General features: G+C 47.9%; 3 protein-coding genes across 9 annotated transcripts; 1 reads left to right on the top strand and 2 right to left on the bottom strand.

The window, feature by feature from the left end:
- Positions 1-8,486: 8,486 nt before the first annotated feature.
- LOC106506652 (putative testis-specific Y-encoded-like protein 3) lies at positions 8,487-10,167 on the bottom strand. The gene is given in 3 exon segments (XM_021078362.2): positions 8,487-8,794; positions 8,796-9,151; positions 9,154-10,167. Coding segments are annotated over 3 exon segments (1,416 nt in total). The 5' UTR covers positions 10,046-10,167; the 3' UTR covers positions 8,487-8,626.
- Positions 10,168-11,887: 1,720 nt separating this feature from the next.
- Positions 11,888-27,751, bottom strand: PLAGL2 (PLAG1 like zinc finger 2). Of its 6 annotated transcripts, none has more exons than XR_014832149.1 (4): positions 27,626-27,751; positions 21,569-21,941; positions 14,887-17,037; positions 11,888-12,502 (listed from the first exon to the last, which is right to left on the bottom strand). XR_014832149.1 is itself a non-coding variant. In XM_003359941.6 (3 exons), the coding sequence occupies exons 2-3, from the start codon at positions 21,826-21,828 to the stop codon at positions 15,807-15,809; spliced, it is 1,491 nt and encodes a 496-aa protein (XP_003359989.1). In that variant the 5' UTR covers positions 21,829-21,941; positions 27,626-27,751; the 3' UTR covers positions 11,888-15,806. The 6 variants fall into 6 exon arrangements, 2 of the variants coding, with proteins under 2 accessions (XP_003359989.1, XP_005672883.1); XR_002340159.2 differs by having other exon boundaries at positions 11,888-12,506; XR_014832151.1 differs by lacking the exon at positions 21,569-21,941.
- A 175-nt stretch (positions 27,752-27,926) lies between these two features.
- On the top strand, positions 27,927-55,182 carry POFUT1 (protein O-fucosyltransferase 1). 2 transcript variants are annotated; one of them, NM_001129952.1, is made up of 7 exons: positions 27,927-28,059; positions 29,968-30,089; positions 34,243-34,425; positions 35,533-35,645; positions 45,867-46,059; positions 48,075-48,317; positions 51,438-51,626. In NM_001129952.1, exons 1-7 carry the CDS (start codon positions 27,927-27,929, stop codon positions 51,624-51,626), a joined length of 1,176 nt encoding a protein of 391 aa, NP_001123424.1. The 2 variants fall into 2 exon arrangements, with proteins under 2 accessions (NP_001123424.1, XP_084858984.1); XM_085002858.1 differs by lacking the exons at positions 27,927-28,059; positions 29,968-30,089; positions 34,243-34,425; positions 35,533-35,645 and adding an exon at positions 41,279-43,464 and having other exon boundaries at positions 44,993-46,059; positions 51,438-55,182.
- The last annotated feature ends 15,110 nt before the right edge of the window (positions 55,183-70,292 follow it).

The raw sequence follows: 70,292 nt of genomic DNA on the forward strand, positions 1-70,292 counted from the left end.
AATCTTCAACCTAGTCAGATTTGTTTCCACTGAGCCACGACGGGAACTCCGTGTACTGCTCCCTGTTTTAACATGTAAGATCACGCAGTCTGCCAAGGGCTACACGAGTACTAGGACATGAAAGGGTCACTCACAGTAGGTGCTCAATCAGTTACTCCTTCTGCACTCACCAAAGGTGAGTCTACAGGGCCTACATCCCGGGAATCTAAGTTTGGCAGTGCCTTGGCTGGACTTAAGGAATGCTCTAGGTCCAGAAGCCTTGCAGTTGAATCCTGAGGGCCATCACAGGGTGAATAGGCCATCTAAGGGGTCCCACTGGAGAGCTGAATTATGACTGAGAGCTCTTAGAGACGACAGTCTTGGCTGTCCCACTGGGCACTGTGGGAAGACACCCATTTCACCCTTGAGGTTTGATCCAAGCAAGTCATGGTACCACGCTCCCCCTTGTCAGCAAGGGATTCAAGAGCAGACATGTTACCCAGTTCTAGCCAATTAGATGCAGGATCTGGAAAACCTAGAGTGGCTTCTGGGAAGGTTTTCCTCCATTTTAGGTGAGTCATGGGAAGACACACTTGGCCTTCTCGGGAGCTGCCATATCGCAAAGCGACTCTTGGAGCTACTGCAACCATCTTGGCACCAACTTGAAATTGGAACAAGAAGAAGGATGGCAGATCGAGAAGGCCCAAATCTTTAAAGACATCATTGAACTGCTGAATCAATCAGCCCCAAAGCCCATCTCACCTCTGGATATCCATGTAAGGAAAAACAATCTTGTTTAAGTTAGAGTTTCTATTAGATGCAAACAAAACCATCGTCACTGAGGCAGCCACTTGGAGGGTTGGAGGTGGAGGGGAAGGGGAGACAGCTGAAGGGGCTTTTTCATCCTGCTAAGGAATTCCAAGTTCTCCCTTAGATGATAAACTGGGGCTAAGAGCCACAAAAAGATGTGCCCAAAGACACACGGTGGAGAATCAGGGGCATGCAGGCAGAAGTTCTCCCTGTGGCACAGCCGGTTAAGAATCTGGCATTGTCACTGCAGTGGCTCAGGTTGCTGCTGTGACAAAGATTTGATCCCCAGCCCGGGAACTTCCACATGCCCTGGGCGCAGCCCAAAAAAGGCAAGCATGCAGGCCTATCAGCCTCGCAGCTGGTGCTGGCTTCTCCACAGCCCCTGCCGGCGAAGTCCTGCGTCAGCTCTGGCAGTGGGGCCTGTGAGGTGGGGGCCTCGAAGTTCGCTGGCCTAAGTCAGATTGAGTTCTCCTGATGCACAAGGGCAAAAGCAGATACTAGAGATGTCCTTGAATTTTTGTGCTAAAATCGTGTCCTTGGAGGAAAATATCAAAGTCCCCCAAGCTGTAATCAGGGTGGTCATAGGTAACAAGTAATTGCTGTAATTTCTAGACAGATTTTTCTGATTGAAAAGAACTTATCCAAAGTTGCTTCCCAGGACCACAGAATAGGGCAGACCTCTGAAAGCAGAGGCTCGTGTCTCCTCTTCACAGCAAAGCAGGACGCCAGTCCTCCCCCGAGCCCCCTCCTCTATCCCTGGAGCCTGTGTGTGTAAGCCGGGTGTCTGTCTCTCCATGGGAGGGACCAGGGATGGGCCCAGGAACATCACCTCAACTCCAGGGTGATGCCTGCAAAGGGCTGCCTTGAGTGGTAGAGTTCCCATCTCTGGAGATGGTCTTCCCCTTGCCCACCTGTGAGAACCTCCTGAACCTCACTCGGGGTGAAGCATTCATTCCACAGGGCTCCTGAGTCCCCAGCTGTGCTGGTCACTGTCCTAGGTGAGGGCTGTTCCGCAGCGAATAAGACAAAATCCCTGTGATTGCAGAGGCAAAGGCGGTCAAGACATCAGTACATCACATAAAGGAAGATAGCTGTAAGTGCTAGAACAAAACCCAAATCAGAGGCTGGGAGGGTGAGTGACGGGGTGTTTTTCAGAAAGGATGGTCTGGGACGGCCTCCCCGAGGAGGTGAAACTAATGCATCAGCTGAGCTGCATGAACCTTAGTGAATCGAGGAGTCAGCCATGCAAACAGCAGAAGGTTCCAGGTAAGGGAAGGGCAGGTAGGATTTTGAACCATGTTTGAAGGAGTTTGGTGTCCCTGGAAAGCCATCTGGAGGAGGAGAGGCGTAGGAAATGAAGCTGGAGAGGGGACGAGGTCAGATCTTGAAGGTCTCGACGGCCACAAGGAGCAGCTGGCTTTTCCTCTTGAGTGGTCGGAGCCATTGGGAGAGTTTAGAGCAGAGAGAAGACATGACCTGACTCAGGTTGGTTTAGCGGCATTTATTTATTTTTGGGCTGTGCCCACGGTATACAAATATTCTGGGACCAGGGATCAAACCCACACCACAGCCTTGACCTGTTCCACATCAGTGGCACTGGATCCTCAACCTGGCAGAGTTCACTGTACCACCAGGGAACTCCAACTCAGGTTTAAAGAGCCACTCTGGCCACTATACTCATGTAAGTCCCTGCACACAGTAGGTCCCCACTAAATGTCAGTGGTTATTATCACTGTTTTCAGTCCCATCTCATGGGACTCTTGAGCTCACTGAGGGCAGACACCTGAGTAGAGTTGTCTGCTGCCCCAGGTGCTCAGTACAGAGGATGCTAAGATATGCGGATAGGAAAATGAGTGACACCGGGTCTGAATAAATGAGCGAGCAGGAGTGGGCTCTGAGGACAAACTCAAGCCCCAGAAGAGCGCCGAGCCCCCCAGTTGCTGAGGCCAGTCACAGAGTGAAGGGAGTGTGCCACTGGCCGTGCGACAGAAAGATCAGGTAGCACCTGCCTTGGGAAACACCATGGTCAAAGGCCTAAGGACGTGTAGGGTGCAGCAGGGCTGCAGTTTGGGCTGCAGGAGCCAAAGTGCACCTGCCAAACACCAGGCACAGCGTAGGCAAACCATGTAGGGCAGGAGCTTTCAGGGTCACAAGGCCGCCTTCAGGCTCACTCTGATTCCCCTGGGAACATCAGGGACAGCTGTTGAGCACAGCTGGAAGGTGGCAGAGATTGCTGTGGACTAGGGCAATCATAGAGGGCTTCCTGGAAGAGCTGTAGTATGGACAGATGGAAAAGATTCAAACTGAAGATACTGGGGAGCTGCTGTGGCAGACACTGCGGCCCCCTGACTCCAGCTGCCCCATGTGCTGGCCCACCTCTGAGGCACAGCTGATGCCCCTCCCCGCTACCCACTGGACCATGGTTTGGCTTTGCATTCAGAGGTCCTAATTCCAGGAAATGGCCTTACCCACCCATCCAGCTTCACCTCTCCTGAGCATCCACAGCCAGAGCACATGCTGTGCCCTGATCACATGGTGCATTTTCCACCCAGTGTCTTTGGTCATGCTGTTTGCTGTTCAGAATTATTCTCTTCTCCTTCTTCAGCCTTTTTTTTTTTTTGCTTTTTAGGGCCACACCCACAGCATATGGAGGTTCCCAAGCTAGGGGTCCAATCAGAGCTACAGCTGCCGGCCTACACCACAGCTCACAGCAATGCCGGATCCATAACCCACTGATCCAGGCCAGGGATTGAACACTCATCCTCCTGGATCCTAGTCAGGTTCACTAATCACTGAGCCACAAAGGGAACTCCTCCAGCCCCACTTTCTTTTTTTTTTTTTTAATTAATTAATTAATTTATTTATTTATTTATTTTGTCTTTTGTCTTTTTGTTGTTGTTGTTGCTATTTCTTGGGCCGCTCCCGCAGCACATGGAGGTTCCCAGGCTAGGGGTTGAATCGGAGCTGTAGCCACCGGCCTACGCCAGAGCCACAGCAACGCGGGATCCGAACCGCGTCTGCAACCTACACCACAGCTCACGGCAACGCCGGATCGTTAACCCACTGAGCAAGAGCAGGGACCGAACCCGCAACCTCATGGTTCCTAGTCGGATTCGTTAACCACTGCGCCACGACGGGAACTCCCCAGCCCCACTTTCTAAACTACTGTCTACTCTTCAAAGCCCAGCTCCATGTCCCAGCTTCACAGAAGTCTCCACCCTCTGATCCTACATGGCACACAGCTGGACAGAGCTGTAGGCCCAGCTGGACTTAGCCGGGCTCTGTCTCTTTGGGGTGTCTGTTATGTACAAGTTATGCCTATTGTCTTGTTGGAATTACTAGTAGTGTCCTTTCACTCCTAAATGTGTCCCAGCTGAAGACAAATTACATGGCCACCCTTCATTGTCCCCACACACCTCCCCCTAGTGAAATCCTGGGGACAGGAACCACGTTGTCAGGCCGAGCACAGTACTCTGACACATTTGGAGAAAGTCACTAGTTTCACACAAATAATTTTTGGGGTGCACATGGGGCAAGGAAGTCCTGATACATGTTAGAGGGGGAAGGGAGAGAAGAAAACAAGATCACTTGGGAGGGTTACAAGTGACAGGAAACCATGAAGAGAAGGGGAGAAGCAGTGAGAAGGAGCAGAGGATGATGTTAGGCAGACTGGGCAGGGGAAGCCTCAGAAGAAGCCTTTGTCTGAGGCCTGAAGGAATTGCAGATGAAGAAAATTCCACAGAAAAAGTGCAAGAACCCTGAAGTCAGAATGTGCTTCGTGTGTTTAAGGAGCAGCAGAGAGGCGAGCGTGGGCAGTCAAGGGAGGTTGATGGATAATGTTGGAAGGGAACAGAAAATGCTGGAATCGTCAGCCACAGGAATTATGGTTTTTTTGGTTTTTTTTTTTTTTTTTTTTTTTTTTTCTGCCGAAGCAGGGTTTTGAATGCGGAAGTAACATGATCTGAGTTATTTTTTCCCAAGCTGAAAGGTTTTTATTTTTTCATCATGCAATAGCAGACAAAATACCATGAATCCTCTTCTGATTGGACAAAGCCACATCAGTAACTATTTTCCTGTCTCAAAGCAGCGATGTCAGTTACAACACGGCCACCCAAGACCATCAGAGCTACAGATTTCTTTTTGGAGGTTATCCTCACAGGATATGGTAACAGTTTCCAGATTTAAGTCCTGCAAAACCAACTTATTCAAACAACGTCTAAGTTCAGTGTTATATTACCAGGCCTAACAACTTAATAACAGTCATGAACAGCCACACAAGTGTCCAAATGGCATAGAAAAATTACATATTTTTGGTAAATGTCCTCAGCCAACAGCAACAATCAGGCCTGGACAGCTCAACGTCCCCAGTGGATGGAAATGAGGAAGGGGATGCTTAGGGGTCTGACTTATAAGCAACAAAATGAAAAACACAGCATTAAATTTCTACTTTTTTTTTTCCTTTTACAGCCACACCTGTGGCTTATGGAAGTTCCCCGGCTTGGGGTCCAATCGGAGCTGTAGCCACTGGCCTATGCCACAGCCACAACAATGTGGGATCTAAGCCATATCTGCCACCTATGCTGCAGTTTATGGCAATGCCAGACCCTTAACTCACTGAGCAAGGCCAGGGGATCGAACCTGCATCCTGGAGACTAAGTCGGGTCCTTAACCTGCTGAGACACCATGGGAACTCCCTAAGGGAACTTTCTACATACACAAGTCATACCTGGACTGAAGGAACCTCTAAAACTGCAGTGTTCTGAGTTCTTTGAAATTGGTGAATCAAAAAAGTTAGGAAAACACATGTACCTGCATGTTCATTGCAGCACTATTCACAATAGCCAAGACATGGAAACAACCCAAATGTCCATGACAGATGACTGGATTAGGAAGATGGCATATATATACACAATGGAATACTACTCAGCCATAAAAAAGAACAAAATAATGCCATTTGCAGCAACATGGATGGAACTAGAGACTCTCATACTGAGTGAAATATGTCAGAAAGAGAAAGACAAATACCATATGATATCACTTATAACTGGAATATAATATGCAATACAAATGAATGTTTCCACAGAAAAGAAAATCATAGACTTGGAGAATAGACTTGCGGCTGCCTGGGGGGAGAGGGAGGGCGTGGAAGAGATTGGGAGCTTGGGGTTAACAGATGCAATCTATTGCTCTTAGAATGGATTTACAATGAGATCCTGCTGTGTAGCATTGAGAACTATGTCTAGATACTTAAATCACAACACAACAACGGGAGGGAAAAGTATGTATACATGTATATGTAACTTGGTCCCCATGTTGTACAGGGGAAAAAAATAATAATTTTTAAAAAAAAGTTAGGAAGACATGGGGGCTCCCCTCCTGCCCCTTGCAGACTCTCTGCCATCCCTCCCTTCGCAGCTGGCTCTGGCTTCTCTTGCACTCCCCTCTGCCAAGAGCAGTGCCCCTTTCTTTTGTGTCAAGGCCTCTCCATGTCCTCGAGAGCAGAAGACAAGGCCTTCCATGGAAAGGAGCCTGGGTATGGTCACTCCCCCCAAATGAGATGGAGACAGCCCCAAAAGCCTGGGGAGGGGATCTTGGGAGGACACAGCTAAGCTCCTGTACCTATGGGATCCTAAGGGGCTTTAGACCTGGTGGAAGAAAGTAGAGCTGGGGCTAAAGTTAGTTTCCAAGAACATAGCACAGAACAAAACAAAGTGCTGTCCCTGCTCCTGGGGGCCCAGAGCTCCTAGTCTCCCTGCTCTGTAGCCCTGAACTGTCCCCCTTGCTGGGGGGGGGGGGTGCTGGAGCAAAGGGGGGCAAAGAGAGCTCTGTCAATCTACAGGACAACTCTCCCTCTCTGGAGATAATCAGAGTAGCAAAGTCAACAAGAAAGCCCATCTCCTCAGCTGTTTGTACAAAACCTTGCTTCTTCAGTTGTTTGTTTCTGAGCTATCACTTTCTAAAGGAAATAAAAAGAAACACGTGGAGTTCCCATTGTGGCTCAGCAGTTAGCGAACCTGACTATCATCCATGAGGATGAATGTTCGATCCCTGGCTCACTCGGTGGGTTAAGGATCCGGCATTGCCCTGAGCTGTGGTGGAGGTTGAGGACACAGCTCGGATCTGATGTTGCTGTGGCTATGGCATAGGCCGGCGGCTATAGCTCCAATTGGACCCCTAGCCTGGGAACATCCACATGCCTCAGTGCCACCCTAAAAAGACAAAAAGACCAAAAAAAAAAAAAAAAAAAAAAAAGAAGAAGAAAGAAACATGTGAGGGAGTTCCCTGATGGCTCAGCAGGTTAAGGATCTGCCATTGCCACCACTGTGGCTTGGGTCATGACACAAACGTGATCCCTGGCCCAGGAACTTCTGCATGCCACAGACATGGCTAATAAAAAAGTAAAACACTGGGAAACACTGGGTGGACAATGGCAATAAAACTTAGCAAACTGATGTATACATACACATTTGCCTCTTTTTTTTTTTTTTTTTTTTGTCTTTTCTAGGGCCACACCCACAACACATGGAGGTTCCCAGGCTAGGGGTCCAATTGGAGCTGCAGCTGCTGGCCTACGCCACAGCCATAGTAACACGGGATCCGAGCTGCATCTGCGACCTACACCACAGCTCACTGCAACGCCAGATCCTTGACCCACTGAGCAAGGCCAGGGATCAAACCCGCAACCTCATGGTTCCTAGTCGGATTCGTTAAACACTGCGCCACAACGGGAACTCCCATACACATTTGCCTTATTCTAATGGCACACACTTTGTTCCCAACCACCCACTAAAAACAATTTGGAAGGGAGGGAGGGAGGAAGGGAGATGAAAGAAAAAGAAAGGAAAAGAAAGGAAACATGAAATCTGGGCAGGTGGAGACAGACTTCATGAGCAGAAACACCCCCTCTCCAGTGCCCCCAGCTTGGCAGCCTAAAAACAGGTGGAGACAGAGGAGTTGGATTCTGTGTAAGTCCAGTGATTAGGAGTCAGGAAGGTAGGCTTCTGGAAGGGACCCTGTTATTGCCCCTGCCTTGAAACATGCCCAGATGTGCCAGCATGGCAGTGTTCCTGGGGGCTTGGGTGGTGTATTGGCAAGTGGCTCACCTGGGTTCACAGGCAGGTCTTGAGGCCCTTGCAGACCCGGGAGCAGGCAACAGGGATGAGGGGCAACGTGGGCAAAACTCATGAGCAGAGTGATAGCCAGTGATCAGTAGAGCACGATCCTTCACAAGCCAATAGCAGCCTGAGAGGTAGGACCAACCCAGAGCACTGCCCACTGCTTCATGTCCTTGACCTCACCCATGTCCATTCTGCTAAATGCCCAACAGTCCAGTAGCCTGACCTGTGGTCCTGGGGACCTGGAATGTCCAAGTCTGGTTGACATCCAGCACCAAATGCATCCACTTCATCCTGGATGATGAGACTCAGCTTACCACAGCCAGGTGTGGGGGCAGGATAAACATGAAGCCCAACATGTCGTGGCTTTGAAGTAGTAGGCACTGCTTGTCCCAGTGATGACTTCTAGGTGCCCATGTCAAAAAAGGGAGGGAAAGCCATGATCAAAGACAGGTCCAGGCCATGAAGCTGATGGCAGTACATGTCCACGGCACTGGGTGCTTAGGCAGACACTGTGGCATGTGACAGTCATGAGAATGCATGGAGGCTGCATGGAAACAGATGAGCATGGCCATGAAGGCCACAGTCTTGGAGTTGAGTCCACTGAAGTCCAAAGGGGTCAGAGTACACGGAACAGAAAGCAGACAGCAGAGTGCCATGGCTGGCCTAAGCACAGGTCCCCAGGAGGCAGAAATGAGTCTTAAGTAGTCCCAGGGCAGGACTTAGTCAGACTGGAAACCATATGGCCTAGGAGGGGCCTCTGTGGGCCACCTTGCTAGGCCTCTCCTAGCTCTGTGAGGTCTATCCCCCAGCAGGTAGTACTGCAGAGGATTGGGCCACAGTTCCTCTTTAATAATCTGGGCAGCGCTGTCCGCCTCTGGGAGGCTGTGTGTGCTGTGAGAACCAGCTGAAGAAACTGTGGACAGTGTCCCGGTTCCTGTGGACCAGGGCTGGGGATTCCTGGCCCCGTTGCCAGTGGATGCGACTTGCGATTGATACCACAAGGCCAGAGGATCTGCACTCATACTCCTTCACGATCACCTTGTTCCGGAAGTAGGGATTGCTCCAAAAACTGAACTTAAACTTGCAGCCGGTTCTCGCGTGCCTGAGCTCCCTCACCTCCAAATTCATCAGGTAGCAGAGAATGTCTTCGTCTTGGGGTCTGATCATGGCTGACAGCTGTGGGTGGTTCAGGAAGGCGGTAACCCAACAGCCAGGAATATTCTGGATGATGAAGCTCCTTCGGCTAGGTGAAACCGGCGCATGCGCCCAAACCTGCGCTCCAGGCGCAGGTAGGCCCTGTCTGCCTGGGCGTTCACGGCCTCCAACTCCCAGCGGATGGCTTCCACCGGGTCCACATCTGGGCCACCAAAGTTTACGGGGCCCGGGTCTTCCTGTGCCTCTGCTCCCACCTCCAGTTTCTTCTCCCTCACCAGCTTCTCCGCCACCCCCCTCTCCTCTCCCACCTGCTGCTTCCCCATGTCCACCCCCGCCTCTTCCATGAAGATGGCCCTCTCCTCCGTCGTCACTTCCTCGGCCTTCCCGCTGGCTTCAGGCCGAGCCCCCCACCCTTCTGAGCCACAGGTCCCTGGGACGCCTTCCCCGACAAGGACGTCTTCGGGGCTCTGGTCAGCGGCGGCGGAGGCCGCTTCCCGGCGCTCCAGGACAAGCTGGGCGGTCCCAGGGACGGCTGCGGGCTCAGGGTACCCGCGTCCCCCCGCCTCTCGAGTCCCAGACGCGGGGACCCGGCCCGCGGCGGTCTCCAGGCTCCCCGCCCCTTCGTCCACTATCACCTGCAGGAGCCTCCGGCTTGGAGGGGCTCGGGGTGCGGGAGGCACTGCGTCTCGCGAGAAGGACGGCTCGGCTGCTGGCCATCCTGGCGGCGGGATCGAGGAGGTGCGGCAGCATGGGCTTCTCCTAGGGGGCTCGCTCCGCCCCCTTGCGCCCCCACCCCTTACCGGTTGTGATTCAGTAGGGCTCCCCCTGTGGGTGGGCGGGGTGGCAGGGGGCTTGCCTGGGCGGGCGCCCAGGGAGAACTGGGAGTCGGTGGTGAAAATGGGGTGAAGTGCAGGGGTGTACCAAGCAAGGAATGGCTCCAAGCAGGCATCCAGAATCAGGCCCAGCACCCCCCCACCCCCCATCAAGGACAACTAGAATCTTCGGTCACAGCCACCACGCCAGGTGCTCCCCCGCATCTGCTGTGGGAGAGTGGGAGTCGCCCAGCGCCCACACTCAACTGCGGTTTTGGGGCAGCTGTAGACACTTGGAATAAATTATTCAGGCATATGCTGAGGGCTCAAGAGGTATTCCTTGTAGAGACTGACCAGACTGAAACTTGTAATTGTCAGGCACGTGGAAGTGCCCAAAACATTTTCAGAAAAAGGTGGAAACAAGGTTCAAGTAAAAGGATCTGGGGGTCAGAGAAGGTCCAAACACTGCCAACCAGGGAGCAAGTGGGCCTCTGCCTGGTTTCCCCCAACAAGCTGGATCCTCCTGGGCTGGCAGGCTGAAGGGTGAACATTGCTTCACCACATCCTAGGCCCAGGGGCCCCCTTGCTCTGTTGCAGACAGTTCACGCATTTCACAAATGTGAACTCTAGTCTCAAGCACAGGGTCTGTGCATGGTGAAAGTAAGAGCCCGGATCGACCAACTGATCCTGCAAGTGCATCCGCACTCCTGTGATCGCAGCTCCCAAATTTGTGGCCCATGGAGGCAATACACCTGGTACAACTCTCCCTCACCAGGAAGTCCTTGCCACCGTCTCCAGAAAGCCTTTAGCTTCCTCCCATCAAATGGAAAAGATAGCTTTGAGTCCCTAGACCCATTCTGGAGCATGCATCCCTAGAGTGCAAGGTGGATTCCCTTGGGGCCCTAAGGAGGGAGCTGACCCACTGGGATGGGCAGCTCATCAAGTAAATAAAATGCCAGAGATGACAGACCAGCCCACTGTCAGGGACATAAAACACCTGCTACACACATTAACACTTAATATCCCATAAACTCCTGGGCTGGACTCTGGAATGATTTGCACTGCTTGGCTATGGGCACTGGCTCCAGTCCACAGAAAAGCAAGCTCAGTCTGAGCCCCAGACTGGAGGAGCTCACTCAGTACACAGGACGGCACAGAATAGTGATGACACCTTCACTGGAGACTGGCCCAGCAACGTCAGGTGAAGCCATGTCAGTCTTTCGATAGTCTGTGTGAACCAAATGGGTAGGCATGAGCGTGGGCAGGGTCAGGTCCCAGCTCTGTCACCAGCTGTGCACCTTGGGCAATGGATGACTTTTTTTTTTTTTTGGACAACCAGCATCCATTCCTCATCCTAACAGTACCCCAAATTTCCTTTAAGAAACCACTCCTCCCCTTGTCTCAGCCTTATCATTACTGGCCTATAGTGACTGGTTTGGGGATAGCATAGGACTCTGTCAAGGCTGTAAGGACAGGACATATTTACTGGGGCTTCTGTGAGTAAAAGGACTTCTCTCTCCATACAGAGCCCAGAAAGAGTCCCTTCCCATTCCTAGTCAGCAACCATGTGAGAATGACAAGTCTGGAATCATGGCAGCACCATTCTCCAACACAAAGGGACAAGCCACTTTGCAGGGCCTGAGGAAGAACTCAAGACTGCACAAGATAGGGCAGAGAGACACAGGAAGGCTAAGGCCAACAGTGTTTGAGAAGATGAATTAATGCTAACCTCAAGACTGCATTCCATCTGGCCTTTTCAGTTACATAAAATTTCACTGTTTAAGCCAATATGATTCTTTTGACTCTTACATCCAAGATCATTATCCAAAATGGTGATGCCACTCACCTGAAAAATCTTTCATTTCAAAGTTTCTAAGTGCTAATGTGAAGGGCTGTTACCATCCACCCTACACTCACCATCCACTCGGGTGCTAAAGATGTCTGGAGATTCCAGTTCTTCCCCAGGCTCTCTCCAACCCCTTCCCAATCAGACAGGTTCACAACTTCCAAACACATCATTCAGAAGTTTTTAATAAACAACTTCATTATAAAAACTTTTTTTTTTTGGAAAATGTAATTCTGTAAAACATTGAAAAATCTACTTTAACAAAGATAGGCCCTGTGCATTTTCTAATGGCACTTATATTTTACAATTAAAAACCTTGTTTTATATAAAGCCAAAAATACTCCAAGAGGTTATTCACTGTGTTTACAAAGTGCTAGAAGGTTTTGTCTTGTATTTTTCTCTCTTTAAATAATCTGGCGTTACGAAAGAGTGGCTCCAAAGCCGTGACCACTGGCAGGGAGGGAGGTGCATGAAGTGGTGTTTCAGGAGTTCTAGTGCCAAACAGTAAGAGGTGGAGAGGTGCATTATGGGGAGAATCAGCTAAGGAAGGTGACTTACATCTGAAGAAACGGAACTGGAGTGCTTCTTCCGAACCCCTCCATAGAGGCACTAGATTACCACGGTGGATTCTTCTCCTGTCAGAACCAGTACACGCCTTTCCCTCGCCTCAGACCCTACTGTCCAGTGGTGAGGCCACAGCCAATTCCTTCCACAGCAGGTTCAGAGCTCCAGGAGAGGCCAGGGTGGGGTCCCAGAGGAATCTGGACTTTTCTGGCCAACACCTGCCTAAGGCAAAGTTTCTTATTACATAAATATCCTTGTTAAAAAGCAAAATATTGATCCTGTACAATATAAACTGTTAAAAAAAAATCGTGCTAAAAACAGCTCCTAGATAAAAGGGGAGGTGGAGAAGGGGGTGGAGAAACACAGCTACCAAAAAGGTGGGTGAGGGATTTAAAGGGCTACTAGGGGAAATTTTAGGGCAGTGGGAGAATTTCAACTTAGGACAACATCTACGAGCAAAAAAGTAATCACACCTGCTTCCCAGATTTCCATTAACAAAATGCCATCGGTAAAAGGCTGGGAGGAAAAAAATCATTGGTGTTCCTTCCCCCACCTATCCCTTCCACCTCCTGAAGATGTGCGCAGACCCTGAGCTGACAGAGCTCAGCATGCTATTCCCTGGTCCCCAGGATTGCACTCAACCCTGATCAGCTCCCGTGCAAGGGGGCCGGCCGGTGCCTGCAGCTGTTCAGGGCGGCTCATCGCGGATGGAGGTTGGAGGTGGTGGGGAAAGGGAACGTCACCCCTCTTTCCCAGTCCCTGTTTGGTCTCTGCCAATATGCCATGGCTCCAGTCCTGGGCAGAAACCCCTAGGCTCTCATGGCCTCAGTAAGGGTACTGAAGTGAGTTTGGTACTGAAGAGGATAAAGCTATTCTTATCCTTTGAACAACCAGGCCAAGAGGATTTTTTTTTTTTTTTTTTTTTTAATTTTGGGAAGAGAAGTTTAAGAAATAGCTGGGTGGCTATGGTCCAAAAAAAAGTGAAGGCAGATGTTCCTCTGCACCAGCAAAGTTCACAGTGATAGGAAAATTCCTTGTGGGTGGTAAGGGCATGAAGGAAGAGGAAAGGAGGAACAGGACAAAAAGGGGTGGGAGCAAGGCCCCAGTTACAAGGTTTTAAATAGTTACTTTGCCTGTCCTATGAGTTTCCCAGCATCACTAACAGGAGAGAGAATTCAAGGAAGGAACTGGAAAGAGCAGGCAAAGAGGTGACTCCTCTGATAGCCCAAGATTTTATATATTCTATGGCCAGAGGCCCACCTGCCTCTGTAAACAAAAGGTGCGGGGAAGGTGGCGGGGGGGCAGGGTTGCTGGGTCTAGTGATGAAGATCACAGACAAGGAGAATGGCATCACCGAGTCCTGCTTGGAGCCTCACATACCATTTCCTATATACGAGTCCCAATAACATGCACAGCATGCAGGAGGTGCCTGCGTACCAAGGCGGACGCTTTTAAAGTAAACCTTAATTAGTCCCTGGGACTCACTGAAACTAATTTTTAGAAGCAAATCACCTAGTCTGATTCTAATCTTGCCAGACATCTTTATATCTGGTTTTGTCTTATTCTTTTAAAAAGGTATCCCAAGCTAGCCTACCTAAATTAAAACACAATTATTCACTCCACATTGCTTCCAATCAAGGGCCAGGGAGCTACATTTTAAGGCTTTCACCTCACAGAAAGAGTACTGGCCTGGGCTGAAGCAGAAGCCTGGGTCTTAGACCTGCTCAGTTCCTGATGATAAACCAAAGTGATTTCTACATGGAAAGAGGAAGTGGGGGGAGGACTTGGAAGAGGCTGAGGCAGTTCCTTGGTAGTTTGTCCTGAAACCCTAGTGGAGAAGCCAGTATGAGGCACCTGCTCAGAGAAGTGCCCGGAAACTGCTGGCTGCATCTGTAGGAGTTAACAGTAAAGAGGTAGAAGTGTGTTTCTGAATCAGAGTGGAAGTGTCTCAAGAGGACCCCACATTGGTAGTCCCTGAGCTACCTCCCTTCCACGAGTGGGAAGAGCGAAGCCCATGCAGAACGAGATGAAGCAAGGATGGGGTTCAGCTGGCCAAGAGCTGTGCTGTCTGTGGCAGGGAGCCCCCAAGTCAGACAAGAAGAACTAATCATCTGTTGCAAGCAAACTTGCTGAGTACTGGGGGGCAAAACTGAGAGGGGCCACAAGAGGAAGGTAGAAATTCTTTGATGGCGAGCAGAGAAGCCTATGCACAGTGGCTCTGAGTTTCACAGGGACTGCAAAGTGGAAGAGAGAGGAGGAACACTGTGGAGAAGAAAAAAGTTTGGTATGGGAGGCAATGATGAATACCCAGAGGTTAGGACTCAATTATCTGCCCAGTCCTAACTTTCTGAAAACTCTTCTTCCAGCAATTCCACAACTTCCTAGAAAAGGGACAGGTAGGAGAGAGACAAATGAGCAGTTCACACCCTCTCCTTCGCTATCCACACCAGCCTAGAACTCTCCTCCCTCTCCCCAAAACTAATGATAACAGCTCCTGATGTTGAGGGTGAGGATTAGGGAATGCCTTTCATCTCCTCCCCGCTCCAGTTCAAAAGGAGGGTGAGGGGTCATGATGTACGTGGAGAAAAACAGAATTGCAGACCTGTGAGAAAACTGCTCCGATCTTCTTGCCTGTCTCCTGTGGACACTGCCGGGGAAGGCAGGAACAGACACAGTCACGGAAGATGGCAGAGACTGAAGCAGTCCAAAGTCAGTTTATTTCCCCACAGGGGAAAAATGTGACCTCAAGTGAAGAGAAGTCAGCGAGACCCGACTCCGCCTTGTAAACAGGGCTCCAGTTAACACCAGGTACCGAATGGTTCCGGCTGGTGCCAACTGGAATGGACTGGTGGGAATGGATTCACAGAGTGTAAACAATGTTCACTGCAATCATTCTAAGGCTAACAGCTCAGCAAGGGAGGTGAAATGGTGTGTCTGAGGCGACTGTGTAAACGGTACCGTTGCTGGAAAACACTGACTGAAAATGGAGGTGTTAGGACAGGAGGGATGGCGGTGATGGGGAAGAACAGAGGCCCCCTCTCCTGCCCGTTGGCTGGATGCAGGTGATGGACGCTGTGCAGCGGGGCCGACCAACTGCTGTGGGGTCTGCAGGCTGGGACCAGAAGGCGGGCTTCTTGGGCTGTTTCTCTCGAGGTCATCCAAAGTAAAACCCTCTGTGTCTCCAAGAGACCTCTCCCTTCTCCAAAGAGAAGGAAGTTCTGACACTGTGGAGAGGGAGAGGGCTAAGTGTGGCTCCCGATTCAGATTAAAAAAAAAAAAAAAAAAGGTAAAAATACCTGAAGTCCTATTGTATGAGATCTTTTCATGGGGTTCAGGCTCAAGGCTCCTCCTAGAACTGATCCTGGAGTCTGAGCCCTCAAACCAAGTGCTCCATACAGATACTGGAATTTTTTCTTTTTGAACCCAGCTCTGAAAGTTCAGCTGCCTTCACAGGGGATGCAGATAGGGTAGGTACTGAGGCTCCCTGACAGAGCCGAGACTGAGCTGAAGGCCTTCTCGGGGCTACTGGAATGCCTGGTGGAAACGAGGCAGGGTGGTGGTGCTCAGGCCAGAGGTGAAGACAGGAGGCAAGGAGTGTAGAGGCCCAAAGTTCAGGGGTCCCCCAGCTCCTGGGGAATCTTGAGGCTGAGCTTGCAAAGTGGTGAGCAGGGGCTGTGCCTCGGCCTGGGAGTAGCCCATAACCAGGCCTCCAGTGGCCCCGGGAGGGTTACATGGGGGCAGGTTGAGAGGAAGAAAGCCCAGTAAGTGGGAGAAGTCCACGTTAGCAGCGCAGAGGGCCTCAGAGAGGTTGGCGGGGCTCTTGGTAAGCAGTGCTTCATCTAGGAGGGCCGCAGCTGCCGCCGGCTGAGGTGAGGCGGGCTGGGGTTCAGCGGATGAGAGAGACAGGCTTCCAGGAAGCTCCGCCAAAAAACTATCCACCTCCACTTTGGGCAATTTGTCGGGCAAGTATGAGGTAGATCCAAGCTGGTATTTTGGAGGAAGCTGAGCTGGGGAAGAGATAGGTGAAGATTCCAGAGGGTAGCTCATACCCATGGGCAGCGTGTTGTGCACCAAGGAGTGTGGCACGCCCGCACTGGGCATGGTGGGGATGTGGGCACCATACATGCCCATGGGCAACATGCCAGGGAAGGCCTTGGCCCCCATCACGTCCCGAGAGGCCATGCACAGCACAGGGCTCAGCTCTTCCTTCACGTTGACTGTGGAACTGCAGCTGAGTAGGCCTAACATGTCCACTGGTTCTGTCTTGATCTTGAGCAGCTCCTGTGAGTGGCTCTTCTTGACATGACGTGTCAGGTGGTCTTTGCGGCCAAATCGCTGGGCACAGTACTGGCACAGAAAGTCCTTCCGGCCCGTGTGGACCACCAGGTGCCGTCGCACATCCTTACGAGTATAGAATCGCCGGTCACAGTGGTCACAGGGGTGCTTCTTTTCCTTGGCACCGCCTGCTACCCGGCGTGAGTGGGCCTTCAGGTGCTCTAGCAGGGCCTGGGTACTCTCGAAGGTCTGCAGGCATACCTTGCAGCTGAGGTCACCACTGCTGGCAGCATGCATGGCCAGGTGGCGCCGGTAGCCCAGCTTCGTATTATAATTCTTACCGCACTCAGAACAGTGGAGGGCCTCTTTGTTGGGGTCGTGGGTTTGCAGGTGGTTTCGCAGATGGTCCTTGCGATGAAACATCTTATCACAGTACATGCACTGGTGGGGTTTCTGGGCTGAGTGGGTGGCCATGTGCCTGAAGGGAGGGATGAAGGATAGAGAAGACAGGAGATCACAAGCGCTGGTGAGACAAGTGAGTTATCCATTAACAGGAACTAGACACAAAAATTATTGTGGAGCCATGCAATGGAATGGAACACATGCCAACTACATTCCATAGAAGACATCCTTGTCCACCTGAGAATCACATATGTACCACTATTCTTTGCAGCATCGATTTTAGTAGCAAAAAATCAGAACTATTTAAATGTCTGTCAACAGGGGAGTTCCCATGTGGCTCAGCGTTTAACAAATCTGACTAGTATCCATGAGGACATGGGTTTAATTCCTGGCCTTGCTCAGTGGGTTAAGGATCCAGTGTTGCTGTGAGCTGTGGTGTAGGTCAAAGATGCGGCTCGGATCCTGTGTCGCTGTGTTTATGGCAAAGGCCGACAGCCGTAGCTCTGACTGGACCTCTAGCCTGGGAATCTCCATATGCCGAGAGTGCAGCCCTAAAAGGACCAAAAAAAGTCTGTCAATAGGGAACTGGTTAAATAAGTTACTCTGGAGTTCCCACCATGGCTCAACGGAAACAAATCCGAGTAGCACAAGGACACAGGTTCAATCCCTGGCCTCGTTTGGTGGGTTAAGGATCTGGTATTGCTGTGAGCTGTGGTGTAGGTCAAAGACACAGATTGGATCCCACATAGACTGGCAACTGTAGCTGCTATTCGACCCCTAGCCTGGGAACTTCCATGTGCTGTGGGTGCGGCCCTAAAAAAGACAAAAATAAATAAATAAGTAAGTTATTTTAAGTCAATAAAATGACTCAACTCTTTTTTTTCTTTTTGGCCATGACCATGGCACATAGAGTTTCCTGGGGCAGGGACTGAACCTGTGCCACAGCAGTGACCCGAGCCACAGCAGTGAATTGTCAGATCCTTAAGCTGCTGAGCCACCAGGGAATTCCCCAAAATGACTCAACTTTTAAAAATAATGGCAGCTTTAGGAGTTTCATCATGGCACAGCTGAAACGAATCTGACTAGGAACCATGAGGTAGTGGGTTCAATCCCTGGCCTCACTCAGCGGGTTAAGGATCTGGCGTTGCTGTGAGCTGTGGTGTAGGCCGGCAGCTACAGCTCCGATTCCACCCCTGGGAACCTCCATGTGCCACGGGTGCGGCCCTAAAAAGACAAAATAAAACATAAAAATAATGGCAGCTTTATATGTACCACAGGTAACAATTTCCTATATAGGTTAAGTGGAAAAAAGCTATGAGACAGAATAGTGCATATGGAATGGTACTATGCATGTGAAAAGAGGGAAGATATATGTATATGTTTGCTTATATGTGCTCAAAATATTCCTGGAAGGATACACAAGAAACTGACAACACTGGCTGCCTATGGGGAGGAGAAATGAGCAGCTTTTATGAGTGTGACAAGAGAATTTTCATTGTGTACTTTTTGGGTTTTTTTTTTTTCTGTCTTTTCTATGGTTACACCACCAGCATATGGAGATTCCCAGGCTAGGGGTCTAATCGGAGCTGTAGCTGCCAGCCTACGCCAGAGCCACAGCAACACCAGATCCGAGCTGCGTCTGCGACCTACACCGCAGTTCACAGCAATGCCAGATCCTTAACCCACTGAGCAAGGCCAGGGATCGAACCTGAAACCTCATGGTTCCTAGTCAAATTCGTTAACCACTGAGCCATGACGGGAACTCCTATTGTGTACTTTTTGAATTTTGAATTATGTGAATATACTTCCTATGCAAAAAAAAAGTGTATACACAAAAATTTAAATGACACAATAAAGGGAAAATGAAATACATCTAAACTTCCTGATCTGGAACAATTTCCCAAGATATAGGGAGCCAAGTAAAAAAAAAGGAAGTTCAATATAGCATGTGTAATACAATCTCCTGTGAAAATAAAAAGGGAAGGGAATACATGTTTGAATGTCTCAGCAAGGATACAAAAAAACTGACCCCACCGGTTGCCTCTGGGGAGGAGAATAGTGGCTTCGAGTGCAACAATTCATTTTTTAACTGCACGTCCATTTGTACCATTTAAATTGTCTGCCATGTAAAGCAGCAACATTTAAAAAAATGTTTTTGTCATACCGTACCTCAGTGTCCCTTGATTTACCAGCTCCTGCTCCTATCTGGCTGGAAAGCAGCTCAGAATCCAGGAACTGCAATCCAGAGCTCCAGAGTACATTCAGAAGCAACTCAGCAAGACTTTAGGGTCGCAAGGTTTGCAAACCTTGTGTGAGCCGTGTCATTAACCTTGCTCTCCATAAAAGGCTGAAGCAGAGGGTAACCCCACCCACCAGTCAGTAAATAGCAGAGGCTGAATTTGAACACAGATTTTTTTTTTTTGGTCTTTTTTTTGGGGGGGGGGGCTGCACCTCTGGCATATGGAAGTTCTCAGGCTAGGGGTCGAATCAGAGCTACAGCTGCCAGCTATAGCCATAAACACAGCAACACAGGATCCAAGCCACGTCTGCAACCTACACCACAGCTCATGGCAATGCCAGATCCTTCACCCACTAGTGAGGCCAGGGATCGAACCTGCATCTTCACCGATACTAGTCAGGTTCATTACTGCTGAGCCACAATGGGAACTCCAACACAGACCTTCTTGAGAACTACCTAGGTTCACTCAGATATGCCACAGCTGTCTCCAGCATAGCACCCAGTGATCCTTTCTACCTGGAGCTTATCAATCATACCCATTACCCTTATACTACATGTGAGTCCTCACACCTATAAGGGTTTCTAGTAACCTCCTGTGACATAACTGACATGATAATGTATGAAGAGGGAGGTGCTAAGTGATCCACAGTCTACTTCCCTCATTTTGCAGGAGAGGCAACTAAGGCCCAAAGAAGTTTAGTAATTCACCTAAAACCATATGGTGACTAGGGGTGGAGTCAGGACTCCTGTCTCCTGGTCCAGGACCTTTCCTGTAGGCCCTCACTACACTCAGACTGTCAGTAAGAAAATCTAAGAGGACAGCCCAACTACACACAGGAGCGCAGAGAATCAAAACATTCCTGAAAACCAGAGAATTGTTATGGGGGACAGCCTGGTCACACCCTACCCTGTTACCTATTTTAGTTCCTTTCTATCATCTATCAACTCTTTTCTACACCAGGAACTGAGGCTTCTGTGGTCATCTTGTTCATGTATTTACTTGTTTGCTCGCTGTCCCTGGTATTAAGACAGTAAACACAAGGATGGCCAGCACCCTCATCTGTCTGGCTCACTGTTCTGTCCCTATCACTGAACACTATGCCTGGTATGTAGCAGGAGCTCAATAAATTAGAGCTGAGAGATGAATAAGTGTGCATCAGGTGGTCTATCTCATTGGTAAAGGGCAGATTCATGGTCCTCTGATGGAAAGGCAAGGACAAAATCGAAATTACATCCAAGCAGGGACCCTCCCTTCAAAGCTGCTCCACTATATCTGCTTTACACCAATGCTTTCACGTTTCATTACACTTTAGTATGAGTTCTTGGGCTTACAAGTTTCAGGAAAGCCTCTGACCCAGAGGACACCATCATCTAAGTCGCAGAGGCACTGCGGGACCTAAGAAGCTATATGACGTTATAAGTTACTTCTCTACTCTGTGTACTTTAAAATTTACAGATTGGTCCAGAGGATCTCCTTTTCCTTCTAAACTTCTAAGACTGATTCCTAATTTCTAGCTACTATTCTCACCATTACCTGACACAGACAGGGAAAGTAGCATAGGCATACCACAGAGATATTGCACGTTCTATTCCAGACTACTGCAATAAAGCGAGTATCACAATAAAAGGAGTCACACGAATTGTTTGGTTTCCTAGTGTATATAAAAATTATGTTTACACTATACTGTGGGCTATTAAGTGTGCAATAACATTATGTCTAAAAAATACAATGTATACACCTTAATTAAAAAATACTTCATTGCTGAAAAGTGCTAAGCATCATCTGAGCCTTAGGCACATTGTAATTTTTTTTTTTTTTTTGACCATGCCTGCTGCATGTAGAAGTTCCTGGGCCAGGGATCAAACCCATGCCATAGCAGTGACCCTAGCCACTGCAGTGACAGTATCAGATGCATCTCAAGGGAACACTGAAGCCAAAATCTTTTTGCTAGTGGTGGGTTTGAAATATTGTGAGAAATACCAAAATGTGACAGAGACATGAAGTGAGCAAATGCCATTGGAAAACTGGGCCAACTGTCTTGACTCAGAGTTGCCCTAAACTTTCAATTTGTAAAAAACACAGTATCTGTGAAATACAATAAAAATGAAATATGCCTGTATTGAAAAAAAATTCAGTCTAGTTTGTTCATGGCTGTCTGATACTGTACCCGTTAGATTCTAATGTTTGAATAAAAATACCACCATTATTCTTTAGTGTGTGACCTCAAACGGTTGGCAACAGGGTACATTTACAGGAAAATTAGCCTCCACTCCTCTGCCACAGATAAAGCCCCACACTCAGTGGAGTCTCTCTGGCTTTATCCTCCAGGAACCTCAGGGCAGGAAGAGGTATGGAAGTGTCACCTACCTATACAGCTTGTACTTGGAGGCAAAAGCCTTGCCACAGTGCAGCTGAGGGCAGCTATACGGTCTCTGCTCTGGATGGGGGAGGCTGTGAGGCCTCAGCTTCTCCCCATTTGAGAAGGGTGTCCCCGATATTTCACATTGGCACTTCACTTGACTCTCCGCCTCCCGGCCCCGAGGCCTGGGAACTAGTTTCCAGCCCACTTCCTCCTCCTGCTTTGCATCTTGAATCCAGGGGGGGACGCTGGTGAAAAATGTGGTCATGGCAAGGCTAATGGCGAAGGGCCATGTTATTGAGAAAGCCTCCCCATCAGCTCCACAGGGCTCTCTGTTCTGTCACAGCCTCCAACGCAGCCTTCAGAAAACAATCTCTTCACCTGAAACATCAGAACACCTGGTGTTAGGGAGCCCAGTACCATGAAAACATGGGCTCTGGAGGCAGACAGATCCCCATCCCGTCCCAGCCGTTCTACTTAGAAGCCATGCGAATTACTTACTTCCCCGTTTCATCATTTCAAAATGGGCTTAATAATCTCCTATATCATAAGAATGTTCTGAGGCTTAAATGAGATAATAAATGTAAAGCACTCAGCAGAAGGCTGGGCCCCTAGTAAGTGTTTAGTGGTAATTATTATCAGTAGTACCACTTAGGCTAATAGGAAACAGGATAATCAAAGGAAGTGAAAGCCCTAAACTCCAAACTTTCCCTTCTAACTTCACTTTAATATCCTTTCCACTAAATTTAGAGATAGCAGCACCTCCTCCTCACTTTCTACAATACTCTTCCTCATAGAGGTGCTGAAAAGCAATAAAATGCCCAAAAGGCAACAGAGGAGAAAGAAGAAGCCTTTACTTAGGAAATTTACACCCTGGAAAGTCAGCCCCTGCACCAGATGCTCTTCTTAGCAGTGCATCAACATCAGGAGGTTCTGTCTGAGGAGGCAACAGCAAACTCAGCATTTCCACTAAACCAGTACTGGTCCTATCCTGCCCTCCACGACGACTCTGGGTCTCTTGGTCTCAGGGCCCAAACCATATTTCTCAGCAGTCTGTCCAACACCCAAGGTGTTGAGGGGCCCCTCCTGCAGACCCTCATAGAACACATGCAATTCTCTATCATGAGCAGGTAACATACCTGCATTAGAACTTAAGATTCCATCACTAAATGCTGATTCTTTGAGAGTTCAGATCATATCTCTTTCATCTCCATACACCCAGCAGCTAAAAAAGGACTTTCAACTTTCTTTTTTCTTTTTTAGGTCCGCACTTGCAGCATATGGAGGTTCCCAGGCTAGGGGGTCACATCGGAGCTACAGCTGCTGGCCTATGCCACAGCCACATCAGATCCGGGCTGCGTCTGCGACCTATACCATAGCTCACGGCAACACCAGATCCTTAACCCACTGAGTGAGGCCAGGGATCAAACCCGCAACCTCATGGTTCCTAATCGGGTTTGTTTCCACTGTGCCACGACTGGAACTCCTCAACTTTGTTTTAGATGAGTAGATCAGTCACTGAATGCAAGTTGATTTTTCATAGGCTAACATGCTCAGGAAGTTCTGCTTTAACCTGAGTTCCTAAGTGGGGAGCCAATATCCTGGAAGTCTAATCCTTTCTCTCAGGTTGGGGCAGGGAGGGTGCTACAGCAAAGGTGACATGACTTCTTTCCTGACATCAACTCAAAGGAAGAGAGGATGGGCATTATTGTACAGATTCTCAAAAGGTAGACAAGAGACCCACATTCACACTCACAAGCTCATCACAGATTACCAACTGCAGTGCAACTTGCTACAACAGGGAGATTTCCTTTGAAAAGGTCATGCCAAAATTTGGTCATGAGGCTTTGCCATGTGAAGGGAGCAAAGGGGGTATCTGGAGATTGTCCACGAGAATCTGGGGAGGGCTCCAACCACACAGACTAGCTGTGGGCCAAAGAATGCTTGCTCAGCTCATTAGCACCTGCTGCTTACAGTGACCATTCAACCAACAGGCTGGCGGTGAACGAGATGATGGGATCAGCGGGTTCATGCCTGAGAGAGCTTTGCTCATCAACATGAGCTACGTCCTGTTCACGAACCATTCCCCTTGTTGAAGAAACACTGCAGTGTAATATGATAAACATTTCCCCATCACGAGTGGAGATTTGCCTAGAAAGATCTGCACAAAGGTGACCACGTTTTTGCATGAGTCACGTGCTAGCACTAAAAACTAGTCCCACTTGAGCCTTTGAGTCATCGTGGCATATTTGCCTGCTTCGTGATAAACCTCAAAGGCTCTGACGTCTGGCTTTCATTGTTTAAGTCCCCTCCTTCTTTGAAAGGGTGGAATTACCTGTTTATAATACCAGTGATTACCAGGCAGCTTGGAATTGGGTAGAGAGTGAGCCCAAATTTGAACATCTAGTCTGCAGGGAATTTCCCCTATCTTCAAAGTCAAATTCTGCCCCCCTCTGATATCTGAAATCATGCACCTCAGCCTCTGGAAAGTTGGGAATGACAGCCAGAGGGAAGCAAGCTGCATCACTTTGGCTGATGTGAGGGGAGCCTAGCCCTGGAAATTCCACACAAACTCAGAAAGAGAACGGTACGTCCCCCACCTCCCACACGTCTACCTCATCTGTTCTCCTGAACAAGCACAAACAAGACACAGTAGTTTAGTATGCTTGCTACTGAAAGAGTGAGTAATGGGGCTTCTAGGAAAGAGGCTGGTGGTGGCTAAGAAGAGCTCACGAGGTTGTACTGAGGGAACGAAGGAGGAAAGCAGCAGCCATGTGCTTGCCTTGATCTGCATTTAATGGGGCCAGGGCTTTGGTGTTACCTTACTTAGCAACTCCTCTAGGAATCCAGTTTCTCTCCCTCTGTCCTTGTCGGCAAACTCTTCTCATACAGGAAGACTCCTGGCTCTCTCCCACATTATCCAAAGGCCTATTCTTTCAGGCTTCTTTTTTTTTTTTTCCGGGCTGAACCCACGGCATATGGAGGTTCCCAGGCTAGGGGTCGAATCGGAGCTGTAGCCACTGGCCTATGCCACAGCCACAACAATGCGAGAGCCAAGCCATATCTGTGACCTACACCACAGCTCATAGCAACGCCGGATCCTTAACCCATTGAGCGAGGCCAGGGATTGAACCTGAATCCTCATGGATCCTAGTCGGGTTCGTTAACTGCTGAGCTATGAAGGGAACTCCCCCCCGCCCTTCAGGCTTCTTCCTTGGCATAACTGAAAAAATTCTGCTTCCCTCTCAAAGCTGCTCTTCTGGTCACACACTCTAACCTTAACAACTCTAGAAGCTGACAGAACCTGTTCCCATAAAACAAACACAACCAATCCCTCCCAGTTACTGGTATAACTCAGTATAGTTTCATCCTAAGATTCCTTCTGGCACCTAATCTGAAGAGGGAGGTATCATGGAAAGAACCTTGGACTTGCTATCAGAAGAGCTGCCACTTATGGGCTGTGAAACCATGGGCAGGTTATTTTCTTTCTCTGAACCTCGGTTTCCTCAATTTCTAAAACAGAGATTATCCTCCTTATCTATAATATCCTCATGGAAAGTTCAGTGAAACACTCCTGAAATGTCTGACATAAAATGTGTGAATACAAACAGTCCTGTCTCTGAGGTCTAAACTGTGTCTCCCTCTCTACCGCACAGGGCCTGGATGGTACTTCTTTTTTTTTTTTCTCCCTTAATGTTACTTCTCAGGCCTCAGAGTGAGTTTCCTTCCCTTCCCAACATCTCCCCAGAATGCATCCTTCCCCTCTTCCCCAAGCAATTCACCCTCAGCACATCCCCCTAGCCAGTCCCTCTTGCTTTATCTTCCGCCAGCACCATATCCTGGGCCAGAGTTCTCTCACTTTAGGAATCTCTTCTATTATTAAGGCTCCATACCACAAATACAAATGCTTACGAAAAAACTCTGTATGGCTCTCTCTGGAAGCTGAAAAGAGACAAACTGCTCCCTTGTCTGTCTGTCTTCTGTTGTGTGCCACGATGCCTGCTGCCCTCTGATGAAACTATAGTTTTTATGGTGTTACATCATCTCTATAGAAACTGTGTTCTTTCTCCATTATTAGCCTGTTTCCTCATCTGTAAAACTAAAAATACTTACCTCACAGGCTTGTTGTAAGGATTATTTTAGTCAGGTACGCAAAGGGCTCAGCATAAGGCTTGGTTTGCTCTAAGCACCCAACAAAAGGCGGCTATTATCTTTGCCTTTGTATTGAGTTGCAAGTTCCCACCTTCCGCTGCCACAGTTGAATTCTCCCAAACCACCCCTAAACTGTTGAGAAATAGCCCCCCTGCAGCAAGGAAAGGGTTAATCTCTAAGTGTTCTTAACTAGAGAGACACACAGAGGATTAACAGCTCCACTTCAGTGACTACCCTAAAATAGCTTTTATCCCTCCTGCCCAAGAGCTACTTGGGGATCTGAAGAACTCAATTCAACACCTGCCGAGGAGGAAACACACCCAGGAACTTTCCTTGGGGTGGACAGAATCTTCCCTTAAGCAGAACTCAAAACAGCAAGTGGGAAATTATAAATAGACTTAAGAGATTAAAAAAACAGGTCCTGACCTGGGCATTAGAAACAAATCCCAAAGACACACTGACTGGCTGGAAAACAGTGAGAAGGAAAAAGGCGAATGGGAATAGCTGCCCCACTCACTTACTCACTCACACACACACACTCCAGAGTGGTGGGAGAATTAAATTACAGGGAGGCTGGAGTGTCTCAATGACTTGCATCATTCCAAGAGACATCAAACAGGATTAACAGGGGTTGGATTTACTCTCGGGCTGCTAGTTCTTCTGTCAGTGTAGATGGGCCCTCTTTGGAGTCTCTTTGATTCACTGTTTCCTCTGATTCCCGCTGCCTCCCACTCCTGAGAAGGCCTTGAGCAAATGGCTGCAACTCACTACAGCCCCATTTTCAGGAATGGGGAAACCTGATTAGACTTCCCACCCCAACCTGGAGGCCTCACCTTGGGGGGTAGGGTTAGAAACCCCAGGCCAGACTATTTCAGAGTCCCAGGCAGACAGGTGGGAATACACACAAGCCAGCAAACAGGTACACTTGTAGGTGAAAACATCAACAACTCCCCACACCTGAGGTCCCCTTATCTTGCAGCTTACAGGTCCCTTTCCCCCACCCAGCTGGGGCCACAGCCTGGGACAGAATTTGCAGGGAACCCCCTGGCTCCTGGGCAGTTTCTAGACCACCATACTGCGGGCAGGCATGTTAAACGCCTTAGCTGGGAGGGCTGGGGGTGGACGGCTGCCAGGCCAGGGACAGAAATTCGGGTTTCAGGGATGAGAGGTAGGGAGGAGCAAGTTATCTGGGTCCCTAAGAGGAACCCACCGACCCGCAAAGAAAGAGACGGTGTGGAGGGAGCAGGGCGGATTACCAAGGGCTGGTAGGTTAAAGGGGCTAAAAGCGAATTCCCTGAATTTCAAGACTCAAAATGGTACTGGGTGTAAGCTGTCTAGGGCTTGGGGGTTACGACCCTCGAGAAGGGGTTTCTGCATAGGGCTCATGTGGGTTTCCCAGAACCAAATATTTGGGAAAAGGCTCAAAAAGGGCTATGTGGTTGCGGGGAATAGAACAGAAGGGAAAGAGCGCACTATTTGGAGCAGGAAAGGGGGTTATGTGGGTCCGGGTAGGCGTGTCTAAAGGGAGGGAGCAGGTGCAGCTTATCTGCGTCCCCCAGACCCGAGTTCCTAGTAAGGTCAGCAGCGCGTTATCTGGGTCTCCAGGGAGCCTGGGGGTCGGGAGTGGGTGACCCCCCCAGGGCTACATCTCCAGGTCTCGGAAAGGAGGGGGGCAGAGGGTTTCTTCGGGTACCCCAGACCCGGATATCGGGTCCAGGGAGAGTTTTTGTCTCCCTGGGGCCTATCTGGGTCCGCGCTGGAGCAAAGGGGACCTCCGGTCGGGGGTGTGGGCGACCGCGCTGAGGGGCCCGCGATGAGGGGCGCCGCCGCTCTGGGAGCGGGGAGCGCGGGCGCAACAAGACGGCCTCCCGCCCCGCTCCCCGCCGTCCCCCGGGGCCCTCGTCGGCACTCACCGCGCTCGGGGCCCCGCGCTGCGGGCCGGGCCGCGCTCGGGCTCCGCCAGGCCCGCTCAGGCCCCGGTAGTGGCGGCGGTCGGGCCATTGTGCGGTGCATTGTGGGAGCCGCGCGAGCGGGAGCTCGGGCAGGGGAGGGGGCGGTGCCGCGGGCTCTCTATGGTCCCGCCCGCCCGCCGGCTAGAGCGGCCGGGGCGGTGCGCGGGCGGCGCGCGCAGACCGCCGGGAGCGGGGCGGACGCTCGCGCCCCTCCTTCACTCCCCGCCTCCGCGCCGTTGCGTGCTCGGGCTCCGGAGCAGATATGGGCGCCGCCGCGTGGGCATCGTCGCCCCTGCCGCCACTTGTGTCTCTCCTGCTGCTACTTCTGCCGCTCCCGGGGCTGCCTGCGGTCTCCTGGGACCCGGCCGGTTATCTGCTCTACTGCCCATGCATGGGTAAGGCCTCCTGAGCCCTCTGCTCAGATGGGGAAACTGAGGCCCAGAGAGGAGAAGCCGCTCCTCTGAGGCACCCAAGAGACGCCTTGGCATGTCCGAGAAAAGACCCCAGCGAGGGGCAGGGCCTGCTTCTTGCCTCTCTGCCCTAGTTGCCAGGGCACTGAGGGCCCTCTTTGTCCAAGCTTCCATTTGGCAGATGAGAATACTGAGGCCAGGAGAGTTTAAGTGTCTTGGCTCGAGGTCTAAGCCAGCCCAGTCCACTAAATGTAGTGGGGCAGGACTTGTTGTCACTGATGCAACGCTCCTCTGGGCGATTCTTTCATTCATTCAACAAATATTCACAGGGCGCCTCCTCTGTGCCCAGCCCTATTCTCTGCTCTGGGAATACGGTGGTGATAAGGCAAAGCTCCATGCCCTTGAAAAGCCTTCGTTTTAGTTGAGAAAGACAGACCATAAAAGGAAAACATAAAAAATAAGTAACTACACAGTATCTTAGGAGAGGATGAGCGCTATGGGAAAATAAAATAGAGCAGGGTAAGGAAGAATCTAAAGGCTGATTGAGGGCTGCAGTTTAAGTGGGATGGTGGATTTTTATTGTTAAAATCATTCCTTCCTAACATCCTCCAGACTCCTGACCATGAAGATTTGGCCCTCTGCCCGTTATCTCCACCACACTCTTCCCAGATTCTCCAGCTGTAGGCACAGTTATCCCTTCTGTTCCTTACACATGCTTGGATCCTGCAGCTTCTGCTATTGCCTATGCTAGTCCCTCTGCCTGGAACACCCTCTTCTTGCCTTCTGCCAGACCAGCTCCTCCCCATCCTCAGCCAGAGCTTAAATGTCACCAGAAAGCACTTCACTGACCTCAACCCAAATAACCTTCTCCAAATTGTTCTCTATCACCAAACGTTTTAAATTTTATTTTGGATGTATCTTTTTTTTTAATTTATTTTTTGAATGTATCAAAATTTATCACTGTATGTTTTTGTTTTTTGTCTTTTCTAGGGCCGCACCTGTGACATATGGAGGTTCCCAGGTTAGGGGTCCAATTGGAGCTGTAGCTGCTGGCCTACGTCATGGCCACAGCAACACCAGATCCAAGCCACAGCTGTGACCTACACCACAGCACGTGGCAATGCCGGATCCTTAACCCACTGATTTGAGGCCAGGGACTCAACCTCATGGTTCCTAGCCAGATTCGTTAACCACTGAGCCACAACGGGAACTCCTTATCACTATATGTTTAATGTCCCCCTGGCTGGACTGTGAAGGCCTTGAAGGGAGAGACCTTGTCCGTGCTCACGCCTGTATCTCAGCAACACCTAGCAGAGCACCTGACTTGGATTGGAGCTGGTCAACATTTGTGGAATGAATGAATGGATGTCATACTGGGTATAATGCAAAGAATCAGACAGGGTCCTTACCCCTGAGGCATTCAGAGGCTGAGGAAACAGCAGAAGGCCAGGAAGTGTGAAAAGACATTCTAGGAAGAGTGGAAAGCCATAAGTAACTCAGATCAAAGGTGGGAGGCAGAGGAGGGAGACTGAATTCGGCAGAGGGGTAGTGAAAGGCATCCCAGTGAGTGAGGCATTGGAGTGTAAGTGAGAGGCAAGAGCGGTGGAAGGGCACTCCTGGCTGATGGAACAGCAAGAGCAAAGGCATGGCGTGGGGATGGGACGTGTAGAGGACATTTGGGAAACAGCAGGGGATCTGCAGTGTCTGAGGCAGGGCCTGAAGGGCCTTGACTGTTGGACCTAGGAGTCCAGGCTTGATGCCATACTGCCAGCTCCCCTGGCTGTCCTTGATGTCTTGGCCCTCCCCATCCCTGGCTCCGCATCCTTTCTGAGCCTTGCATGCCCTGAGCCCCCAATGCCCCAGGCCTCACTTCACCTGCGGTATACCATCCAGGGCGCTTTGGGAACCAGGCTGATCATTTCTTGGGCTCCCTGGCATTTGCAAAGCTGTTGAACCGCACCCTGGCTGTACCTCCTTGGATTGAGTACCAGCATCACAAGCCTCCTTTCACCAATGTGAGTACCTCCCACTGTTGGCCCAGTTCACCCTTTCCCAGTCCTGCGCCCACTGCTTGACCCCAAGTCGTGCTGTAGGCTTTACCTCCCACCCCTCAGAATTTGCCTTTTCCCACACCCAAAACTGTCTTCCCTGGCTCATGGGCTAGCATTTATCCAGCCCCTGCTCTCTCTTCTAGGCACTGTGTCTGAGCACTACATGAGGATCCGCTCTTTCCCCTCTGGTCACATCCCTATGAGGAAATGGGTTTAGAGAAGTTAGGTAACTTACCCATACTCACACAGCTTGTGAGTAGTAGAGCCTATGTCTGACTCCAGACTGTGACCTAAACCTGAAGGCTCCATTTCTACCCTTGTTTGGTCCCACCCATTGGGCAAAGGTGATGGGTGCTCTGATCACTTTTAAAGAGAAACTGAGGCACGAGTTGGTTAATAGCATGTCCAAGGCCACAAACCCGAGCAGTCTGGCTCCAGCAACACCCCTCACCTTACCAAGGGATCCCTTAGTGTAATAATACTCAGCATTGTCTCATTTCTTACACATTCTTTGTGTCTTCCACCTGTCATGTGTTTGTCTTTGTTCACACTGTAACTCCAGGAACTGAATTAATATTTAATGGACTGACTTTGAAAGTTCATAATAAACTTCAAAAAATTATATTTGCTATGTATAAAACACTATTGCAATCTTACAGCCTTGTCTCTGCATAGATTTTATTTTTTTCCTGTATTTACAGAGGTTTTTTTTTTAAACATTTAGAGATTAAAAGCCAGAATACTTGAGATCAGAGCCTGGCTTGGCCACTGTCTAGCTGTATAGCCTGGACAGGGCACTGGGGCTCTTTGTGCCTCAGTTCCCTCTTCTTTAAAATGAGCTGGTTCTGGGGGATGGGGGGATGTGCTTGGGTTATGGGATGGAAATCCTGTGAAATTGGATTGTTATGATCATTATATAACTACAGATGTGATAAGTTCATTTGAGTAATAAAAAAAATAAATGAAATAAAATAAAATAAAATGAGCCGGTTGGAGTTCCCGTTGTGGCTCAGCAGCAAAGAACCCGACTAGTATCCATGAGGATTCGGGTTAGATTCCTGGCTCTGCTCAGTGGGTTCAGAATCCAGCATTGCTCTGGCTGTAGTGTAGGCCCACAGCTGCAACTCTGATTTGACCCCTAGCCCAGGAACTAGGTACCACAGGTGCGGCCCTAGAAAGACAAGAAATAAATACATAAAATTAGGTGGTAGTAATTGTTGCTACCTCCTTCAGTGAGTTAGTGATTGTGGCATGCCTTGAATGTTGTATGCCTTCCTCTTAGAATCAGCTGAGGCCATCAGTGTAAAGGGCCTAGGATCCAGGGAGTCCCCAGTAACCAGAAGCTGTTTGCTCTGACTGTATGCACCCACTGTCATAGTTTAGACATGGCCCATTTGTCGTGCTCTGGTTGGCTTGCTTTCTCTTGGCTTCTCAGCTAGTAGTCTTTCAGAATCTCCGCTTCTTTCTTTCTATGGGTTACTCAACTCACCCCAGATGGGCTCCCCTTCCCAACCGGGACTGTTCTCACAGAGGACACCAGGGACCTCAGAATTGCCAAATCCAGAGGTCATTTCTCGGTATCTATCTCAACTGACCTCCAAGTGGCATTTGACCCTTTGAGCCTCCCTCTCCTTCCTGAACTTTCCTCCTCCCCTGGCTTCTAAGGCACAGACCGTCCCTGCTTCAGCCTGACTTCTCCACATTTTCCTCTTTGTGGTGTAACAGGAGTTCCTCTCTCTCCACCCACTGTTTAAATGTAGATGTGTCTTCTCTTTCTATTTGCTTGTTAGCTGTGTGACTTCAGATGAATTATCGAGATTCTATCCACCTGGATTTCTTCATATGTAAATTGGAGATGGTTGTATTCCTGCCTCTTACAATTAGATGGTCAAATCCATGAAACATGAGTACAGCACCTAGTGCTAACCCAGCACTCAATAAATACTAGTTGCGGAGTTTCTGACGTGGCTCAGCAGAAGCAAATCTGACTAGTATCCATGAGGACGTAGATTTGATCTTAACTCACTCAGTGGGTTAAGAACTTCCATATGCCGTGGATGCAGCCCTGAAAAAGACAAAAAAAAAAAAAAAAAAAAGAGAGAATGTATGTGTATAACTAAGCCACTTAGCTGTATAACAGAAATTAGCACAACTTTGTAAATCAGCTATACTTTAACCTGTTCATGCTTCCCTATCTCTCAGACTTAGGGGAGATGCTCAAAAATACATGTTGGGAAAAAAACAAAGCAAAAATACATATAGAATAAATACTTGAACAAATAGAAGGACCATTGCAGTAGCCTCCTAATTCCTCTCCCTCCTGTAAACTTAACCATCAGGACATTCTCTCTTCTGCTACCAGCGTGATCTTTCAAAAAGCAGATGTCATATCATTTCTGCTTAAAATCCTTGAGCAAGACCCTGTTACTGATAATTAAGTTTCTCACCATCTGTTCTTTGGAACACCAATGGTTCAGGCAGGACAGGTATAGCGGTTAAGTCAGTTTGGAAAATTGTATTCTCAGTTCCTCATTCCTCAAAATTTGGAGATTCAAAATGCCCATTAGCAAACTAAAGACCCTGAGAAGTCCCGTTTTAAAGAAGCCTGCTTAACATAGCATTTCCCAAGCCTGTTTATTTCTGGTGCCTTTTTATTGCAGAACCCTTTATCCACCTGAACTGGTAGAACATGCTTAGGAACTCTGACCTACGGAATGAAGTCTAAATTGTATTTCATGGTGTTCTAAGAAATTTTCTTAAGTCTAGAAAAATACGGAGATCAATACAATCATTATCCATGTGCTACACTAGAAGTGATAATAATTAACGTTTTCTCATCTTTGCTTCATTTTTTCCTTTGGTTAATAAAAGAAATAAAAGGTTACAGATTAAGATTCTCTTAGCTTGAGGCTAATCCTAGTGTCACCCCTACTTCCATTCTTTTTTTTTTTGTCTTTTTGCCATTTCTTGGGCCGCTCCCGCGGCATATGGAGGCTCCCAGGCTAGGGGTCCAATCGGAGCTGTAGCCACCAGCCTACGCCAGAGCCACAGCAACGCGTGATCCGAGCCGAGTCTGCAACCTACACCACAGCTCATGGCAATGCCAGATCCTTAACCCACTGAGCAAGGGCAGGGATTGAACCCGCAACCTCATGGTTCCTAGTCGGATCCGTTAACCACTGCGCCACTACGGGAACTCCCCTGCTTCCATTCTGAGTGTCCTTGTGTCCATCTCCTGACAAAAAGGGCAGGAACTTCTTTAGGGCAAATACCTAGAGATGGAGGGAGCATTTAAAATTCTATTAGGTGCTACGAGAGGTACATTCCAAAGTAGTTGTTCCAAAATGTATACTTCTACTACCAGCCATATAGGAAAAATGCCCATTTCCCCATGTCCTTTCTAACAGAGTTAAGCTTTTAAATTTTTGCTGGTCTCATGGGTAAGAAGTGGTGTCTCGTTATTGTAATTTTCTTTTTCCTAATTCTAGTGATCCTGCACATCTTTTGAGTGTACTGGCTATTTGGGTTCCATTTGCTGTGAGTTGCTCACTCTTTTTTTTTTTTTTTTTGCCATTTTGCCATTTTGCCATTTCTTGGGCCACACCCACAGCATATGGAGGTTCCCAGGCTAGGGGTCAAATCGGAGCTGTAGCCACTGGCCTACACCAGAGCCACAGCAATGCTGGATCCAGGCCGCGTCTGCGACCTACACCACAGCTCACGGCAACGCCAGATGGTTAACCCACTGAGCAAGGCCAGGGATCGAACCCTCGACCTCATGGTTCCTAGTCAGATTCTTTAACCACTGAGCCACGACGGGAACTCCATGAGTTGCTCACTCTTATCCTTTGCCCATATTTTCTCTTGCATCATTTGTCTTTTTTTCTCATAAATCAGCAGGCATTTTTTAACATGACGGAAATTACTATTCTTTAGTTTGCAGATGTCTTCTCTTAGCCTCTGTCCCAACTTTGTTGTCTTTTGCCAAAAGTTTTTCAGTGGCATGTAGTCCAGGCTGTCTGGGTCTTAGTGTACATTTTGGTAAATGTCTTTGAAACAGCCACTAGGATACTGAGAAGGGGCCCTTACGCCTTCCTTTTCCCCACTTTTCCTGTAGCTCCATGTGTCCTACCAAAAGTACTTCAAGCTGGAGCCCCTCCAGGTCTACCACCGGGTCATCAGCCTGGAGGACTTCATGGAGAAGCTGGCACCCACCCACTGGCCCCCTGAGAGGCGGGTGGCATACTGTTTTGAGGTGGCAGCACAGCGAAGCCCAGATAAGAAGACATGCCCCATGAAGGTGGGTCCTGTGGGTATGGGAGACCCTTTCTGCCTCTTCCAGGTCCTTTAGGCCCCTGAGACACTGCATATAGCAATATGTGGGGGGAGGCACCAGAATAGCCTGGAATAGAAAGATGGAGACTTGTGTCCCATGTTTGACACTTGTCAGCAGTGTCACATTGGGCAGAGGACTTTGCTTCTTCTGAGCTTTTATTTCTACCTACAAAATAAAGGTGTCAGTCCTGCTCCATCATGTGCAAAAGTATCAGGAGAGCCAGGTGCCAGAGTGCTTGTAAACTGGAAGGTGCCACATCAATAATAACTAATACTCACATGGCACTGACTGCGTGCCAGGTACCATTTTAAGAGCTTTCTACATATTAACCCACTTAATCCTTAAACTGCTCCATGAGGAAAGTACACTTAATATCCCCATTTTATGGCGAGGACACTGAGCGCAACAAAGAGAGGTTCAACATTTTGTCCAAAATCACTTAACAAATACGTTGTGGTAATAAGACTTCCTAACTTGTATATTTTCTTGCCTCTCAGCAGGTAAATGAGAAGCTGTCGTGTTTTATCAATAGAAGTTTGTAAATTTCTGGCACTCAGGAGTAAGACAATCCCTAATATGTCTTTCAGTGCTTATGCTAAAGTCTGGGGAAGGTGGTTGAAATTTGAGAAAGGAGACCTTGCTTATAGCTCTAACATTGCCCTCACTTGCTGTGTAAGCTTGGACAAGCGTCTTACCATGTCAGCTCTGGTTTCCATCTTAAAAATAAGGGCCTTGGATTAGCTGGTCTTGAAAGTCTCTTGAAGCTCTTAGTCCATCATCACAAATCCAAGGTTGGCTTCCTCCCCAGGCTCCCACCAGTGCTGCAGGATATGGCATGTGAGCAGAAAAGACTCCTTCAGACACTGGCAAACATTTCCTGCTGGAAACCAGACTGGAGGCCAAACTGTCCTCCTCAGACCCTAGCCCAGGAATTCCTACTGGGACATCCTATGAGGGTATTTCAGCCAGAGTCAAACTGCCCAGGGTTCCCCCACTCACAGGTTCCTTGGCCGCATCTCTAACTGGTTTTTCCTCCCCCTTGGTAAGCCTGTGACTACTCTCTTTCTACAGGAAGGAAACCCCTTTGGCCCATTTTGGGATCAGTTTCATGTGAGTTTCAACAAGTCAGAACTTTTTGCAGGCATTTCCTTCAGTGCCTCCTACAAAGACCAGTGGATCCAAAGGTACGTGGAAGGGGCAGCATTGCTGGGTTTAGGGGAGGAGTATGGGGCCCATGGACGTTCCTGGCCCTCTCCCCCTCGGCCACACCCTGATGTGTGAGACCAAAGGTACGGCTGTTCTGTCTGCTGAACTTGGGATCTTGTGTGATCTGTTCCCATCTCAACACCTGACCTGGTGGGACGTTGACCTGCCACAGGGTTGAGCAAGAGTTTATCAGCCGATAAAGGATACCATAAAAAGAATATTGTGCAGTCATATGAGTCTCGATTTCCTCCTCTAGGCGTGAGAATCACTCCCCTGTTACCTTCCTCTTCACAAGGTGAAAATTGGAAGCAGCTTCTAGAGAAGAACAACTTCAGGTGCAGACTGAGAAATGATGTCATCCTGATAATAATTGGATGTGCTTTATTAATTGCATTCCAGTCAGCCCTATTAAAAAAAAAAAATAGGTTAGCAGGGCATAGGCACAGGCTGTGAAATATTTATAGAGCGTCTGTCACGTATGAGACATAATGCTCAAAGGCCAGAGAGATACATAAAAATGAGGAAGACCCAGTCTTTGCCTTCAGTTAGCTACAGTCTAGATGTAATGCTGACACTGACTAACACTTGCCCTTGATGCTACAGCGTGGCAAGGAAGAGCGTGGGCTTAGGAGTCAGGCTAGGGTTAGGAGCTGTGCAGAGTTTATGACTTCTTGTGTGGTCCCGGCACTTGGTAGTTAATAAGCCAAAGAGAGATTGATTCAGGGGAATGAGCACAGGCTGAGGGTGAGCCAGCCCTGAGCTCTGACCCAGCCCTGCTTCTTTCTCAGATGACCCTGAGGTGAGCCACCCCAGCTCTCTGGCGTGAGTTTCCTCCTTGTTTAATGGAAGGAGCACTATGGTATCTGCACTATGGTATAAAACACATGGCACATAGTAGGGGACCAACCAATGTTACCCATTACTAGTACTCACATGCTTTATTTTATTTAAGCCTCTGAGAAGTTTCATGAAGTGGGTATTATGATCAATTTCCATTTGACAGATGAGGAAACCGAGCTCACTGAGGTTAAGTAATCTGTCCAAGGTAATGCACCTGTTGACTGGGCAGCTGAGATCTGTAGGTGAGGCTTTTATAGGTAATACAGACATTTATTTAGTCCCTACTATGTTCCAGTTGCTGTTCTAAGTCTTCACTACCTAAGTCTTCTAAGGTAATAACTCATTTAATGCTTCCACAGGTCTGTGGCACAAGTGCTATTGTCATGTGTGCTTTGCAGGTAAGAAGATTGAGGCAGAGAGAAGTGAAGTCACTTGTCCAAAGTTGCATAGCTTGAAGTGGCAGAGCTGGGATTTGAACCCAGGCAGCTCAACTCCAGAGCACCCTTCTTCATCAGTGTGGGGAAAAGAGCTGTGCCTTTAACAGCTGCTAATTCCTATCTGGAACTTGCCTTCAGAGCTAGTTCCTGAGCTACTGAGAATACTCAGTCCTGGCAGAGCCTAATCACCCCACATTGTTGATCCTGGATAGGGGATTGTTGATTCCCATTTGATCACCTGCTTGGTTCTCCCCATTCAGCTCTGAATGACCCAGAGCTATTGCTAGAAGGCAGACCTTTCCTCAAAGGATGGCGATTTGCCTCTACAGTGCCAACTGGGTTGGGGCGGGGGACACCAGCTCTAAAAACAGCTCCAAAATCAAATACCAAAAAGCCGAAAAAACCCACATAATTCTGGTTGGAGGTGTTCCCTTGTGGCTCCAGAGGTTAAGGACTTGGCATTGTCACTGCTGTGACTCTGGTTACAGCTATGGTCTGGGTTCGGTCCCCAGCCCGGGAGCTTCCACATGCTGCGGGCACAGCCCCAAAAAAAAAAAAAATAATCCTGGCTGGAAGAGAAGAGGCAGTGGTGCTGAAACACTTGTTCATGGCCTTATTGTCTTGTTTGAGTTCATCGAGTTGTAGAAATTGTGTAAGGACTTGGGGAAGCTTGTGCCTGCCTTACAGCCATATTTTTGGGAAAGGAAGACTAATAGGGAAGATGAGGTTCCTGGAGGCAGTGTGAGAGAATTAGGGCCACCTAGGCAGCTGCCTTCCTTCACTCCTTTCTTCCTTCCACGCATATGTAAGAAACACCACCTGAGTGTCAGGCACTGGTATGAATGCCAGAGATACAGGCAAGAATAAGGCAGATTCGGCCCCTACCCTGATGGAGCTGAGTCTAACAGGGGAGACACTGAATAATCTTTTACATAAAATAGTTCCAGAAGATGTAGTGCTGTGAGGGATATAAACAGATGATGTGTGATTGGCAGGCAGAGACCTTGTCTTGTGTAACAAGATACCACTAACTGGGGGGCTTAAACAACAGCATTTATTTCTCAGTGTTCTGGAGGCTGGGACATCCAAGATCACAGTGCCACAATGGTCAGGTTCTAGTAAGGACTCCTTGGTTTGCAGGCACTGCCTTCTTACTGTATCTTTACATTGTAGAGAGAGAGAACAAGCTCCCTGGTCTCTTAGAAGGGCTTTAACCCCAATGCGAAGGCTCCACCCTCATGACCATCTAAACACAACCACCTCCCAAAGGCCTCATTACCTAATACCATCACATTGGGGGTTGGGGCTTCAACATATGGATTTGGGAGCAGGGACACAAACACTTAGTCCATGACAGATCTGAAGGATGAGGAGCCAGGCATGCAAAGAGCTGAAGGGAAAAGTAGTCTTCATGGCAGGGGACATCATGAGCTCTGAGGCAGGACAAGGGGTGGAAAGAGGCCAGTGTGGCCGGTGTGGGCACATGAGGAGGAGAAGGGTAGAGTGACCTGTCGTCTGTCCATCGCAGCGTAATACACCACTCTAAAACTTTGTGGCTCAACAACAATTTAGTATTACTTCTCAAAGTTCTCTGAGTTGACTGGACTTAACAAGACAGGTCTTTGATTTGGTTTTTGTTTTTCCATTTTCTTTATGGAATCCCAAATTTACAAAGTTTCAATCTATGTTAAACATCTGGATTCTTAGAATGAATACCATGTGGAATACCCACCACATTTGGTGTTCTATTTTGTTTTTTTTAATAAAAAAGAAAATTAAATTTAGTCACTCATCACCCCTCCAAAAAACTATTAGCATTTTGATGTATATACTTATACCCTCCAAAATGTGTATATTTTATATGTATACAGTACATACCTATGCATATTAGGATGAAACTATTATATATAGTTTATAACTAACTAGCTATCTTTTCTGAGAAGTAATTAATATTTACCAGGTTAGTAAATATTGTTGGCAGGATCAGCTCTAGACATGTAAAAACATGAGATTTCAAAAAATGGTTATTAGTGTGTTATGTGTATTCATTCCAGTGGAATATGTTGTGTATGTGTGTGTGTTTATTTATGTATTTTAACCATTTCTGAGTGCATAATTCAGTGGCACTAGGTATACTCACAGTGTTGTACAACCATCACTGCTCTCCATCTCCAGAGCTTTTTCATCATCCCCGAAACTCTGTACTACCCATTAAACACTAACCTTCCCAGCCTCTGGTAACTTCTATCTCTTAAGTATAATCGTATAATATTTATCCTTTTGTGTTGCTTACTGATCTTCAGGGTTAATCCTTGTAGAGTCTATTAAAATTTTAGTCCTTTTAGAATTCCCATCGTGGCTCAGCAGTTAACGAAACTGACTAGTATCCATGAGGACACAGGTTCGATCCCTGGCCTCTCTCAGTGGGTTAAGAATCCAGCGTTGCTGTGACTGTGGTGTAGGCCAGCAGCTGCAGCTCCGATTTGAAGCCTAGCCTGGGAACTTCCATATGCCTCGGGTGCGGCCCTAAAAAAGCAAGGAAAAAAAAAGTAGTCCTTTTAAGGCTATCCATTGTGCGTATAGGCCTTATTTTGTTTACCTGTTCCTCTGTTGATGGACGCTGGGGTTAGCTAGGCACTTCTTGCTAGTGGTCTCATGCTGGCTTCTAGAGACCACAGCTGGGATTAGTCATCTGAAGGCTCAACTGGGCTGCATGTCCAAGAGGGCTTGCTCATGGCTGACGGAGTCCTGGCTGTCATCTGGGAGCTCAGCTGAGGCAGTCACCTGGCATACATACTCTTGACCTCTCAGTGTGGCTCAGACTTCTGACAACACGGCAGCTGGGTTCTGAGAGTGGGCATCCAGGGTTTGAGTGTTCCAAGAAACAGAAAGTGGAAGCTGATGCCCCCTGAAGCCTCACCTGGCAACCAGGATGGTGTTACTCATGTCAAAATGCTATTGAGAGGGGACTCAAATTAACCTGCCACATAGAATGGGAGACTGGAGAAGTGGGCAGGGGTCAGACCATGCAGGGCTTTAGGCCCCAGTGAAACAATCTAAGAAGAATCCTGTGAGTGTTCTCAGGGGAGAATTTGAGAGAGTAAGTATTTTAAGCATTTTCTAAAGTAGCAGACCTTGCTTGCTGTAGAAAATTGTCTTTGGGGTCAGGAGCATGTGTGTAGGGAGAATGGCATTGGAAAGGGTCAGGTTCTTCCTAGCTTACTTGTGACTCTGCTTCCCTTCTGGCCACTGGTACTCCATCTGTAAGATGAAGGGATTGAGCAAGATCAGTCGTTTTCAAACTGAGTTTTAGGGTTCTGGAGACGTGCTCATAGTGCCACAGGGGAGGGAATGCAGGCCCAAGTTGGAGCTGCTCGGTTCCCCTCCCCCAGTGCCTTCAACCAGTAATCTTCTGGTATATCAGCTAAAAATTTGGGTGGCCATAGGTCTGAGTGTAGCAGATTTAATTTAGGCTACATTGTCAGAGTTCCCATCGTGGCCCAGTGGAAACAAATCCGACTAGGAACTACGAGGTTGCAGGTTTGATCCCTGGCCTTGCTCAGTGTGTTAAGGATCTGGTGTTGCCATGAGCTGTGGTGTAGGCCAGAAGCTGAAGTTCTGATTTGACCCCTAGCTTGGGAACTTCCATATGCCTCAGGTTATATTTTATTTTACAAAAAATTTATTTTAGTTTACAGAAAATAAAATAATTCAGGCTACATGTAACAGAAAACCCCAAGTAATATCAGATTAACAAGATAGGAGTTCCCGTCGTGTCGCAGTGGTTAACGAATCCGACTAGGAACCATGAGGTTGCGGGTTCGGTCCCTGCCCTTGCTCAGTGGGTTAATGATCCGGCATTGCCGTGAGCTGTGGTGTAGGTTGCAGACGCGGCTCGGATCCCGCGTTGCTGTGGCTCTGGCGTAGGCCAGTGGCTACAGCTCCGATTCAACCCCTAGCCTGGGAACCCTCATATGCCGCGGGAGCGGCCCAAGAAATAGCAACAACAACAACAACAAAAGACAAAAGACAAAAAAAAAAAAACAAAACAAGATAAAAGTTTGTTTTCTTAAGTAAAAAAGCCCACTGGATGACGGCTCCATTGTATAATTAGGAACCAAGCTCCCGTCTCTGCTCAGCTGTCCCAGTTTGGGCTTTTTTCCTTAGTGTCACTGCCTGGGCCAAGATGACTGAAGAAGCTACAGTCTTTGTGTTTTCCCTCCAGGCAGCTGAAAGGACAAAAGGGACAGGAGAAGGGCCCATCCTCACCTTTTTAAGGAGCTTCCTTACAGCTTACCTACAGCAGTTTATTGGCTAGTCCTACTTAGACATGTGGCCTTACTGAGCTATAAGAAGTACTGAGTAATGTCTTTATTTTGGGCTGCTTTGTGTCCAGCTGAAAATTGAACTCCAGGAGAAGAGGAGAAGAGGTATTTCTTCCCCCATTAAGTGATTCCCCACTGAGGATCTTTCTAGCTCTGCTGGTTCTGCGTCTGCCTTGATGGAGGTTTAATTCAGTAGACATTTATTGCACATTTACTGTTGGAAGGCTATGGACCATCATGCTGAACCATTCTCTTGGCATGAAGGTAACAGTGGAGATCTCAGTGGAGATGTGATAATAAAGAATCACTCCAGAGCTACACTGCACCTGGCAGCAGGAAAGCATACCTCCTTGAGCTGGAGAGTGACCAGGCAAGAGGCCTGACCTGTAGGGTCATCAGTCAGGGATGTGAACAGATGGAGCTGGTCAAGCTTTCTTTGCAAACAAGACCCTTATTCCCCATTTTCTCTCCAAACAACACCCTCCTTCCCATGGAGAGTCTTGGCCTCTTGCTGCTTTGTCAGATCAGAGCTGATGTTGCACTGGGACAGCTATGTGCCGATCCAGATTCAGGTAGAGGGGGTGGACTTTCCAGATCTGGAATTCACCAAGGGTCAGCAGCAGGTTCTTTCCAAGAGATCAAGGAGGGCACAGATCCTGATTTTATCCTAGTGTTCTAGCACCCTGGGAGATCACAGACTTGCTTTCCATTTGAAATGCTTTAAGGTGGCGTCAGGGCCTGGCTTAGCTGAGGGCCTGATCCACGGTAGATGCTCATTTACTGCTCACTTCTTCCTCTAACCCCGGACAACCTGAACTGGTCTTTCTGGTGAGATCCCTGAATCCTTATTCATTCATTCTAAATGTACTTACTGTAACTACTGTGTGTTGAGGCTTGTACTAGGGGCTGGGAGTCAGAAGAATAAACCACAGGAGTTCCCTTGTAATACAGCAGGCTAAGGACCTGGTGCTGTCACTGCTGTGGCACAGGCCTCGGAACTTCCACATGCCTCAGGCACAGCCAAAACCAAACCAAAACAAAAAACAAAAGAAGAATAAGCCACAGACTGGCTTTTGAGATGCTCATTGACTGGGTGGGGGAGGTAGGATTGAGGTGTAGTAGGTAAGAACAAAGGTTCTGTCTGGAGTAAACTGCCTGGATTCAGATCCCAGCTCCACCAGTTCCTAGCTGTGTGACCATGGGCATGCTGCTTAACCTTTCTGTTTCTCAATTTCCTCATCTGTGACGTGAGAATAGCATCAGGCTCTTAAGAGAATCAAGGAAGTTAATATACACCAAGTATTTGGAACATTGCCTGTCACATGTATGTAAGACGAGTGATATATAGAGCCAGGCTGTTGATGAACACTTGCTTGTTGCTTCCTTGGCACTGGCCTTGGCCCAGTGTATGGGGGCATACCATGGTGAGGAAACCTGCTCAGGGCCTACCGTCATGGCAGTTGGCAGGGAAGATGGTTAATTGAGCCCATCAGTGTGCAGAAGGCAGCAAAGGAAAGTGGGACAGAGCCCTCCCCCAGGAACTGAGGCTTGGGAGTAGTGACTGGTTTTGGAAGATTGGAAAGTGTTTGCAGAGCGAGGTGTTTGATTGGGTGTGAAGAAAGAGTGGCACGTCCACTGCAGCAATGTGGTTTGGGTGAAAGATTGGAATAGCCTCACTGACCAGCAGGAAGGGACTACATAGGCAAACTGTGGTTCATTTGTGCAAATGGAAAACTTCAGGAGATGCTAACATGATGACGTGATCCATACCATCAACATGGCCAAATCTATAAAACGTAAAGTTGAATTTTCAAAAAGTTGAAATAGGTTACATCCAATATGATGTCAACAATGATGGTGGTGATGATAAGAGAATTTTCTGAAAGCCTTATACGTGCCAAGCACTGTTCTATATGCTTTGATAATATTAATCCATTCGATCTTCTCGACAGTCCTATGAAGTAGGAACTATTATCAGCGCTACTGTGTGGATAAGGAAACAGGCACGGAGTGGTTAAGTCGCCTGCCCAAGTTAGTGAGTGGCATAAACATTATTAGAACAAGGTCATCTGGCTTAACAGGCCATGACTTACCATCACTCTGTGTAAAGAGCACATAGGATCATACCTTTCTGTATAAATAGTAAAAGGAGAGTTCCTGTCGTGGCTCAGCGGAAACAAATCTGACTAGTATCCGTGAGGACAGAGGCTTGGTTCCTGGCCTCACTCAGTGGGTTAAGGATCTGGTATTGCCATGAGCAGTGACGTAGGTTGCAGACGCGGCTTAGATCTGGTGTTGCTGTGGCAGTGGTGTAGGCCAGCAGCTACAGCTCTGATTCGACCTCTAGCCTGGGAACCTCCATATGCCGCGGGTACAGCCCTTAAAAAAAAAAAAAAAAAAAGACAAAAAGTAAATAAATAAATACATAATAAAAGTATACTCATGCATAAAAGCACAGTATTTACTAGAAAGAAAAATGCTCATAGAATAGAGCTTTTGTTTAGGTGTGTATTTTTTTTTTAATCTGAGACAAAGTATTAATATTTGCTAATTTGGGTCACAGGCATGTGGACTGTGAAATTATTTTCTGTATTTTCCTGTATGCTCTGAAATATTTAATAACTTTTTCATTGAGATTTCTAGTGAGGTAACTGTAGATTCTCAGTCACTTGTAAGAAATAGTTCAGAGAGATTGGGTGTACCCTTTACCCAGTTCCCTCCAATGGTAACATTCTGCAAAATTGTAGCACAATATCACAACTAGGATGTTGACATTGGTACAATCCACCCATCTTACTCAGATTTCCCCAGTTTTACTTGTACTCATTTCTGCGTGTTGTATTTGGTTCTGTTAGTTGTATCACATGTGTTTGTTCATGTATCCATCACCACAGTCAAGAGATCAAGCAGTTCTAACATCACAAAGATCCTTCTGTGACCAGTTTATAACCACTCCCACCTCCCTACACACACCCTAGCCCCTGGCAACCACTAATCCCATCTCCATTTCTGTTTTCTCCACTTTGTCATTTCTCAAATGTTATATAAATGGAATTATACAGTATGTGACCTTTTGAAATAGGCTTTTCACTCAGCATAATTCCTTTGAGATCCATCCGAGTTGTTTCTTGTTCAATAGCTGCTTCCTTTCTGTCGCAATACTATTCTGTAGTGTGGCTGTACTGCAGTTTGTTTAACCAGACACTTGTCAAACGACATCTGAGTGGTTTCCAGTTTTTGACTATTATGAATAAAGCTGCTGTGAACATTTGTGTACTAATTCATGTGAATATAGGTTTCCATTTCTCCGGGATGTCTCTGGGTCATGTGGTAATTGTATGTCCACTTTTACAAGAAACTGCCAGGATGTCTGGAACTGTCCTCCAGAGTGGCTGTGCCTATTTTGTACATGTAGGAAAAGAATTTTGGCTGGCAAAAGGAAGGCATGCCAGGTAGTGGGGAGAAATCTGCAAAGATCTGGAGTTTAAAAGTACATTGCAAGTTTATGGAACAGTGAGGGGTTTTTTTTTGTTGTTGTTGTTTTTTTTGTTTTTTTTTTTTTGCTTTGCTTTTTAGGGCTGCATCCGTGGCATATGGAGGTTCCCAGGGTAGGGGTCGAGTCGGAGCTACAGCTGCTGGCCTAATCCACAGCCATAGCAACATCAGGTCCAAGCTGTGTCTGCCCGACAGCTCATTGCAATGCTGGATCCTTAACCCACTGAGTGAGGCCAGGGATCAAACCTACATCTTCATGGATACTAGTCAGATTCCTTTCCGCTGTGCCACAATGGGGACTTTGCGAGGCATTTCGTGTTGCTGGAATATACATAGTCTGGGCTTAGCTGATGAGGGAACACAGGTTTGCTCCTTACTCATTCAGTCAACAAGTCTTTACTGAGCTCTTACAGGTGCCAGACACTATTCTAGGCACATGGAGATACTGCCTTTAGAAGCCTGAGTCCAGCAGAAGAGACGAGGTGAAATAATTACAAGGTGCACTGTGTACGGGGAGCAGGAGAGCCTCCAGCAGGATTGATGGGGGCATCTGCAGACTTCTGGTGCTTTCCATGAGAGCAGGGACGATGCCTGTCTCCTTCTTGCCTGGGCCCCGGCACATAGAAGGCCATCAGTTGCTATGTGTTAAATGTGGAATGAGTGATCTCCTCCAGTGTACACATTCCCTGTGAGTGTGTCCGTTGCCCTCTATAAGCAGCCGCGCTTCCCAGTCCCACTGTGTGGGTAAAAGGGCAGAGACTCAGTCTAGACACCCCACCCTGGAGTGAATTACCGCACCACAGATTGGAAGCCAGCATGACATACAAAAGGTTGGAATGCTCTACTGTAAAATTTTAATTGTTAAGCAAAGAGGGTTGTAAATTCCGTGTGGCGGGACAGTATTGCATATTGTGCCTGTTGCCGCCGCCAAGGTCTCTTATCAGCCCGTTGGGATTTCACAACCTCTTGTGCTTCTTGCATGTTACAGGGGCCCCTCCGCAGGGTCTCTGGGGCATGGTGCAATGCCATCCTTTTTCCCGTGGGGGTGGCAGCCAGACTCTGTGCATCCTCTGTCTGACTTGTCATTCTGTCTCATGCCTAGATTTTCTCCAAAGGAACATCCAGTGCTTGCCCTGCCAGGGGCCCCGGCTCAGTTCCCCGTCCTGGAGGAACATAGGCCACTTCAGAAATACATGGTGTGGTCAGACGAGATGGTGAGGACAGGGGAGGCCCAGATCCGTGCCCACCTCATCCGGCCCTACGTGGGCATTCACCTGCGCATTGGCTCTGACTGGGTAACTTCCCCCTTCCTCTCATGGCTGCGTTGGATGTGTCTCTGAGCAGGGCCCACATCTGTGGGGGTTGAACACTGAACCCACCCACTAGTCCTAGCCAGGGCAGAGAAGTCTCATTGACCAAGTTCATGGGGTTGTGCCCCGCTATCCCACCACAGACACATCAGAAATGCAGCAAGCCAGAGGGACCCCCACAGCCCACAGTCCTCTGTCCCAGTTCAGTGTTTAGCCAGTAGACTTCTTGTTGAAAAACAAGCCCTGGAGTTTGGGTGGGGCTCCCAAGAAATGAAGCTGTCATCCTCCAAATTCTGCAGCTGCTTAAATGTGTGGAAACTTCATCAGGTTATCCTCCATGTGAAAATGACCAGAGTCATGCAGACAGTCTCCCTAGTTTACGTAAGAGGATACACACATCCATCCATATATATGTACGTTGGAAATACTCATTGCTGAAAACTTGAAAAATACAGAAGAGTTTAGAAATTAGATCAAATGGAGTTAATTGAGGAAGTAAGCACACATTTACCCACTGGACTCCCTTCCACCCCCTTTTCCACAAAGAGAAGGAGCCAGGCCCAGAATATTTTATGAGTGGTTTCAGTCAGACCTTCAGGGAACTAATAGTTCCCATCTACTTTCCTAGAACATAAAAAGATATAAGATACTGTTTTGCATAAAACTAGCATAATGCTAACAGCAAGTTCAGGTAAATAAGTTTAGTCCATTCTTACTAATGAACATAGATGCCCAGATCCTGAGTAAAATATTAGCAAGTAAAGTCCAGTAGCATATTAAAGAAGATACAACACAAACAAGTAAAATTTATCTCAGGGCAGTTCCCGTTGTGGGTCAGTGGAAACGAATCTGACTAGCATCCTTGAGGACTCAGGTTCGATCCCTGGCCTTGCTCAGTGGGTTAAGGACCCAGCATCGCTGTGATCTATGGTGTAGGTCACAGACAAGGCTTGGATCTGGTGTGGCTATGGCTGTGGCGTAGGTCGGCGGCTACAGCTCCAATTAGATCCCTAGCCTGGGAGCCTGCATATGCCATGGGTGCAGCCCTAAAAGACCAAAAAAAAAAAAAAAAAAAAAATCTCAGGAATGCAGTAAAATTCACTATATTAACACCCAAAGAAGAAAAATCATAGTCATTCAGTGGAGGCCAAGAAAGCACTCGATAAATAGTCAACATTCATTTATGATTTAAAAAAAAGGGAGTTCCCGTCGTGGCGCAGTGGTTAACGAATCCGACTAGGAACCATGAGGTTGCGGGTTCGGTCCCTGCCCTTGCTCAGTGGGTTAACGATCCGGCGTTGCCGTGAGCTGTGGTGTAGGTCGCAGACGCGGCTCGGATCCAGCGTTGCTGTGGCTCTGGCGTAGGCTGGTGGCTACAGCTCCGATTCAACCCCTAGCCTGGGAACCTCCATATGCCGCGGGAGCGGCCCAAGAAATAGCAACAACAGCAACAACAACAACAACAGACAAAAAGACAAAAGACAAAAAAAAAATAAATAAATAAATAAAATAAAATTTAAAAAAAAAAAAAAAAAAAAAAAAAAAAAAAAAGAAGAAAAACAACTCAACCAACCAGGAATACAAGGGACCCACCTTAGCTTGATAAAGGCTATCTCTCTGAAACCTACAGCAAGCATGTACTTCACGGGAACTATCAGAAGCTTTCCCACTGAAGTCAGAAATCAGATAAGGCTGCCCATTTATCACCACCACAGTTCAGAATTCTACTGAAAGTCCCAGATAATGCAGTAAGACCAAGAAGAAGAAGAAAAAAAAAAAAAAAACTGCAAAAAAGCCAATATCCCACTACCCAGAAATAACCCCTGGTAACTGCTTTGATGCATTTCCCTTATCCCCCAAAGCTTTAAAGAAAGAGAGGAAGGAAGGAAAAAAGAAAGAGAAAAAATTTGAGCTCCTCCTGTCCTGCCTGCCTGTTTCTCTTCCCGGCTCCCGCTTCTGGGTGGCTGCCTTCTCTAACTCTGTCCCCACCCGCCCCGCAGAAGAACGCGTGCGCCATGCTGAAGGACGGCACTGCCGGCGCTCACTTCATGGCCTCCCCGCAGTGCGTGGGTTACAGCCGCCACACCGCCGCCCCGCTCACCATGACCATGTGCCTCCCCGACCTGAAGGAGATCAGGCGCGCCCTGAAGCTCTGGGTGACGGCGCTGAGCGCCCAGTCCGTCTACATCGCCACGGACTCTGAGAGTTACCTGCCGGAGATCCAGCAGCTCTTCAAAGGAAAGGTATGTGTGGGGGCGTGGGCCGTGGGCGGGGTGGGAGAGCAGCAGCAAGGGAATCAAAGCAAGTGCCCGGTGGCCCACTGGCACCCACCGCGGTCTTCATGGCCTCCCACCGCCAGGCGTTTGCTTGAACATCCAGCTCCTCTCCAGTTCCTACTCTTCCTCAAACCTCAGCTGGAACACCTCCGTGGGTGCTCCAGGTTTCCCTCCACTCCTGTGGCTAATGCAGCTGAGCTGGGACCTGGCCCAGCTCTTCATCACATCTCCCCTTGAGACACTTTCTAGACTGGGAGACTAGTCCAGACCGTTAGAAACATGCCTTATTTTTTCCGAGGAATAGTGGCTCCTTGAAGGCAGGTTCCAAGGCAGACCTTGGACTCAGCAGTTCTCTTCCTCTGTGTCTAGCCTGGTGCTTTTGCCTCCTCTGGGGCTGACACCCCACCTTGCCATCACCAGTGTCTAGTACAGTGCCTCGCACCTGCTAGACACCTAGTAAATGTTTGGTGAACAAGAACGTAGAGAGTGGGCCCTTGCTAGGGATCCAGTACAACAGAGGGGTTAAGAGCGTGGGCTCTGGAGCCCAGGGATGTGGACTCTTCTCACTGCCCCGCCTTGCCTAAGCTGCTGTACCTCTCCGTGCTTCTGCTTCCTCGACAGTAAAATGGGACTGAGAACAGTGCCGGTCTCCTAGGGTCATTGTGAAGATGGAATATAAAAAAATTAAAACAGATCTGGTACAAAATAAGTGTTCAATAAAGTTAGCTATCAATGATGGTAGAAGTAGGTGGTTGATGAATAAAGAGAAGGCTCTTTTGTGCTTAGTACCTGCTAAAGGAAGTGGTAAATAGTAGGTCTCTAGTATCTGAGTAAATAGTAGAACATGCTTGGTACTGTGTGAGTGAAGAATAGGTAATGAGTAATTATGTATCGAAAAGTAGCTGAATTAATAGTGAACATTCAATAAGACTTGAGCCAATGAAAACAGTAAATACTTGTGCAGACTTTCAAAGGCAGACATCTGCTGTCTAGCAGTGGGTGCCCTTGGCTCTATGTCCAGGGGTTCCCTTTCTCTTTTTTACCGGCTTGCAGAAGTGCATTCTGGTCCCCACCCACCCACTTTATAAAAGAGTATCAGAGGAGTTCCCGTCGTGGCGCAGTGGTTAATGAATCTGACTAGGAACCATGAGGTTGTGGGTTCGATCCCTGGCCTTGCTCAGTGGGTCGAGGATGTGGTGTTGCCATGAGCTGTGGTGTAGGTTGCAGACGCGGTTCGGATCCTGCGTTGCTGTGGCTCTGGCGTAGGCCAGTGGCTACAGCTCCAATTAGACCCCTAGCCTGGGAATCTCCATATGCCGCAGGAGCGGCCCTAGAAAAGGCAAAAAGACCAAAAAAAAAAAAAAAAAGAGTATCAGAGCCAGGAAACCTTGGAGCACCTCTGACCCAACCCCTGCCTTTTATATCTGAGGAAATCAAAGTCCCAAGAAGGGATAGAATTTACCCAGGAGGTCTCAGAGCTAATTTTAGTGGCCATGACGTAGAGCCGGTAAGTTCCAGGGCGTGGGTGGAATTGTTCAGGGGATTTTGGCCATGATTAAACTGGCATTATTTTTCTGCTGCCATCCAAATAGCAAGATGATGATTTTTGTTACATCAGAAATCTCTGTGTGACAGCAAAGCACTTTCAGCCCCAGCTCTGCCCACATCTCTGTACTAAGTTGAAGCATTTGGAGAGTCCCCGGGAGTTTTTTTGTGAGTTTTTAGAGTTGGTATATTTTTTACACCTTGAGCCTCTTGCCGTTTTCTATTTCCTGTTCCTGTGCCACTGTTTTTGCCCTTCTCCACTCCTCAGCCTCCTTCTCCATGAGCTCAGTCCACCCTTCCTCCTGAATTGAGCCCTGCTCCTCCATTAAGCTGGGCCAGTGCTGAGCTGGGGATAGTGATAAGATGTGGTGCCGCCCTCCAGGGCCCACAGTTTAAACCCAGGAAAAGAGACTCGCGAAGTAAGATATGTCACAGGAAAGGGCCAAGCACGAGGAGGGGGGGCTCATCCACTTGCTTGTCCAGTTAAGAGATGTATGTTGAGGCAGGCCCTCCAGCCAGCAGTGACAGCAAACTGACAGAGCCCCAGCCTCGGTCAGGTGCAGGAGATGGATATTAATTAGAGAATCACTAAGGAGTGAAAGCTGTACACTCAGATGTGTACTACGAAGCAAAGGAACATGGTTCTGTGAGAGTGTAGAACAGATGAGCGTGGACTAGACTAGGGGGCCAGGGAGGCCAAGTTGGTGAGACTGGGGGCTCAGAGTGAGAGTTAAGTAGGAGTTAACCAGACAAAGAGCCAAATACCCCACATGGAGAGAAGAGCATATGCAAAGGCCCTGAGGAGAGAGGGAGCCTGGTGTGTAGTGCTGGAGCTCAAGGGGTGATGCAGGGAGGGAGGTGGAGAGGCAGCTGAACAGGCACATTCAATGTGGGCCACATTCAAGATGTCTTTTTTATCTGAAGAGCAGTAGGATGCTCGCTCTGCTTGGGGCGGAGGGAGGAATAGAGGGGGAGGGGAATCTAAAAAAGTTTCCTTGGGCTGCCTATGGGTAAGCAGACCAGGAAGAGCAAAGATTATGACGGCTGGCAAGGGAGTGGTAATCCATCAAGAGAAGGGTTCACCTTTAGGGACTATCTCGGGAATAGACTGGACAGGACTTTAGTCTTGAAGGCATCCAGGCAGCAGAACCAGGTGGGTGGAATGCTCTTTGTTGAGATCATGGTTTGGTGGGAGAAGTCAAGCCCCTCAGGCTAGGGCTTCATGAAACAGTTAGACCTTGAGCTGAGCCTTGACAGTGCGGTGGGGGCTGTATTGGCTGGGCAGAGGCATTCCCAGCAGAGGGAACCAACAGGCAAAGGCAGAGTGTGAATGCCTGGTATGTTTGGAGCTGACGGCCCGAGGCAGCTGCTGGGCAGCACTTCTCGCAGATGCCCCAACCCTACATCCTGATCCTCTGGACGCCTCCTTTTATGTCTGTGACTTCAGCACAGGGAAGGACGGTGGGGGTGGCTGCAGGCCTTGGCTGAGCCAGCCACGTCAGCCTGCACCCTGACTAAAATGTCCTGCCCTTCCTCCTGCAGGTGAAGGTGGTGAGTCTGAAACCTGAGGTGGCCCAGATCGACCTGTACATCCTTGGCCAGGCTGACCACTTTATTGGCAACTGTGTATCCTCCTTCACTGCCTTCGTGAAGCGGGAACGGGATCTCCAGGGGAGGCTGTCCTCCTTCTTCGGCATGGACAGGCCTCCTCAGCTGCGAGACGAGTTCTGATCCTGGCTAGAGCAGGCCACCTGTCTGAGCTGTTCCCTCCAGCCAGGTCTGGCAGCCAGAAGTGCTGCCAGGATTGCTCCGCAAAGATCAGAGAACAGAGGAACATACCAGGGACTTCCTGAAGGAGGAAGGCAGTCCGTTTCCCAGGGCACAGGACTTCCAAGCTTCTCGTAGCCAGACCATCTACCTTCCTCATGTGCTCCCTGCTACTTCTCCTGGGAATTTCTTATACCAGCAAAACAGTCCAAGCTTTGTTTTTTGGTCTGCCCTGCTCTGAATAGCTTGGGATGCTAAACTCTCTTCAGAGAGAGTTTTTATATATATATTTATATAGAGAGATTTTTATAGTTTTGATACAAGGTCATGACTCCCCTAGAATTTCCCTTATTTTAAAAAATCAGCAAAGTTCAGGAGTTCCCTGGTGGCCTAGCAGCTAAGGATCCAGCACTGTCACTGCTATGGCTCGGGTCACTGCTGTGATGTGGGTTTGATCCCTGGCCCAGGAACTTCCACAAGCCACAGGCTCTGCCAAAAAAAAAAAAAAAAAAAATCAGTGAAGTTCATTAACACAGGTTCCTAAAGTGACCTTAATGGAATGTGGATAAGGCCAGATGTGGGTGAGTATATTGAATGCTTTTCCAGATGACCCCCAAAGTGGCCCTTGGTCTTACATCCGCTGCCTGGCGGGAGCCACTATCAACCGTCTCTTCCTAGACCATTTCCAGGGTTTGGGACAGGAGCACTGTCCTCCATTGTAAATGCTATGCAAATAGAACTTAGCTATCACTGTCAGTACTGCTCACACGGCAATCCCTGGCGAGGAGCGCAAAACCCATCATGATCTTCTTCTCAGAGTCTCTTGGCTCCCACAAACCTGGCACCATCAGGGTCTTGTAACACATCACCAGGACCAAGCTTGGCCTGGCGGGATCCTTCTGAAATTTCCTGACCTCCTGTCCCAGGCGGCCTGGGTGTACAATTTTGCCATTGAGCTGGTATCCAAGCTGTCCTCCCAGCCCTCCTCCTGCAGTGGAAGCCCGCAGCCGATATTCTTACAATGGAGTGTTTGCTAAGCCGCTGACCAGGCAGAAGATGCTCGGTGCCCAGGAGCCATCAGACCCCCAGATTCCCCCATCCTGTGTAATCAGGCTTAAGGTGTTATAGTCCTAAGTTTCTTTGTCTCTCAGATGCTGTAGTTGTAAAATCCCTGACTCCTGAGAGTCTGATTTTTTGGCCTTGTGGTTCCAAAATTCATGTCTAATACCTGCTGATCTCTTCCTTGCCACATGGCCTCCCTCAGCCTTCAAACCTGGGAAGGTGGAGGAGACTGGTGAGAGCCAGGCCCAGAGCTCCCTGCAGCAGTGTCCCTTGGGTTATCTTTAGAAAGAAAAAAATTTTTTTCAGGGCAGACTGAGTCAGAGGCTGCAGGGCAGTGAGGGTCTCAAACCCTATTGGTGCATTTGCTGTTTAGAGCTGCTTCCCAACTCAGTGGGAGAAACTATACAGAAAGGGCATTTGTGTTTACCCTCTGCGGAAAATGTTTCAAATCCTGAGTCCTGAGAGGTGGTTTATCTGTTCAGACTTGTTCACAAGCCTCACTGAGAGACCTGGGAGCAGGCATGCCCCTGTCTTGATCGGTGGTTGGGAAAGTGTGGCCGTTCAGCTGATCTGGGTTTGTTTGCAGCCTCACACTAGGTACTCGTGTTAGAGCCTGGGGCTCTGAGGGGACATCCAGAACATCTTGATGAACATCGGCCATTGTCACAGCTTGTGTTTCTGGAGGCGAGGGTGCTGGAGTTGTGGTCAGACTTGGTGTGTTCTGTAGGTGAGCACTTTATTCCTCTTTAACCCAGTTTCCTCACCTATAAAATGGTGATAAAACAGACAGGGCTGCTGAATGGTGCCAATCAGATAAAGCATGTATATAAGAGCACATTGTAAACTTGAACGAGACAAAGGCACGTATGTGGCTGTTGATTAATTTGACTGCCTCTTGTACGTCTCCTCTGTGCTTGCTGAGTGCTTTGTGGACATTCTCTGGTTTAGCCCCTCCACTCAGCCCCCGGAAGTAGGAACTTACTCTTTCTGCATAAGACAAAATTAAGGCTGAGCAAAATTCCCATAGTTTGTCCAAGGCTGCACAGCTGGTGGTGGGAAGCCAGGATTTCACCTCCAGCAGGCAGTGCTGTCAGCCAGCCTGCTCCATCGCCTCCACTTCACAGGATGCTCTTAGTGCTGTGTGCCTTGGAGGCCTCGAATGGAGAAATGATCAGCCACCTTAGTCCCCACTGGGTTCCTGTCCTGGGTTTGCCACTGCCAGGAGGTTTCGGGGAAGGAGACTCACCCAAGAAAAAGCCCACATGGGAGTTCCCGTAGTGGCTCAGTGGTCAACGGATCCGACTAGGAACCATGAGGTTGCAGGTTCCATCCCTGGCCTCCCTCAGTGGGTTAAGGATCTGGCGTTGCTGTGAGCTATGGTGTAGGTCAAAGGCGAGGCTCAGATCTCAAGTTGCTGTGGCTGAGGCATAGGCCGGCGGCTACAGCTCCAGTTGGACCCCTAGCCTGGGAACTTCCATATGCTTCAGGTGCAGCCCTAGAAAAGACAAAAAAAAAAAAAAAAAAAAAAAAAAAAAAAAAAAAGAAGAAGAAGAAGAAGAAAGAAAAAACGAACGCACATGGAGCTTATAGCTCTCTTGGGTAGTTATTTAGTCCAACATGCTTTCATTCAGCAGGTGTTTATTGCCCCACTATGTGCCAGGCTCTGTGCTCAGTACTAGATATTCAGCAGGGAAGCAGACATAAAGTCTTTGTTCTGAAGGAATTTGCATTCTAATAAGTAGAAGACTTAATAAGCAAATGAACCGGGGGAGGTGTTAATTAAGTGCTAGAAAGAAAAGGCGGCCATCAGACTTCTGAGGGGCAGCAGTGCTGGTTTAGGCGGGGAACTCAGGGAAGGCCTCTGAAGAGCTGCTCTGGACAGGGTGGGGCACACTCATCAGCGCATTCCTGACGGAGGAACTGGCAAGTGCAGAGGTCCTAAAGCTGGAACAAGTGTTTGAAAAATAGCAAGGAGGCCAGTGTGGCTGGAGTGGCAGCAGTGAGGCAGGGAACGGAATAGATGAGAGCAGCTGATGACATGACTCATCCTACAGCCTGGAAGGTGGTATAAGGTCAAGATTTTGCTTTTATTCAGAGAACTATGGGAAGCCTTGTAGGGTCTGAACAGAGGAGGATCATGATCTGATTTGCATTTTTGAAGGACCTCTCTGGCTGCCGCATGGAAAAGAGGTGGGAGGGCAGAGGGGGGCAGTTGCAGGGATGCAGGTGAGAGAAACGATGGGACTCAGGCAAAGGCCGTTGCCTTGAAGGTGGTGGAAAGTGGTCAGACTCTGGATATATAGAATTATTTTAAAAGTTCCATCTCTTTTAAAGATACGCTTTTGCATAATTTTAATCATGTGGTATATACAATGTAATGTCCTGTTTTTCACTTAATAGTATGTCATGTTTTCCATGTTGGTATATGGCCTGAATAAATGGTTTTAATGATAGAAGACCGAGGGGTGTCCCATAGCGTGTGGTTGTCCTACTGTAAGAACTTAGTAGTATGTTCCCAATTTTTCACTGTTATTGTCTAGAAAATATTTTTATTTGTAAGGTTTTTTTTTTTTTTTTGTATTTCAAATTTTCATTAAGATAAGTTCCCAAAAGTGTATTTGTTAGATCAAGACTTAAAAGCTTCTTTTTTGGAAAAAATTCAAATTTATGTAAAAATGTGAGTAGTGAAATGAACGCTCAGCTTCAGAAAGCTTCAGCATGTCACCAGTCTTGTTTTATTTACTGTCCCACTCTCAAGTCCATGTGCTAGAGTCTTTTAAAGAAAATCTGAATATGTTTTGAAGGAAGATCCAGCAGAGTTTGCTGACACTGAATTGAGGGTAGGAGGGAAAGAGGCAAGTCCAGGATGCTCTGAAGTTTAGGGCCCAATTGACAGGGAGCGGGGGTTGTCCCTGACTTGAGAGTGACCTTGATGTAGGTCACTCACCTCTTTACTTCACCTCCAGGTGCCAGTGATCGTCCCCAGATGTTCCTTGGAGTGCTGGTTAACATGGCAGAGTCCAAGGACCCAGGAATCAATGTCTCATGTGTTGGAGATCCCGTTGTGGCTCAGCAAGTTAAGAACCTGACATAGTGTCCCCGAGGATGTGTATTTGCTCCGTGGCCTCACTCAGTGGGTTAGGGATCTGGCATTGCTGCAAGGTTTGGCATAGGTCACAGATGCAGCTGGGATCCAGTGTTGCTGTGGCTGCAGTGTAAGCAGTGCAGCTCCAATTCGACCACTAGCCTGGGAATTTCCATATGCTGCAGATGCAGCCCTAAAAAAAAAAGAGAGAGAGAGAGAAAAGAAAAAGAAGGGGAAAAAAAAGAATGGTGTGTATTGCCTAGGAATCTGCATCTTTTTTTTCCTCTCTTTTTCAGGGCTGCAGCTGAGGCATATGGAGGTTCCCAGGCTAGGGGTCAAATCGGAGCTACAGCTGCCAGCCTACACCACAGCTGCAACAATGGGGAATCCGAGCTGCATCTTCGACCTACTCTGCAGCTCATGGCTGGATCCTTAACCTACTCAGCAAGGCCAGGGATGGAACCTCCGTCCTCATGGATACTAGTCGAGTTTGTTTCCACTGAGCCACAATGGGAATTCCCAGTAATCCACTTTTTTTTTTTGTCTTTTTACCTTTTCTAGGACTGCTCCTACGGCATATGGAGGTTCCCAGGCTAGGGGTCTAATCGGAGCTGCAGCTACCGGCTTATGCCACAGCCACAGCAATGTGGTATCTGAGCCTTGTCTGCAACCTACACCACAGCTCATGGCAATGCCAGATCCTTAACCCACTGAGCAAGGCCAGAGATCAAACCCACAACCTCATGGTTCCTAGTCGGATTCATTAACCACTGAGCCACAACGGGAACTCCAGGAATCCGCATCTTAAAAAGCCCCTCCAGGAGTTCCCATCGTGACGCAGTGGTTAACGAATCCGACTAGGAACCATGAGGTTGTGGGTTCAATCCCTGGCCTTGCTCAGTGGGTTAACGATCTGGCGTTGCCGTGAACTGTGGTGTAGGTCGCAGACGCAGCTCGGATCCCGCGTTGCTGTGGCTCTGGCGTAGGCCGGCGGCTACAGCTCCGATTAGACCCCTAGCCTGGGAACCTCCATATGCTGCGGGAGCGGCCCAAGAAATAGCAAAAAGACAAAAAAAAAAAAAAAAAAAAAAAAAAGCTCCTCCAGGGGTTCCCATCGTGGCTCAGCAGAAATGAATCTGATTAGAATCCATGAGGATACAGGTTCGATACCTGGCGTCATTTAGTGGCCTGGAGATCCAGCCTTGCCGTGAGCTGTGGTGTGGGTTGCAGACATGGCTCAGATCTGGCATTGCTGTGGTGCAGGCCACTGGCTACAGCTCCAATTTGACCCCCAGCTTGGGAACCTCCATATGCCGCAGGGGTGGCCCTAAAAAGACCTGTGGAGATGGGCTGTGGATTAGGCAGGAATGGAGAAACTGGCGTTCGAAGGAACCAAAGCTGGGAAACGCTGTCCTGATACATCATTTGATAGATCCTCGAGAAGTGTGAGAGGGAGTGGAGAGGGAGGGTGCAAGAAAGGAGAGATGGGGTAGAAGAGGAAAAAAGAGTTCAATCCTCATTTCCAAGTTCTGTTCACTTCAAAGAAAGTTAATAATAACCTTTCCCTGGCCTCAAAATAAAGATCTGCTTTCTCTCTATCCTGGATTATGTTGTCAGAATTAATTCAAATTTGGAGTTCCCGTTATGGCGCAGCAGAAACAAATCTGACTAGGGACCATGAGGTTGCGTGTTTGATCCCTGGCCTTGCCCAGTGGGTTAACGATCCGGTGTTGCCGTGAGCTGTGGTGTAGGTTGCAGACGAGGCTCGGATCCTGAGTTGCTGTGGCTCTGGCCGTAGGCCGGCGGCAACAGCTCCAATTGGACCCCTAGCCTGGGAAACTCCATATGCTGCGGGTGCGGCCCTAAAAAGACAAAAGACAAAAACAAACAAACAGAATTAACTCAAATTCTTCAAACTTTTTTTTGATTTTTGTAGGGCTGCACCCACAGCACATGGAGGTTCCTAGGCTAGGGGTCTAATCGGAGCTACAGCTTTCAGCCTACGACGACACAGCCATAGCAACACCAGATCCTTAACCCATTGAGCAAGTCCAGGGATTGATTGAACCTGCATCCTAATGGATGCTAGTCAGATTCGTTATTGCTGAGCCACAGTGGGAACTCCCCCAAACTTGGTTTTTGGGAGGTTTTGTTGGTTTTTTGTTTTGGGGGTTTTTTTTGGTTTTTGGTTTGTTTGAGTTTTTTTAGCCACACTCCACGTTATTGGTTCCAGGGCCAGGAATTGAACCTGAGCCACAGCAGCCACCTCAGCGGCTACAGTGACAACTTAACTCATGATGCCACAAGAGAACTCTGAAACCTGGTTTATTTCAGGTTAAATATTAAAGGTTGGGACCTTTCCCTTCAAATAACATTATTTAAGGACAAGCAGGTTTAGTTTGCTTTTCCAGCTAATCGTTTTTGGATCATCATCCCAGGACGCCAAGGCCAACCAGGTAAACAGCAGGAAGGGAAGGAACAAGAGGCATTTCCCAGAAAGCACCTCCTTCCCCATGCTCAGTGACTCAGCAGAAGTGGGGACCCCAGTGCCCACCCAGGAGGAGGAGGGAAGCTTGGGAGGATAGCCATCCCTCTCTAAAGACCTGCCTCTAAAAAACCTGGGATGCATTCATTGTCTGCAGTCCGAGGGATATTTCCTCTCTCTAACAGTGTCCTCTCTAACAGGGCACTAGCAGAAGGAGAGAACCAGCTTTTCAGTGTTTTCTCAGTTTTGCTAACCATGCCAAAGAGAAAGCCTCGGCTTGGTGCCAGCAGGTCATTCCCTCTACCACCTGCTAACCTGTCCTGGTAAGAGAGCCGACCTCAGAGTCAGACATTAGCTAGCTAGAATTTAGTAACACTTTTGCTTTCAATATATTTATCTCTAGATGCTCTGTATATGTGTTTGTGTGTGTGCGTGTGTGTTTTGTTTTTTGCTTTTTAGAGCCTTGTGGAAGTTCCCAGGCTAGGGATTGAATCAGAGCTGCAGCTGCTGGTCTATGCCACAGCCACAGCAACATGGGATCTGAGCCATGTCTGCAAACTATACCACAGCTCATGGTAACACTGGATCCTTAACCCACTGAGGAAGGCCAGGGATCTAACCCACATCCTCATGGATACTAGTCAGGTTCTTAATCCACTGAGCCACAACTATAACTCTCTGTATATGTGTGTTTTTAATTACAGGTGTGATTTAAAGTAATTTATTTAGGTTACAAGAAGGGATTTGATTTAGAGAAAAATACTAAGTAAGTGATGTGGTGTGAATTATGAGGATAAAGTTTGAGAGACCCTCATTCAGCCTGTCTTTATGCCAGTCCCTGAAAACCCTCAGAATAAGCACCCATAGGGCTGTCGGAGAACAGGGGCAAAGATTGAACTTACTGAAAAGAGAAACTCTACCTGCCCATTCAGACCCCACTCACTGTTCACACCCCCACGCTACTGTCAAGGCTTTTCCTCTGCTTTTCTCTTACCCAGGTTTTAAGATCTTTAAGAAATTTTCTTCTGAGCCCCTGCAAAACCTTGAAATTGTAATAATAACCAACATGTATTTATTACCGTGTGCCAGGCTGTGTTCTAAGCACTTTATATAAGTTAACTCTGCTGAGTCACAGAGTGACCCTATGAGGTTGATCCTCTTGCTGTGTCCATTTTACAGATAAGGCCTCTGAGCACTTTGAGGTGAAGCAGGTAGTTCGAGGTCACACAGCTTGCGAGTAGCAGAGCTGGGACTTGAACCCTGAAGGTGTGGGACAAGTATCAGTGCCCTTAACCCCTGTGCTGTTCTGGCTCTCATGTCACCTGTTAGAGGTCATTTGCATCTCAGTTTCCCCAACTAGACCAGAGCCTCCCCATGAACAAGGACAGTGCCTGACAGTGCTTGACTTAGAAGAGTATCCATCATATATTGGTCGAGTGGATGAATATGCGGAGAAAGTGGTCAAGGAAGGTGCTAGGACTTTTGCATCATGGAAGATTGATGGAGGAAGTTGAAGTTGAGTTGAAAGATGGGTATGATTTCAACAAGTGCCCATGGAGAAGAGGAAAAGGAATCTGCATGGAGGAAACTGCATGAACAAAGGTACAAATTGGGGACCATAATTTGTCTAGTTTGACTGGATTGGATGAAGAGTTTGGAAAGCTCACTGGGGTCAAAACATGACCGGAGGGTGGTACTCTGAATCCCAGACTAGGTTGTATTCCTAGGAGCAATGGGGAGCCAAGGAAGGTATGATGGAAATGATAAGATCAGCATTGGGTGATAGAGCCATTAATATGACCATAGGGTTAAAATGACCAAGGGGAAGGACTATGTGGTAAAGACAAGAAGAGAGCTGTGTTGTGGGGAGCAGTGAGCAGTGCTGTGCTTGGACCTAGGGGCTGGGGACAAAAGATGAAGCAGCATGAGAAGGGCCTGGAATGCCAAACCAAGAGGTCTGGCCCTTTCCATTGGGGAGCCAGAGGCGGCTTTTAAACTGAGGGTCTTTGGTCAGATCTTAATCAGGGCATCTCTGGGTCAAAGGTCAACAAGTGGGGTGAGGGCGGGAGAGGGGGGTCTTTCAGGGCTCACTAAGAGGTCACTTGAGTCACCTAAGTGTGAGAGGGTGCCCCTTGAGGGCAGTGGCAAGGAGAGCTGTGACTATGTAAATTATTCTAAGATTGTATTGAAAAAATGGAGCTCCTGCCGTGGTACAGTCGAACTGGCACCATCTTGGGGGCACTGGGACTCAGGTTCAATACCTGGCCTGGCACAGTGGGTTAAGGATCTGAGTTGCTTCAGCCAAGGTCAAGACCCCAGCTTGGATCTGATCCCTGGCCAAGGAGCTCCATTTGCCAAGGTGTGGCCAAAAGTGGAAAAAAAAGAAAGTCATGCCCAAGGTTAAAAAAGTGTATTTAAATACGAAAGAATATAGTCATAGAGTGAAAAATTTGTGCCTGCTCCCTGCCCAGAACTCTCCGAGAGGCAAACACTGCTAATAGTTTCTTGAAAGACTTTCAGAAAATTTTCGTGCCATCTTTAGGATTATGTCATGTGTATATCCTTTTAAAAAAAATACAAAATCATACTCTCTGACTGTTAGAGCTTTTTCCATATCAGATTGCAAATCTTTATCCTTCTTTTTATCCTCCTCATAATATTCCATAATACAAATAGACTGTAATGCACTTAACCTTTGTGAGACATTTAAGTTTGATGTCTTGGCCAAAATCAACAAAGGCATGATGAAAAATATGGAACAGGTGCCATTTCCCACGTGTGCAAGTACATCAGTGGAATAGGTTTCTGGTAGTGGCATTGGTGGGTCAAAAGCCTACAAACATTTGTCATCTTGACTGACATGGCTACATTGCCCTTTAAAGAGACTGAGCCAGTTCATCCTCCTTGGCACAGTGCCTGTTTCCTACCCTGTCTGGTTTCATTGAGTTTTCATGTGGCTTAGGAAGAAGCCACTTATCTTGGGTCTAGACGATTTGATTTCTGTCCTACTGCTATACTATGTTGGCGCTACACAGTCAGATTTGGGTTCGAATCCCAGTTCACCCACTATCTAATGTGTGACTCAGTTGAATTATTAGCCTGTCTGAACCTCAGCTTTGCATCTGTCAAATGAAAATAATGTCTTCAATTGAGTATCATCTTACTTGAAAGTCAGATCCTAAAGTAGAGAGAAAAAAATGTATTCCCTTTCTGCCCTCATTCGTTAAACCCATATGATACAACTTCATCTTACTCTGTAGGGTCATTGTGAGAATTTAAGGAACTACTGTTGCCACAGTACCTGGCACATCATAGATGCTTGATGACAGTAATGTTATTCTTTCACAAAATTAGAAAATGATCCTTCTGAGGCTCATTTTCTTCATCTGTGAACCAGTTGTTAGGATAGGGCTGCCAGAGATTCCAAAGTGCATGACAATGTTTTGCATCTATTACAGGGGCCCCAGGTATGGGGGTTAAGCTTTACTGGGGCTCCTGCAGCCCCACCAGGCACCACCTGCTATAAGCATCCTTTACTTCTCACCTTGGCATTTCGGTGCTGCATTTGCTCCTAGTGAGACCAGCTTCTCCCAGCTACTGCCAGTAAGCAAGCAGGAGCCTGAGCCCTCAGTCTACTGGGAAGAGGGGCTGGTAGGAAAGACCCACTACAGCCACTGGAGGATTAAGCTTCTGAGGAGCAGGCCAGTGGTGTGGGAAAGGAGGGTACAGAGAACTGCCTCTTTGTGGCAGGAAAGTCCCCAGCCCTCTCTGTACTCACGTCTCCTCTTGAACTAGAAAACGAGGACTTTAGAGTGAGTAACCCTTTAGAAAAGGCACTAGGTTTGGCCTCCCAAAACTTGGGTGCACAGTCAACCTTTAACATTAATTTAGTATTTAATCAGGGGGGCTCAGTGTCTTCCTCTGTGAAATGGGAATGCAGATTAAACCACTGAACCATTATGAACTGAGTCCCTCCTCTCATGGAGCTTGCTTTCCAGTGGGGGAGAAGCAAATAAGGAAAATTATGTACATAAAGTGTGAGGAGGTGATGAAGAGTATGACAGAGAATGAAACAAGGTAAAGGGGAGGAGAGTGGCTGGGGTGGCTAGGGCAGGCCTCAGTGTCCAGGTGGCATTTGAGCGGAGACCAGCAGGCTGTGAGTGAGTGAGCCATGTGGATACATGGGAAGAGCATTCCAGGTAGAAGGAACAGCAAGTGCAGAAGGCCAGGAGTGGAGGGTAGCTTGGCATGTTTGAGGGATAGAGAGGAGGGGAAGCGAGTGAGCATGAGTGGGGAGGGGTCAGATCTGAGTGGGCCTTGCCCCTGGCTTTTAACATGACTGATGTAAGAAAACATTGGGAGATCTTGACCAGGGGAGTGACATGAACTGACTTGGGTTGTGTTGTTTTTTTTTTCTTCCTCATTTTTCGGGCCACACATATGGAGGTTCCTGGTCTAGGGGGTCTAATCAGAACTGCAATTGCTGGCTTACACCACAGCCATAGCAGTGCAGGATTGAGCTACAACCTACACCACAGCGCATGGCAATGCCAGATCCTTAACCCACTGAGCAGGGCCAGGGATCAAACCCACATCCTCTTGAAAACTAGTCGGGTTCATAAGCTGCTGAGCCACAACAGGAACTCCCTTGGGTTTTATATTACCTGTATTTCAGGACTGAAGTTACATCTTGCTGCATAGCAAGTAACCCCAAATGTAGTCTCTTAAAGCAACAATAATCATGTATTCCCTCTCACAGCTTCTGTGTGAGTCAGCAACTTGGGAGCAACATGTCTGAGCAGATCTTGTCTCTTGTGAGGCTGTAGTGAGATATGACCTGGACTGTACTCATCTGAAGGCTTGATTGTGGCTGGAGGCCCCATCTCCCAGATGGCCCACTCTAAGGCTGGCAAGTTGGGGTTGGCTGTTGGTGGGAGGCCTCAGTTCCTCTCTACAGGCTTGCTTGGGTGTCCTCACAACACTTTGGCTGGCTGGCCGTGAGAGTGAGTTATTCCAGAGACAGGAGTTCCCATCATGGCACATCAGAAATGAATCTGACTAGGATTCATGAGGACACAGGTTTGATCCCTGAATTTACTCAGCGGGTTAAGGATCCGGCATTGCTGTGAGCTGTGGTATAGGTCGCAGACGTGGCTTGGATCTGGCATCACTGTGGCTGTGGTGTAGGCCCGCAGCTGTAGCTCTGATTTGACCCCTAGTCTGGGAACCTCCATATGCTGCAGGTGCGGGCTTAAAAAAGCAAAAAAAAAAAAAAAAAAACCGAGACAGAGACAAATAGTGGTATTTTTTATGACCCAGCTTCATACACCATAGCTTCTGCCATTTTTGTTGGTCATACAGGCCAGCCCTATTCAGTGTGAGAGAGGGCTACACAAAGACATAAGTACAAGGAGGCCAGGATCTCCGTGGGCCATCTTGAGACTGACTACCACAAGTTTTGTTTTGCTTTGTTTGAATTAACGCACAGTAAAAAGTACTCTTTTTTTTTTTTTTTTTTTTTTTTTTTTGGTGTACGGTTCTGTGAATTTTAACACGTGTAGATTTGCGTAACCACCACCACAAACAGGATGCAGAACAGTTCTATCACCTTTCAAAAAACCCTCCCATTTCCCTTTGTAGTGACATGCTCTCCCCACCCATAACATGTGGGAACTAGGTATCTATCACTGTAGTTTTGTCTTTGAGAATGTCATATAAATGGAGTCATACTGTATGTCAACCTCTGAAACTGGTTTCTGTCACTTAGAATAATGCCCACTGAGGCTCTTCTAGGCTGTTGCAGGTATCGATAGCTCATTCCTTTGTATTGCTCAGCTGCGTTGCTTTATATGAATATGCCACAGTTTGTATATTGATTTATCCATTGAGGGGGTTATTTCCAGTGGGGGGTGGATTATGAATAGAGCTGCTGCAAATATTCAGGCACTGTACTCTTTCTCTCATCCCTCTGCTCTTCTGATGACTTTTCAGTGTTATGCTACAGGTTTCATGGATTCTGTTTATTTTTTTTTTCTGTTGTTCAATTGCTGTTGATCTATATTTAACAGATTTTTTTCCCCTCTGGCATCTCCATTCTGCTGTTTAGCCCATCCTTTGAGTGTGTAATCTCAGTTATTGTATTTTCCAGTTTTAAAATGTCTATTTGAGAGAGTTCCTGTTGTAGCTTAGTGGTGATGAACCCAACAAGCATCCATGAAGACTTGGGTTCAATCCCTGGTCTCCTTCAGGGGGTTAAGGATCCAGCATTGCCATGAGCTCTATGGTGTAGGTCACAGACACGGCTCAGATCTGGTGTTGTTGTGGCTGTGGCTTAGGCCAGCAGTCATGGCTCTGATTTGACCCCTAGCCTGGGAACTTTCATATGCTGCAGGTGTAGCCCTAAAAAAAAAAAAAAAAATTTTCCATTTGAGATATTCTATTATGAAAAAGTTAAAGAAAGCTCAGAATCTTCATCCTTACTACTTGGAGTATTTTTTAAGATTGTGGTAAAATATATATAACATAAAATTTACTATGGCACAGCAAGTTTAAGGATCCAGCACTGTCACTGCAGCGGCTCAGGTTGCTGCTGTGGTGCAGGTTCAGTCCCTGGCCTGGAAACTTCCACATGCCATGGGCATGACCAAAAAAATTTTTTCTTTTACCACTTTAATGAAGTTTAACTGTACAGTTAAGGGGCGTTAAGTATGTTCAAATTGTGCAACCATCACCACTTACCCATCGTGAAATTTTCCTTCTTTCCAAATTAAAGCTCTGTACCCATTAAACACTAACTCCTCATTCTCTCCTTGGATTATTTGTTTTCCTCCTTGGAGTATTTTTATAACAGCTGCTTTAAGGTCTTTTTCAGCTCATTCCAACATTTTGGTGTTGGCATCTCTTCATTGTCTTTTCCCATGGGAGTTGAGCTTTTCCTGCTCCTTTGTATTGTAGTAATTTGTCCTGGACGTTTTGAATATTATGTTATGAGCTCTGAGTCTCACTTAAATCCTACAGAGAACATTAACATTTTTGTCTTAGCAGGTCACTGGCCAAGTGGGTTCAGCTCCACCTGCCTTCTGTGGGGTTTGGTTCCAGTGTCAATCCTCTTTTGTTTTGATTTGATTTGTTTTTTGCCTTTTTGGGACTGCCCGTGGCATATGGAGGTTCCCAGGCTAGAAGTGGAATCAGAGCTACAGCTGCCAGCCTACACCACAGCCACAGCAGCACAGGATCCGGGCCACATCTGAGACCTACACAACAGCTCACGGCAACGCCAGATCCTTAACTCATTGAGCAAGGCCAGGGATTGAACCCACGTCCTCATGGATACTAGTTGGGTTTGTTAACCACTGAGCCACGACGGAAACTCCTCAGTCCTGTTTTTAAAGCCTCTGCAGTGCCATGTGCATCTGCTCTGTACTCGCCGTGCTGCTTGCGGTCTAGTCCAGAAGGCAGGCCATGACCTCACTCATGCTTCATTGCTCAGCCTCTGTGGTTAGCTGTTTAGGTTAGATCCAGTCATATGCAGCTAGCAGGTGAGCCCAGAGGTCCGTAAATTACCTTATGAAGTGGCTTTCCCAAACTCCTCCCTCACTGCTCCCTCCGTGGGACTCTGGTTCCCTGGGGCTTTTTTTACTCGGCTCTGATGAGCATTTCCCACAACTGCACCCAAGTAGGGGGCAAATCAACAAGGGTTCATCCCAGCATCTCAAGACCATAGCTCCTCCAATTAGAGGAAGGTTCACCTTCCTCATAGCTTCAGGCTCCCGTAGACACCTGCCATCATCCCTGCCACCATGGGTGGCCTGGGGACTAGGACACAAGAAGATGGAGAGAAGAAAGAAAATAGGGATGTCCCCTAGTTTTGTTTTGTTTTGTTTTTTTAGGGCAGCATGTGGAAGTTTCAGGCTGGGGGTCTAATTGGCGCTATAGCTGCTGGCCTGCACTACAGTCATAGCAATGCCAGATCTGAGCCACATCTGCGACCTACACCACAGCTCACGGCAGTGCCAGATCCTTAACCTGCTGAGCGAGGCCAGGATCGAATCCACGTCCTCATGGATTCTAGTCAGATTCATTACCACTGAACCACGACAGGAACTCCTCCAGTTTTTTTGAGTGTTAGGAAGCCTCTTTCCTGTTTCTGGAGCTAGAATTAGAGGGTATCTCCTGACACTCCTTCTGTTGATGCTAATGTCCACTAATTTTTTTCGGCCATACCCATGGCATGCAGAAGTTCCTGGGCCAGAGATGGAACCCATACCTCATCCATAACCAGAGCCACAGCAGTGACAACACGGGATCCTTAACCCACTAAGCCACCAGGGAACTCCAGCTGATGTTCACTTCTACATTTGGGACTGCACTGAGACAGCCCAGGGAATACCAGAGGGGGAAAAAAGTATAAACTTGCTGCCAGGTTGCTGGTACTTTGATTGCTGGTCTTCCCCAATCTGCCAGTTAAGACTGATTTTTCTGAGCTCTCAAGAGCTTGAAGCCCTCTGTCCAGGGTTTGCAGCTGCATTCAGCAGCAGAAGCAGGATGGAGACTGCTTCTCCATCTTGCTGGAACTGGAGGCACTACCTCAGGTTTCCCATCAATCCCCCAGCTGTCTAGTGGACAATGGACTGATGGGAGGCTGGGTTGGAAGCAAGAGGTGTGTGAGGATGTTTGGAGAAGCTTCACAGAGATGGCCCCTGGGTTGAGTCTTAAAGATGAGTGGCTGTTTTCATTCAGGGCAGAGGGATTAGTGTGAGTGATGTCTTAGGGGGGCATAAGACTATGTAAGGAAGTCTGGGGTGAGGGTACCAGGAGGGGGCAGGATGCAGGGTGAGAACCCTCAGAGAGAAGGCTAAGGACTAGACTGGGACTACACGATGGAGGGGAGTGGTTGATTTTTGATTTCTATGGGTCGAAGAAAAAGGCCAGGTAATGTTTTCCACTGGTGTACAAGAAGGGGAATCCCCCACCCCCAGACCTGAGACAGGATGTGGGGATGCTCGTGGGTGACACAGGCCTTAGCAGGGAAAGGCGGCATCTAAGCTGAAAAGGCCTAGTTCCTGTGGGGAAGAAGGACGTATTACAGGCTGAAAGGGAATGCCATACTGCTGCAGCCTTTCTTAGATCAGATGATATATAAGAGGAGCCTAGGAGATACCTGCTTCTGTATCCAAGATAATAAAACCTGGAGTTCCCGCTGTGGCACAATGGGATCGGCAGTGTCTCTGGAGCACTTGGATGCAGGTTCGATCCCCAGTGCAGCACAGTGGGTTAAGGAGCCAGCTTTAAGCATGTTGCAGTTCATATCCGATCCCTGGCCCGGGAACTCCATATGCCTTGCAGTAGCCAAAAAAGAAAGAAAGAAAGAAAGAAAAAAAAAAAAGATTAGAAAAACCTACCGTTTTCCAAGGGCTTTCTGTAAATTAGTTAGAGGAGGTAAGGGAGGATGGGGGACCACGTATTTGGAGTTAGGAATGACAAAGAGCTTTTGCTATGTATTTTTTTTTTTAATTTCAAACCTCATGTACTAGTTATCTATTGATACAAATAAATGACCCTGAAACTCAACAGCTGAAAACAGCATTTATCACCTCACCCTGTTTCTGAGAGTCGGGAATCTGGAATCAGCCCAGTTAAGTGGTTCTAGCTCAGGTTCTCTCACGATGTTATGGTCAAGATGTCGGCCTGGACATTTCTGTTGTGGCTCAGTGGAAATGAACCTGACCAGGATCCATGAGGAAATGGGTTCTATCCATGGCCTCATTCAGTGGGTTAAGTATCCAGTGTTGCTATGAGCTGTGGTATAGGTCATAGATGTGGCTCAGATCCTACGTTGTGGCTGTGGTATAGGCAGGCAGCTACAGCTCTGATTCAACCCCTAGCCTGGTACAGCCCTAAAAAGAAAAAAAAAAAATCAGCCTGGGCTGTAGTCATCTGAAGGTTCCACTGGGGCTGGAATATCTCCTTCGGGGATGGTGCACTCACATGGCTATTGGCAGGAGGCTTCATTTATTCCCTGTGTAGGCATTTCCATGGGGCCGCTCTTGATATGGCAACTGTTTTCCCCAGAAGGAGATCCGAGAGAGAGAGCAAGAGAAGTGGCACACTAGCATTTCTGCCATATTTTATTCTAACCCTATTCCAACCATAGAACCCCTTGCTGGTTCATTGTGGAAGGGACTGTATAAGGATTTGAATACAGTGCAGGGGGTCACTGAGACTGGCTACCACAGCATACGAATGGGTCACCAATTCAAGTTTTTTTGTAAATTTAAAGAGATCAGTGAGGTTTTTTTTTTTTTTTTCTGGCCATGTACACGTATGCAGCAGTTCCCAGGCCAAGGATCAAACCTGTGCCACAGCTGTCACCAGAGCCACAGCAGTGACCATACCAGGTCCTTAACCCACTGAGCCACCAGGAAACTCCTGAGATATATTATTAATAGAAAAAAGGCAGAGTTCCCTTTGTGGCACAGCAGAAACGAATCTGACTAGTATCCAAGAGGATTTGGGTTCAATCCCTGGCCTTGCTCAGTGGGCTAAGGATCCGGCATTGCCGTGAGCTATGGTATAGGTCACACATGTGGCTCAGAGCCTACATTGCTGTGGCTGTGGTTTAGCTCAGTAGCTGTAGCTCTGATTCAATCCCTAGCCTGGAAACTTCCATATATCACGTATTCGGCCCTAAAAAGCAAAGAAAAAAGAAAAAAAGCAGGTTGCTTTTTTTATATGATCTGATTTAAAAAGAAACAAAAAACATGTATTTTTACTATACATACATATGTAAATGTGTTGGAAAAAGTCTGGAAAGATACATTTGAGACTGTTAACAGTCTTACCTTGGGGGAGGGAGGTGGAATGACTTGTTGTAAAAGGAAACTTACCATTTTACACTGTATTTTTCCTTATGGTTTGAATCATTGGTTTACTGTTCAAATGTTCTGTTCCTGGGTAGAAAATCATCTCAAACTTAGTGGTGTATAAAAATAGTTCTTTTATTCTGCTTACAGATTCTCTGGGATGGGAATATGAACAGGGCATAGCAAAACTGGTGTACGGGGCCTAAACTGGGGGACTAAAACAGCAAAGGGTGACTACATTTGTAGTGCCTGGGTTTGGATGACTAGAGTGTTGGGTTCAGTTAGGGACATTGACCAGAACACCTACAAATGGCCTCGCCCTGTGGCTTGGTCTTCCTCGTAGCATGGAAGCTATGTTCTAAGAGGGAGCGTCCCAGGAGGAATATCTCTTAGACGATATTCCAAGAGAACCAGGCAAAGCCGCATGTCTTATGACCCAATCTCAGAAGTCACAAAGCATCACTTCTGCTGTACTCTGTTGGTTAAATCAGTCACAAGCCTGCTCATAGATTCTTGCTCACCATGGGAGGAACGTTAAGGAATCCGAAGCAATTTTTTAAACTGCCACAATTAGTTATATGATTAAAAATCTATATTAAATAAAGGATGGGGAATAAAACTTTGAGCCTGCTTTTCCTGAAACAGTGGTTTGGGACCACCTAAGCACATGCTCCGAGCTGTTGCATCGCAGACTCGTAGGTCCTTTATCTCCTTTAACCCAAGCATCTCAGGGAAACTGAGATAACTTGGCAGTAACAACTTAGAATTCTTTATTTTTCTTTTCAGTATCTGGAATCAAGCCCTTTATGTCAATATTTGTGTCTGGATTTATTTGTTCCCCATGTATTGTTCCAAAAAAGGATTTGAGGAAGCTTACCAGTATTCATACAGCATAATCATATGATTAAAAATATATAAATAGATCATGAAACCAAGGTGAAGGGAAGGTTGAAACAGTAAGTTGAGACCAGAGGGGAAGTTAGTTCCTAACAATACATGCTGCAAAGTCTTAAGTAAATATTTGGCATTGCAGGGCTGGAGGGGATTATACGCCTTATCTGATCCAGTTCCCCAGCTAGCTCTTGAAATCCCTTTCCAACACCTGTGCCAAACAGCCAGCTATCCTCAGTTTGCAC

The sequence above is a fragment of the Sus scrofa genome, chromosome 17 (genome assembly GCF_054392235.1).
Source record: "Sus scrofa isolate SSC_HxYL_T2T_F1_AM1 chromosome 17, Sscrofa_HxYL_maternal_Yorkshire_Landrace_v2.0, whole genome shotgun sequence".
In the NCBI taxonomy this organism is placed as follows: Eukaryota; Metazoa; Chordata; class Mammalia; order Artiodactyla; family Suidae; genus Sus; species Sus scrofa.

Coding starts and splice junctions, on each gene's coding strand:
- POFUT1 (NM_001129952.1), top strand. CDS start 27,927: ATGGGCGCCGCCGCGTGGGCATCGTCGCCCCTGCCGCCACTTGTGTCT. Junction 34,426..35,532: donor AGAAGACATGCCCCATGAAG/GTGGGTCCTGTG, acceptor CTCTTTCTACAG/GAAGGAAACCCCTTTGGCCC. Junction 35,646..45,866: donor AAAGACCAGTGGATCCAAAG/GTACGTGGAAGG, acceptor TCTCATGCCTAG/ATTTTCTCCAAAGGAACATC.
- PLAGL2 (XM_003359941.6), bottom strand. CDS start 21,828: ATGACCACATTTTTCACCAGCGTCCCCCCCTGGATTCAAGATGCAAAG. Junction 17,038..21,568: donor TCCAAGTACAAGCTGTATAG/GTAGGTGACACT, acceptor CCCTCCCTTCAG/GCACATGGCCACCCACTCAG.